Consider the following 72089-nt stretch of genomic DNA (forward strand, 5'->3'; position numbering starts at 1 on the left):
ATATTTCTTTGGTAATTTTTAGAGACATGTTTTCACAATTAATGCTAATCTGTTAACCCCTTAGTGACCACTCCATAGTGTTTTTACGTCCTGCCTAAGTGATGTAATTCCCGGGGACGTAAAAACATGCTTCCTCTGGGGATTAAAGCCCTGCAGGCTCTGGACGTCGCAGTTCCTGGCTGCCAGCTCCCGGAGGTAACCGACAACCTGGAGCTGTCATGGGGGGCCGCAGCAAGCCCCCTTCCCACAGTCACACGATCGCCAGTATCGCCCGGATAACCCATGATCACATTAAGGTCAATGAAAAGTTTTAAAAAGTTAGTTTCAGCTCCCCTTACGGATCGAATCCGTAAGGAATGCTGAGAATACTCACCCCCTGTTCTCCACATTTTCCTGCATCGTTCTCGTCTTCTAGGACCCAACGATGGTGTCTGCGCATGCGGGCCGCATGGCATTAGAAACTCCCTGCTCCCGGATAGTATGAGTAGCCAAGAGCACAGAGCTGTCACCGGAAGCTGCTGTATGTGGTGCCCGGTCACTTCATTGCTGTTATCCAATGGATAACAGCGACCATGTAAAAGTTTAAAAAAGGTGTAAAAGAAAAGCTCTCCCCTCATGGATTATGTCCGTAAGGGGAGATGAGATTACGTTCGGCCCCCGGATTTATATGTGGATCTTACCCTGGCTGTTGCGGACGCGCCCGTCGCCAAAATAGCGGACGCATGCACAAAAGCCGGGATAATATAAAATCCCCCCGCTCTTGGCTACCAAACGTTGCCGAGAGTCTGGAGATGCCACAGGGGGCCGTGGTCCTTGGTCACATGATCGCTGCTATCCAATGGATAACGGCGATCAAGATTTTTAAAAAGTTTCACCTCCCATCATGGATCTATACTTGTGACTCGGCTTTTTAAGAGATAAAAAGTTATGGCGGTCAGAAGACGGCAACAGAAAATACTATATTATTAAAGAAGACATTTTATTATTAAAATTAGTAAAGAAAAAAAAACGTATATATATCTGCGGGCTGTACCGAAAGTGCAGAAGTGGTCATAAATTCTTTATTAATTGATGTAGATTGTTCAACTTGCACATGTAGTTGGAGGGACTCTTCCTCTATACGGGGGCTTCAGAATCTTGTTCTTCCTTGCAGGTCAGTAATGGATTCCAAACAGAAACAACGTGCTGTCATAGAGTTCTTGATGAAGGAAGGATGAAGGCTGTCCGACATCCACAAAAGGCTGCAGAATGACACCATTGAAAAGAGGAATGTTCACAGGTGGATGAAGAGGTTTACAGAAGGTGAAACCAGCACTGAAGACAAACCACACAGTGGGAGACCATCAGCTGCGACCACTGACACAAATCGTCAGCGAGTGGATGAGTTGATTCACGGCTGGACTAATGGGTTGAGGCCAAACAGTGACCTCCAGGACTGCCAAGTCTGGTAATATTCCCAACTAGTAATAACACGATTATGTGTTACAAGTACAAGTAAATCAATAATTCATCTGTGCACCAAAATGGATCTATTAGCCCCTTCTCCTATAAACAGTATATAAACAGATTAAAATGGAATGTGTAGGCCCTGTAAGAATGGTAGAGGGTGATGGGGAGAAAGCAAATCTGTTAAAAGGTTTATTCCCCAGTGCATTCACACAAGAAAATAAAATGTTAGATGAAATGCAGAGTGATTTTTTCTTGGACATAGAGTGACCAAAAAGGCGCAATTGTGGCATTGTGTAATTTCTTTTTTCTGACCGCGTCCACCCTGCAGGATAGATAATGCATTATTTTTTAGATCAAACTTTTACATCAGCGGCGGTACCAAATATATTTGGGGGGGTTTTTTTGCTTGTATTTTTTAATTGTAAATACAAGAAAAGTTTTTGTTTTTTTTTAACTTTTAGTATGTTTTTTACAATAAAATTTTTTTAAGGTTGAGGTTGTTTAATCGACTTTAACATTTGATGGAATACTTATTGCTGTATATGGTATTTTTATCAGCATTCTATTATGACGGGCCACAGGGAGCCCTGAGGGCTTCAAAAGGCCTTGGGCTGCCATGACAAGCGAACAGCACCTCGCAATCTCATCACGAGGGCGCCGTTCGGGACTCTCAATCTCCGATTGGATATTTATAGGGTTAACCATCGGTGTTAGCGCTCACGCTGATCATGGCAGTTGTGGTGAATTATCAGCTGTCAACAAAAGTCGGTATTCACCATCTCTGGAGTAAAATTGGCTCCCAGTCCCGCTCCACACAAACCTTCCCCAGGAGGGCGTATATATACGCCCTTTATGGTGAAGGTGTTCAATTTTAAAACATCTGTCTTCGGTAGACCATCCCTTTTTTTTTAATAGAAATCAATAGTGATCAGCCCTGATCCGGCTGCTCTGATGCCCGGTAATGTCATGTATTTATGGGTTGTGCTGCCAATGCAGAAATTGATCTTATACAGCGACACACATACAGAAGGATCCGGAGCCGGGAGCCACCTTCTATGACATCCATAGAGATTATAGTCAGGGGTTTATGTTTGGTCAATTTCACTTTTGCAGTCTCTTAAAGGGATTGTCCAAGAGTTTAAGAAATAAAGCTAACAGTAAAATGTTATAAAAATAGCAATCATTACACTTCCGTTAAATCACCCAGCACTCTGGTGCCGATGCTCCTGGGGTCCCAGCCATTCTTTATTCTCCTGGTGCAGTGATGCACTATACTTCTGGTTAACAACCTCAGCCAATCCGAGGCCTCAGTAGACATGTGCCATACATGCTAGCTAGGCCAGTGATTGGTTGTAGTGGTCACATGGCTGTGGTAGTCACATCGACAAGCCAATCGCTCTAGTATCTTTGGCTGTCATGAATGGAGAGGTAGTGCACACGCATGACCACCGGTCCGAACATTCATGGACATGTGAAAGTTCCTGATTTCTTTATCGTTGGGATCCACGCAGTCAGACCCTTGCCAATCAGATGCTTATTCTTTATCCCTAGGACATTCCCTTTAATCATATCTTAGAAGTTACCCATATCTTCCTGCAGAGAGGTCTTTAATATCTTTTACACCCCTTACATGCCCTAACACAGCAGAAGACCGGGATATTGGCGTGTAGAATGACTTTTCCCGGCGCGGATCATACAGCAGCTATATGGACAGTCCCTCTACGGGGATCACTGCTCTCACACCCTCGGTGTATATATATTTGCAGTATTTAATCATCTTAGAGGGCATTAGGCTTGAAATGATTAAACCCATTATACAGCATTTACCTGTTTAGAACGTTTATAGTGTTCTTGCTGATGGTTTTGTTGCCTTTCGTACAAGTCCGGGGTTAGAGTATATTAGAAGCATCTTGGATAGTACTAGGTAGCAGTTACGTCTTCGATATATAAAGTACTGGCGCATCGCTCACACGGATGACTATATTTACGGATATTTCACTCTATACACCGCGGCTGCAGGAAATGCGCTTTCAACAGTAATTGTCTGCTTGGCATAAATAATACTGCATATCCTGGCCTGCCAATCTTTGTCAGAATTGCTAATGAGATTTACAGGTTTTAGCATTGCAAGAAAGCATGCAAGTCTCTTCTAAATCCTACCTCTCTGTCTTTTCAGGCAGCTTAAGGACAGGACCCATGAGAAGAGATTGAAAGCGGCAGTGCAGTCGTGAGTGGTCTGCTGTTGTTTTGGTGCCAGTGACTCAAGCATCAGCCGCCTAGTGGGAATAGGAGGTAGAGCATGCTTCAGGAGAGCCGTGCAAGATATTGTGTGACATCTTAAGAGCTAAACTTGGAGTCAACATTCCTATAGCTAAGGATACCCTGAAGAGTCAACATGGCCACCTCACGGCTCGCGAACAGAAGCACCAGGGACATCGCAAATGTGATGCAAAGGTTGCAAGGTATGTGACCGTCAAATAAACTGACCTTTAGCGCATTATCACTTTAGAATACGCCTCTGCTCTGACAATCGTAGCTGGAGCCGTCCAGGTGTCATGGAAGCCAGAGGCCTTTTTTTCATGCACCCACAGAAAATAGTGGGCATTCTTAAACAAAATCACTCAAAATAGAACCTGCTGCAATATTTTTAATCTTCACCATTGGTACGAGCAAAAAAAATTCACAGGAGCGTATATCAGTTGCCGTTTTCACGGCCGGCGATATACACTACCATCTGAGCTTTCTTCCCCTTTTCCTCCCTCTCACCGGCTCTCTACATCTCTACTCCCTTCTGACTGTTTGCAATGGGAGGGGTGAGACGGAGGTGGAGCTAAGCTGCTGCCCCCTCCCCACCTGTTCTCCACAGCCATTGCAAACAGCCGGAGGAGAGGAGAGGGCGTGAGTCGGGAAGGGGGAGGGAAAGTGGAAGACAGCTCAGATGGTAGCATATATCCGCCGGTCGTGAACACGACGCATGGCTATCATAGATAGTAAACAAAAATTATTTTAAAAATTGGTAAAAGAACAAAACAATACAATAAAATTATACACGTAAAAAAGAAAATGACCCAAAGCCGACACCAACCCAAACCGTCATCGTATGCATCCTGTAATCCGAAGCTATACAAAAAATATATATCTAAACATCCAAAACAAAATGAGGAACCCATTCCTGTACTTTATTTAAGCGTAAATATACTAAGAAAAAAACAGGTATAAATTTCAAAAAATCATTTTTTTTAGATTTTTACCGCCAATAAAACAAAAAAAAAATAGAAAAAAAAGGCATTGAAAAAAGATATAAAAATAGCCCTGTATGTCAGGGGAAAAATTATGTTGGTAGCTGAAGGAAAAACAATAGGGCAGTAAAACCAGCACATGGGTAAATTCCTTAAAAAGTGTCCAGTCCCTAAGGTGCATAACAGCCTGTTCCTTAAAGGGTTTTACTAATTAAAACCCGGTAATAGCACATTTTATTTTTGTAATCTGTTTTTATTTTCTGATTTGTAGATTTTTCTTCAATTCTATTATCAGTGCATGACTATGGGGGCCGCCCATTCTGCATTCAACAGCATTTAGAGATACTCTTTACAGCAGCCTCATGGATCATTTACACAACGGACAGAAGGGGACTCATTGCTTCTATGGGAGACTGTTCTAGACATGGGCTTTGATATGTTCAAAGGTAATTTCGCAGGGAGGGGGAAGAGGTGAGCTGTGACCATTACCTATTTTAAATGGTACACCCTGTTTTATCTACATGTATTGTAGGTGTTACCTTTCATTGCAATCCTGCCTGTGATAATAGTGACTGCTGAAAAGTTTTCCGTACAGAACAGGAAAAATTGAGCTGATGATCAGTATGAAAATATAGCATTTTAGGGATTTTTTTTAAAAATACAATTAGTGACCAATTCTTTTCTTTTTTAAAGGTCACCAAAAAATCTTATGATTCTTAAAATTCTAAACATTCTCATTAGTCATTGTGTCCCCTGTATCAGCCCCAGCAGTAATAGTATTACTATTGAGGCCTCTGTGCGGGTCACTGTTATTACTGAGGCCACTGTGGGGAGTCACTATTATTACTGAGACCAATACAGGGGACAGTATTACTACTGAGGCCACTGAGGGTCACTATTATTACTGAGGCCAATAGAGGGGACAGTATTACTTCTGAGGCCACTGAGGGTCACTGTTATTACTAAGCGCGACAGTAGAGGGGACAGTATTACTACTCAGGCCTCTGTGGAGGTCACTATTACTACTGATGTCAATATAGAGGACAGTATTACTACTGAGGCCACTGTGCGGGTTACCGTTACTGCTTAGGCCAATATATATATATATATACCGTGTTTCCCCGATAGTAAGACACCCCCGATTGTAAGACGTATCGGGGGTGTCAGGGGGGTCGGCCAATGTAAGCCGTACCCCGAAAGTAAGACATACCGTAGAAAAAAAAAATCATTACTCACCTCCCCCGGCGTTCCGTCGCGCTCCGGCAGGATGTCGCTCGCTCCTCGTCCCCGGCGCAGCATAGCTTTCTGAATGCGGGGGCTTGAAATCCCCGCCTCCAGAAAGGTAATACACACGCCGTCAGCCAGTTACAGAATGGCTGTGATTGGCTGAAGGCGCACGTGGCTTCAGCCAATCACACTATTCAATGACATCATTGAATGGCTGTGATTGGCTGAAGGCGCACGTGGCTTCAGCCAATCACACCCATTCAATGATGTCATTGAATAGTGTGATTGGCTGAAGCCACGTGCGCCTTCAGCCAATCACAGCCATTCAATGCTGTCATTGAATGGCTGTAACTGGCTGACGGCTTGTGTATTAGCTTTCTGGAGGCGGGGATTTCAAGCCCCGCATTCAGAAAGCAATGCTGCGCCGGGGATGAGGAGCGAGTGACATCCTGCCGGAGCGCGACAGAACGCCGGGGGAGGTGAGTAATGATTTTTTTTTATTATAAGACATACCCCGAAAGTAAGACATAGTCTGGCTTTTGGGGATAAAAAGAAAGTAAGACACTGTCTTACTTTCGGGGAAACACGGTATATATATATATATATATATATATAACATTATTACTACTGAAGCCACTGCGGGGGTCACTATTATTACTGGGGCTGATATAAGGGACACTATTACTACTGAGGCTGATGTAGCGGACACTTTTACTACTGACGCCACTATGAGGGTCACTATTACCACTGAGGCCAACACAGGGGACAGTATTACTACTCAGGCCTCTGTGGGGGTCACTATTACTACTGATGTCGATACAGAGGACAGTATTACTAATGAGGCCACTGTGGAGGCTACTGTTACTGCTGGGGCCAATAAAGGTGACATTATTGCTACTGAAGCCACTGTGGAGGTCACTATTACTCCTGGGGCTGATATAGGGGACAATATTACTACTGAGGCCATTGTGGGGGACAATATTACTACTGAGGCCATTGTGGGGGACAATATTACTACTGGGGCTGATATAGGGCAAGCACTATTACTATTGATGCCACTTTGCAGAATACCTTAAGCTGACTTAGGTTATGTTTATACTTGGCGGAAATGCTGTGGAATGTGGCAAATTATGCAGCATTCCCGCTTCCAGATACGGCCATTTAAAGCTGTTTTTTTTCTCTTCAGCGCCGTAGAAATATGGCGCTGCATTAGAAGTCCGTCGCAGGTCTCTTCTGCCAGAGGGAGCGGGTGCTCAGCTGTCAGATAATGGCTGAGCACTTGTTCTAACAGTGGGGACTGAAGATACCTTTTGTTACACGCTATTTAACTCTTTGCACGTTGCAGTGTAACCGCGGAATATAAGAAGCAGAAAAAGGAAGGGGGCTCCCTCTGTCACCCATTGGACCCCCGTAATGTGATTACGAGGTCTCAGTGGGTTGCTATGGAACCCAGAAGCTTGGATGTAGCCTCCAGGTCTGTGGCCGAGGAGGCTCAGCCTCTACTAACCTCATAGGCTTTCTAATGCACTACTATACTGGAGTGCAGGAATTACCTATATTGACACCGACATGCGTCTGTCATGTTGTGCTACTGGGACCTGTAGTGCTACGGGTTTCCAGCAGCACGTTTCCAGAAGTGTGGGATGATTGAGCTGGCTGGGTGTATATTGCTCCAGCTAGCCAACCTCCATCGGTCTGTTGCACATATATACCAGCCCCTCTTACTAGAGGGTTCTAGTCATTTGTCATTTATATCATTCCCTCTCAGAACTGTGGAGCTTGGCATCATGCATGTTCTGCTTTGGTGTTATTGCACACATGAGGTTCTGGGTAGGATTCCCTTGTCTCTTTGTTTGTGTGAACAGTGACATGTTCAAAGTCTGTATGTAGGTGTTTACACATTAGGTGTGAATTTTCCAGTTCAGTGTGTGTTCCTGCCTGTCACCATATAGACAACGTGGTTTTGTGGGCTTACGTATTCTGGCCAAAATACAATCCCTTGTGTGTACTAACTTGTTAGATATTTCCATCTGTCTGGGTGTTGTAGTACATTGGTGAGTATTTTGGCGCTTATCGTTCAGTGTACGTGCATGCACCGACATTTATGAATTACTGCATATTTACTGTGAATGGAGGCGCGTGGGCCGGAAAGATCCCCAGCTGCCTACACCTCCATTCACTGAGTGATGATCAGGCCTCATGCAGAGTGCTGGGTCGGATTCCGCTGCGGGAATTCTCACAGTGGGATGCGAGCCGTGCTCCTGCAGTGACCCTCACGTCTTACTTCCTCCAGTGTCTACTCCGCTCTGCTGTGTGCCGTCTGCCGACAGCATGGGTGGGTGCCAGGAAGCCAACGGCGGTACATAAATATATCCCATTGCATTGCCCATCACAGCTGAGGTAATGTCATGTTTAAAGGGGTTGTCCCACGCCGAAACGGGTTGTTTTTTTTTTCAACCCCCCCCCCCCCCCCCGTTCGGCGCGAGACAACCCCGATGCAGGGGTTAAAAAAGAACACCGGACAGCGCTTACCTGAATCCCCGCGCTCCGGTGACTTCTTACTTACCTGCTGAAGATGGCCGCCGGGATCTTCTCCCTCGGTGGACCGCAGGGCTTCTGTGCGGTCCATTGCCGATTCCAGCCTCCTGATTGGCTGGAATCGGCACGTGACGGGGCGGAGCTACACGGAGCTACATGGAGCCCCATTGATAAAAGAAGAAGACCCGGACTGCGCAAGCGCGTCTAATTTGGCCATTAGACGCCGAAAATTAGGCGGCTCCATGGAAACGAGGACGCTAGCAACGGAGCAGGTAAGTGAAAAATTTCTTATAACTTCTGTATGGCTCATAATTAATGCACAATGTACATTACAAAGTGCATTAATATGGCCATACAGAAGTGTATAGACCCACTTGCTTTCGCGGGACAACCCCTTTAATGCAGGTGGGTTTCGGCCCACACTGCATGCCCCAGTCAGACTAGGGTTCTTTAGAAGTGGACACATGCAGTTACAACTCCGTGTGCAATATCCCATTGCAGTGCCCAGCAGAGCTGATGTAACGTCAGCTTTAATGCAGGTGGGCAAAAAATTAATTGGATTATACTGTAGGCGAGGGACCCAAAAAATTGGTGTACCAACAGTACTAATGTACGTCAGAAAAATTGCCCATGCCCAACCAAGAGGGAAGGTGAAACCCATTAATAGCTTTGGTTAATGTGGCTTAATTTGTAACTAGGCCTGGAGGCAGCCCAGTTAAAATAAAAATTGGTTCAGGTGCAAGTTTCAACGCTTTAATGAGCATTGAAACGTATAAAAATTGCTTACAAAAATTATATGACTGAGCCTTGTGGGCCTAAGAAAAATTGCCCGTTCGGCGTGATTACGTCAGGTTTCAGGAGGAGGAGGATGAATATTATACACAGATTGATGAAGCAGAAATGTCCCCGTTTTGGATGGTGAGAGAGAACGATGCTTCCATCCGCGGGTGCAGCCAACGTATTGCTTAGGTATCGCTGCTGTCCGCTGGTGGAGAAGAGAAGTCTGGGGAAATCCAGGCTTTGTTCATCTTGATGAGTGTAAGCCTGTCAGCACTGTCGGTTGACAGGTGGGTACGCTTATCCGTGATGATTCCCCCAGCCACACTAAACACACTCTCTGACAAGACGCTAGCCGCAGGACAAGCAAGCACCTCCAGGGCATACAGCGCGAGTTCAGGCCACGTGTCCAGCTTCGACACCCAGTAGTTGTAGGGGGCAGAGGCGTCACCGAGGACGGTGCTGCAATCGGCTACGTACTCCCTCACCATCCTTTTACAGTGCTCCCGCCAACTCAGCCTTGACTGGGGACCGGTGACACAGTCTTGCTGGGGAGCCATAAAGCTGGCAAAGGCCTTGGAGAATGTTCCCCTGCCTGCGCTGTACATGCTGCCTGATCTCTGCGCCTCCCCTGCTACCTGGCCCTCGGAACTGCGCCTTCTGCCACTAGCGCTGTCGGATGGGAAGTTTACCATTAGTTTGTCCACCAGCGCCCTGTGGTATAGCATCATTCTCGAACCCCTTTCCTCTTCGGGAATGAGAGTGCAAAGGCTCTCCTTATACCGTGGATCGAGCAGTGTGTACACCCAGTAATCCGTAGTGGCCAGAATGCGTGTAACGCGAGGGTCATGAGAAAGGCATCCTAACATGAAGTCAGCCATGTGTGCCAGGGTACCTGTACGCAACACATGGCTGTCTTCACTAGGAAGATCACTTTCAGGATCCTCCTCCTCCTCCTCCTCAGGCCATACACGCTGAAAGGATGACAGGCAAGCAGCATGGGTACCGTCAGCAGTGGGCTAAGCTGTCTCTTCCCCCTCCTCCTCATCCTCCTCATGCTCCTCCTTCTCCTCCTGAACGCGCTGAGATATAGACAGGAGGGTGCTCTGACTATCCAGCGACATACTGTCTTCCCCCGACTCTGTTTCCGAGCGCAAAGCGTCTGCCTTTATGCTTTGCAGGGAACTTCTCAAGATGCATAGCAGAGGAATGGTGACGCTAATGATTGCAGCATCGCCGCTCACCATCTGGGTAGACTCGTCAAACTTTCCAAGGACCTGGCAGATGGCTGCCAACCAGGCCCACTCTTCTGTAAATAATTGAGGAGGCTGACTCCCACTGCGCCGCGCAAGTTGGAGTTGGTATTCCACTATAGCTCTACGCTGCTCATAGAGTCTGGCCAACATGTGGAGCGTAGAGTTCCACTGTGTGGGCACGTCGCACAGCAGTCGGTGCACTGGCAGATTAAACCGATGTTGCAGGGTCCACAGGGTGGCAGCGTGCATGTGTGATTTGCGGAAATGTGCGCAGAGCTGGCCCACCTTTCTGAGCAGGTATGACAAGTGGGGGTAGCTTTTCAGAAAGCGCTGAACCACCAAATTAAACACATGGGCCAGGCATGGCACGTGTGTGAGGCTGCCGAGCTGCAGAGCCGCCACCAGCTTACGGCCGTTGTCACACACGACCATGCCCGGTTGGAGGCTGAGCGGCGCAAGCCAGCGGTCGGTCTGCTCTGTCAGACCCTGCAGCAGTTCGTGGGCCGTGTGCCTCTTCTCTCCTAAGCTGAGTAGTTTCAGCACGGCCTGCTGACGCTTGCCCACCGCTGTGCTGCCACGCCGCGTGACACCGACTGCTGGCGACGTGCTGCTGCTGACACATCTTGATTGCGAGACAGAGGTTGCGTAGGAGGAGGAGGAGGGTGGTTTAGTGGAGGAAGCATACACCCCCGCAGATACCACCACCGAGCTGGGGCACGCAATTCGGGGGGTGGGTAGGACGTGAGCGGTCCCAGGCTCTGACTCTGTCCCAGCCTCCACTAAATTCACCCAATGTGCCATCAGGGAGATATAGTGGCCCTGCCCGCCTGTGCTTGTCCACGTGTCTGTTGATAAGTGGACCTTGGCAGTAACCGCGTTGGTGAGGGCGCGTACAATGTTGCGAGAGACGTGGTCGTGCAGGCCTGGGACGGCACATCGGGAAAAGTAGTGGCGACTGGGAACCGAGTAGCGCGGGGCCGCCGCCGCCATCATGCTTTTGAAAGCCTCTGTTTCCACAAGCCTATACGGCAGCATCTCTAGGCTGATCAATTTTGCAATGTGCACGTTTAACGCTTGAGCGTGCGTGTGCGTGGCGTCGTACTTGCGCTTGCGCTCAAACTGTGGCGCTAGCGACGTCTGGACGCTACGCTGAGAGACATTGCTGGATGGGGCCAAGGACAGCGGAGGTGAGGGTGTGGGTGCAGGCCAGGAGACGGTAGTGCCTGTGTCCTGAGAGGGGGGTTGGATCTCAGTGGCAGGTTGGGGCACAGGCGGAGAGGTTGGATCCTGGAGCCGTGCGGACATCAGTCATGACTGCAAATTCTGTCAAGGCAAAAGAAGACATTACTGGTACCATGTACAACACATACTGAGGGGGTAATGCCAACCTGGCACCAGTGCAGGGCAGTCACCATTTTCTGAACTGAACAATTACTTATGAGAATGCAGTCAGATTTTCTTTTGATGATCACAAGATTCATTGCGAGTTGCCGTAATCTTACCATGACTGGAGAAAACACAGCTACACCCTACTGGCTCTGCTACATCCTTAGGTCTCTAGGAGTTTATAAACTTTTGGGCATAACACTTACCAGAGGATTGCACATGTGAAGGGATCTCTGCCTAAGGGCTTATTTAGACAACCGTATATATAATGTATACGGTGTCCTTGTCTGCAGGGGGGGTGAGGATGGAAGAGCCAGGAGCAGGAACTGAGCTCCTGCCCCCTCTCCGCCCCTTGCCACTATTTGCAATAGGAGAGGGCGAGACAGGGGCGCAGCTAAGTCCCGGTGCTTAGCTCCGCCCCCGCCCCTCCCATTGCAAATAGTGGTGAGGGGCAGGGAAGCGGTGGGAGCTCAGTTTCTGCTCCTGGCTCTTCTATCCTCGCCACCCTGCAGACAAGGACACCGTATATCGGCTCGGCGTGAAAACCGAGCCGATATAAGGTCGTCTGAAATAGTCCTAAGGGACTCAGTCCCAGGAAATTACAGGCATCTGCGTACTTTTTCACTGTGGGAAATGTGCTCTTTTGTAAATGTGCTCTGATGTGTTTTTCATCTGCTGCACTATGTTTTTTGTATAGTCGAGTCGCTCGGTCTTGTTTCTACTTGGAAGGTTTGGCTTTTTGGCCACAATTCATCCATGAAGATCACTTCTGACCAGACTTCTCTGAACAGTAGATGGGTGTACCTGGGTCCCACTGGTCTCTACTAGTTCTGAGCCGATGGCACTATTGGGTATTTTCCGATTTGGAAGGGAAGTAAGCTTGTGTCTTTCATCTACTGCATCAACCTCCCTTAGCCGACCACTGCATCTACAGTCCTCAATGTTGGCCCTTTTTTTTGCCTTTTCAAAAAAAACCTTGAACAGCACATGTTAAAACTCCATTTTATTTTGAAATCTTTATTTTGAAAACTGGGAAAATAAGGATTCCGAATCTGGCACTCAATGTCCTCCGCTTGTTCCAGCTGCAATCTGACAGGGAAGATGAATCTGTATGGCATCTGGACAGCTCTCTTCCCTCGTAGAACTTCAGGCTGGGGTTGGGGTCCTTCCTCTTCCTCATGACTCTTCCAGGCTGCAAGAAAATGAAACCCAAATGATTTGAATGACCTCATTAAGATTCTCAAGTGCATAACTGCCAGCACCCAGTCTTTGGTGGCCCTGGCGACCCCGCAATATCCAGAGGCCCTGGCGACCTGGTGACATTTAAAGGCCCTGGTGATATAGTTCCCATTCCTTTGTGGTATATTGATAGCTAGAGCTCCCAGTCTTCTGTAGCACATCGGTAACTGGAGCTCCCTGGTGGTTCAGCCATGCGCACAGCACCAGCTCCTACCATAGTTTATTACATACCAATAAGTGGATAATTTCACATACCTGCTTGTTTCTCCATCTGCACCAAAGTATCTTCTGTGGGGGCTCGTCCAGTAGCTTCTCTGCCAGATGACAACCACGAGCCTTCAGTAATCTGCCAAAAACTTTTTCAGGTTATATCACAATACCAAATAAGACGATGCAACCAGAAAATCAGCATTAACATCCTACGTTCTCGATCCATCAGCCCCATACCTTACATGTGGTTGGGAGATCAATTCATTTCCACAATTATTAGTCCACCATAGTAGATACAATACATAGGTGGATACAGTAGTTCCTTTCCTATTCCTATGTATTGTGGACTTGACAGCTGATGACCCCGGTGAAGAGAGCTAAAAGGTGGATCCTATATTTGTCAATGAAATGATTAGCCAATAGCCATGCATTGGCTGTTGGTTGTCCCTCTGTGTCACAGGGAATATATGAACCAGGTGAACACTACAAATTTGCTGGGGAAAAAAAGGTGTCTACCTGAAAAGGAAATCCCCCTTAAAATTTGAAAAAAATTGCGCCCCCTAGTCAGAATTAGCCGCCTCCCGGCTTGTCCCAGTTTTTCCTGGCAAGAGACCATCTCTTAGGTATTCCAATCCCCTTGCTGACGTGATTCATTAGTGACCCGGTTATACATTTCATTTAAAGGCTTTTTCTGAGTCAGGCAAGTGTTTATTTTTTGCGCGGGCAAAAAAAGCGCTTCTAAAATAACCAATGGGTTCCTATAGAAGGGCTCACATCAAAGAATGTAGTTGAGTAAAACGGTTCGCACACCTAACAAAGATAGGACATGCTGCAGGTCACATGCAGCTCTGCGGTGTGCACCAAACATAGGACCTGTCCTATTTTTGGTGTGCTCTGTGCAGGAGTTTCCATTGACCCCTATGGGAGCAGGAGCTTATGCAGGACATTTAAAACCTGCTGTCCAGACGCACATTTTAAATGACTGCTGTAAACTCCTATTAGTCCTCGCGGAGATGAGGAGACTCCCTGAGGGTTCCCTTAATCCCTGCGGGGACTAACAGGAATTTACAACAGGACATTTACAATGTGCTTCTCGGCAGCATGTTTTAAAATGTCCTGCTGTAACCAGCGGGGTATTCCTCCAGCTCTGCTGGTGGGCAATTCCCCAGCAGTTCAGAGCAGTAGGGGACTCTCTCCCCCAGGGATTTCCATATAGCAGGAATACAGAGGGGGTGGAGTTACGGGGCTTTCCGGAGGGCTTTCCAGAAAGCGTGGGTGGAGGGGGTGGGGCTAGAGGATCCACGCTCTAGCCCCACCCTCTATATATTTGCTATGGGAAATCTGAGAGAAGCCCTATAGCTCTATCCACTCTCTAGCCCCACCAACTCTCTCTGCGCTATGGGGATATTTAAAGCCCTTCCCTGAAAATCACTGCAGGGGTTGCTGGCAGCCCATTGCTTGCAATGGGGCCATCGGCAGCAGTTGCAGCCCCATTGAAGGCAATGGGCACAGACCTGCATTCATGCGTGTTTGTGCACATACATGGGTACGCACTTTTGTGCGCACCTATGCACGGCACACGCACACGCTCGTGTGAAGCCACCCTTAGAGTGTGTTCACACAGGACAGAAATGCTGCAGAACATCTGCAGCATCTTACAGGACGAGCGTTATGGATAGGATTTCAAAAAATTCCATCCACAGGCTGCAAAAAAAGTGCAGCATAAATTGACCCGTGCCACGGATTTTACATCTACAGCAGGTCAATTCATACTGGGCATGTTCACACTTTCATATGAAGGGCTGAAATCCGTGGCAAATCTACATCAAAACCTGCGCCATTTAGCACGGATTTGGTGCGAATCTTGTAGCTGCAGAAAATCCAGTGAATTTGCAATGTGTGAAGAAACCAGAAAGCTGGAAAAGTCTCAAAACACATCCAAGAAACATTCGCTGTTTTTCAACTTTAGGCCACTCCCACACAAACGTTTATAAACACGCTGCGTTTTTCAGCGTTGAGAGCAGCGTCTTTACAGCATATTTTCTGTAGTAACACCGATGACATCACTTTTTTCTCTCTCCCAGCGGCATTACAAGAGTAAAAAACACACTCCAGAAACACGCTGCAACGCATGAAAGTAGAACATGCAGCGTTACTTTTAGCGACCGTTATAAAAGCCAAATGATCTTTTTGCCACACACAGTGAATCGCAGTGCGGGCATCTTTTTTTGTTTTTCGACACACATGGCCAATTGCACCACAAGCACATTTATTTTTTTTGCCACACACAGCCAATCGCACTGCGGGCATCTTTTTTTTTTGTCACACAGCTAATCGCAGTGCGGGCATGTTTTTTTTCCTTCTTGCCACACACAGCCAATCGCACTGCGGGCATCTTTTTTTTTTCTTTGTGCCACACACAGCCAATCGCACTGTGGGCATGTTTTTTTTTCTTCTTGCCACACACAGCCAATCGCACTACAGGCATCTTTTTTTTTCTTTTTGCCACACACAGCCAATCGCACAGCGGGCATCTTTTTTTTTGCTTTTTGCCACACACAGTCAATCGCATCACAGACACCCTTTCTTTTCCACACACTGCCAATCGCACTGCGGGCATCTTTTTTTTTTCTTTTTGCCACACACAGCCAATCGCACTGCGGGCATGTTTTTTTTTTTTTGCCACACACAGCCAATCGTACCACAGACACCCTTTTTTTTCCACACACAGCCAATCGCACTGCAGGCATTTTTTTTTTCTTTTTGCCACACACAGCCAATCGCACTGCGGGCATCTTTTTTTTTTCTTTGTGCCACACACAGCCAATCGCACTGTGGGCATCTTTTTTTTTTTCTTTTTGCCGCACACAGCCAATCGCACTGCAGGCATCTTTTTTTTTCTTTTTGCCACACACAGCCAATCGCACTGCGGGCATCTTTTTTTTTTCTTTTTGCCACACACAGTCAATCGCATCACAGACACCCTTTCTTTTCCACACACTGCCAATCGCACTGCGGGCATCTTTTTTTTTTCTTTTTGCCACACACAGCCAATCGCACTGCGGGAATGTTTTTTTTTTGCCACACACAGCCAATCGCACTGCGGGCGTCTTTCTTTTTTCTTTTTGCCACACACAGCCAATCGCACTGTGGGCATGTATTTTTTTTCTTTTTGCCAGACACAGCCAATTGCACTGCGGGCATCCTTTTTTTTTTTCCTTTTTGCCACACACAGCCAATCGCACTGCGGGCATCTTTTTTGTTTTTTCTTTTTGCCACACACAGCCAATCCCACTGCGGGCATGTTTTTTTTCTTTTTGCCACACACAGCCAATCGCACCACAGACATCCTTTTTTTTCCACACACAGCCAATCGCAATGCGGGCATCTTTTTTTTAATTTTTGCCACACACAGCCAATCGCACTGCGGGCATGTTTTGTTTTTTCTTTTTGCCACACACAGCCAATCGCACTGCGGGCATATTTATTTTTTGCCACACACAGCCAATCGCACTGCGGGCATCTATTTTTTTTTTGCTTTTTGCCACACACAGTCAATCGCATCACAGACACCATTTCTTTTCCACACACTGCCAATCGCACTGCGGGCATCTTTTTTTTTCCTTTTTGCCACACACAGCCAATCGCACTGCGGGCAGGTTTTTTGTTCTTTTTGCCACACACAGCAAATCGCACCACAGTCATCCTTTTTTTTCCCACAAACAGCCAATCGCACTGCGGGCATCTTTTTTTTCTTTTTGCCACACACAGCGAATCGCCCCATAGCCATTTTTTCTTTCACACACAGCCAATCGCACTGCGGGCATTTTTTTTTCTTTTTGCCACATACAGCCAATCGCACTGCGGGTATCTTTTTTTTTTTGCCACACACAGTCAAACGCATCGCAGACACCGTTTCTTTTCCACACACTGCCAATCGCACTGCGGGCATCTTTTTTTCATTTTTTTTCTCCTTTTTGCCACACGCGGCCAATCGCACTGCGGGCATCTTTTTTTCTTTTTTTTTCTCCTTTTTGCCACACACAGCCAATTGCATAACAGACACCCTTTCTTTTCCACACACTGCCAATCGCACTGCGGGCATCTTTTTTGCCACACACAGCCAATCGCACTGCGGGCAGGTTTTTTTCTTTTTGCCACACACAGCCAAAAGCACTGCGAGCATCTTTTTTTTCTTTTCGCCACACACAGCCAATCGCACCACAAACATCCTTTCTTTCCACACACAGCCAATCGCACTGCAGGCATATATTTCCTTTTGACCACACACAGCCAATCGCACTGCGGGCATCTTTTTTTTTTCCTTTTTGCCACACACAGCCAATCGCACTGCGGGTATCTTTTTTTTTTCTTTTTCCCACACACAGCCAATCGCACTGCGGGCATATTTATTTTTTGCCACACACAGCAAATCGCACTGCGGGCATCTTTTTTTTCTTTTTGCCACACACAGCCAATCGCACTGCGTGCATGTTTTTTTTTTCCTTTTTGCCACACACAGCCAATCGCACTGCGGGCATCTTTTTTTTTTTTGCTTTTTGCCACACACACACACACAGTCAATCGCATCACAGACAGCATTTCTTTTCCACACAACGCCAATCGCACTGCGGGCATCTTTTTTTCTTTTTTTCCTTTTTGCCACACACAGCCAATCGCACTGCGGGCATGTTTTTTTTTTTCTTTTTGCCACACACAGCCAATCGCACTGCGGGCATCTTTTTCTTTTCTTTTTGCCACCCACAGCCAATCGCACTGCGGGCATGTTTTTTCTTTTTTTCTTTTTGCCACACACAGCCAATCGCACTGTGGGCATCTTTTTTTTTTTTGCTTTTTGCCACACACAGCCAATCGCATCACAGACACCCTTTCTTTTCCACACACTGCCAATCGCACTGCGGGCATCTTTTTTTTTTTCCTTTTTGCCACACACAGCCAATCGCACTGCGGGCATCTTTTTATTTTTTCTTTTTGCCACACACAGCCAATCGCACCATAGACACCCTTTCTTTTGCCACACACAACCAATCGCACTGCGGGCGTCTTTCTTTTTTCTTTTTGCCACACACAGCCAATCGCACTGTGGGCATGTATTTTTTTTCTTTTTGCCAGACACAGCCAATTGCACTGCGGGCATCCTTTTTTTCAGTGCTTTTTGCCACACACAGCCAATCGCACTGCGGGCATCTTTTTTGTTTTTTCTTTTTGCCACACACAGCCAATCGCACTGCGGGCATGTTTTTTTTCTTTTTGCCACACACAGCCAATCGCACCACAGACATCCTTTTTTTTCCACACACAGCCAATCGCACTGCGGGCATCTTTTTTTTTATTTTTGCCACACACAGCCAATCGCACTGCGGGCATGTTTTTTTTTTCTTTTTGCCACACACAGCCAATCGCACTGCGGGCATGTTTTTATTCTTTTTGCCACACACAGCCAATCGCACTGCGGGCATCTTTTTTTTTTTTGCTTTTTGCCACACACAGTCAATCGCATCACAGACACCATTTCTTTTCCACACACTGCCAATCGCAATGCGGGCATGTTTTTTTTTTCCTTTTTGCCACACACAGCCAATCGCACTGCGGGCATCTTTTTTGTTTTTTCTTTTTGCCACACACAGCCAATCGCACTGCGGGCATGTTTTTTTTCTTTTTGCCACACACAGCCAATCACACCACAGACATCCTTTTTTTTCCACACACAGCCAATCGCACTGCGGGCATCTTTTTTTTTCTTTTTGCCACACACAGCCAATCGCACTGCCGGCATATTTATTTTTTGCCACACACAGCCAATCGCACTGCGGGCATCTTTTTTTTTTTTTGCTTTTTGCCACACACAGTCAATCGCATCACAGACACTATTTCTTTTCCGCACACTGCCAATCGCACTGTGGGCATCTTTTTTTCTTTTTTTCCTTTTTGCCACACACAGCCAATCGCACTGCAGGCATATTCTTTTTTTTCTTTTTGCCACACACAGCAAATCGCACTGCGGGCATCTTTTTTTTCTTTTTGCCACACACAGCCAATCGCACTGCGTGCATGTATTTTTTTTCCTTTTTGCCACACACAGCCAATCACACTGCGGGCATGTTTTTTTTTGCTTTTTGCCACACACAGCAAATCGCACTGCGGGCATCTTTTTTTTTTTTGCTTTTTGCCACACACAGTCAATCGCATCACAGACACCATTTCTTTTCCACACACTGCCAATCGCACTGCGGGCATCTGTTTTTCTTTTTTTCCTTTTTGCCACACACAGCCAATCGCACTGCTGGCATCTTTTTTTTCTTTTTGCCGCACAGCCAATCGCACTGTGGGCATCTTTTTTTTTTCCTTTTTGCCACACACAGCCAATCGCATCACAGACACCCTTTCTTTTCCACACACTGCCAATCGCACTGCGGGCATCTTTTTTTTTTCCTTTTTGCCACACACAGCCAATCGCACTGCGGGCAGGTTTTTTGTTCTTTTTGCCACACACAGCCAATCGCACCACAGTCATCCTTTTTTTCCTCACAAACAGCCAATCGCACTGCGGGCATCTTTTTTTTCTTTTTGCCACACACAGCGAATCGCACCATAGACAGTTTTTTTTCACACACAGCCAATCGCACTGCGGGCATTTTTTTTTTCTTTTTGCCACACACAGCCAATCGCACTGCGGGTATCTTTTTTTTTTGCTTTTTGCCACACACAGTCAAACGCATCACAGACACCGTTTCTTTTCCATACACTGCCAATCGCACTGTGGGCATCTTTTTTTCTTTTTTTTTCTCCTTTTTGCCACACACGGCCAATCGCACTGCGGGCATCTTTTTTTTTTCTTTTCTTTTTGCCACACACAGCCAATTGCATAACATACACCCTTTCTTTTCCACACACTGCCAATCGCACTGCGGGCATCTTTTTTTTTTTTTTCCTTTTTGCCACACACAGCCAATCGCACTGCGGGCATCTTTTTTTTTTTTTTCCTTTTTGCCACACACAGCCAATCGCACTGCGGGCATCTTTTTTTTCTTTTCGCCACACACAGCCAATCGAATCACAGACACCCTTTCTTTTCCACACACTGCCAATCGCACTGCGGGCATCTTTTGAATTTTTTTTTTCTTTTGCTTTTTGCCACACACAGCCAATTGCACCATAGACACACTTTTTTTTGGCCACACACAGGCAATCGCACTGCGGGCATGTTTTTTTTCTTGCCACACACAGCCAATCGCACCATAGACACACTTTTTTTCCACGCATAGCCAATCGCACTGCGGGCATCTTTATTTTTTCTTTTTGCCATACACAGCTATTTGCACCATAGGCACACTTTTTTTGCCACACACAGCCAATCGCACTGCGGGTATGTTTTTCTTTTCTTTTTGCCACAAACAGCCAATCGCACTGCGGGCATCTTTTTTTTGCCACACACAGCCAATTGCTCTGCGGGCATGTTATTTTTTTTTTCTTTTTGCTACACAGCCAATTGCACCACAGACACGCTTTTGTGCCACACACAGCCAATCGCACTGCGGGAATCTTTTTTTTTTTCTTTTTGCTACACACAGCCAATCGCACCACAGGCACCCTTTTTTTTTTCACACACAGCCAATCGCAGTACGGGCATCTTTTTTTTTTTTTTCCTTTTTGCCACACACAGCCAATCGCACTGCGGGCATCTTTTTTTTTTTCTTTTTCCCCACACACAGCCAATCGCACTGCGGGCATCTTTTTTTTTTCTTTTTGCCACACACAGCCAATCGCACTGCGGGCATCTTTTTTTTTTCTTTTTGCCACACACAGCCAATCGCACTGCGGGCATCTTTTTTTTTTCTTTTTGCCACACACAGCCAATCGCACTGCGGGCCTTGATTTTATTTTCTTTTCGCCACACACAGCAAATTGCACTGCGGGCATCTTTTAAGATCTATTTCATGGAAAAACGTCTTCCAAATTATATATATTTTTAGGGTTCCGGCAGAGGAGCGTTTTTTTCCCGCATCCATAGATGCAAAAAAAAAAACGGGTCTATTAGAACAAATGCTTTCCAATGAATGTGGTCACATGTCTGTTTTTTACTAGTGAACAATTCACCCCTGCAAAAAAAATAGGACAGCGTTTTTTTGATTCGCACAAAAATGACGTTTTCATGCAAATGGATGCAACTTTGACAATATGAAATCTTAGTCAAAGCCCTTAAATGAACCTTAGATGCAGAAAAAAAATTAAAAATATATATATTATAGCTGTGATTGGTCAAAGCGCTCAACCAATCAGGAAGAGCTGTGGCAGAGGAATTCTTCAGCCTATATATGTATATATTATTTTTTTTTCCTTAAAGAGAAACCATGGCTGATTTTAAGGGGAGGGCTTATATTTAAAACCCTTCTCTGAAAATCACTGCAGGGGTTGCCGGCATCCTATCGTGTTCCATTGAAAGCAATGCTGCACGGACCTGCATTCACGCGTGTTTGTGCATGTACGTGGGTGCGTGGTTTTGTGAGCACCTATGTATGGCACACGCACACACTCGTCTGAATGCGCCCTTATAAAGCAAAAAATACGGTATATACAGTTAGTTATATAGTCTTTTAAATGTACATTTTCTTTTGCCCTATAGCTGCCATACAGGGACTAACATTATGCCAAGACTCATTTTATTTGATAGTCTCTATTGCCATTATCGCTACTATTGGTTTTATTACTATGAGGGTTCTTTCACACGGCCGTTGGTGTTTTGACGTGTGCCCACCGGCGCCATAAAAACGTGTGAACGGGCACAGAAATCTAACGTTTGTGCGCCCGTTCAGACGGCCTGAGCCCAGTGCATATACGCTGAAGCCGCAATGCCGTTGGGCAGGGGAAGACAGTTTAGCTCTGCTAAGCTGTTCTCCCCCTTCCCCTCACCGACTCTCTGCAAAGGGAGGAGGCGGGACGGGGCAGGAGCTAGTGTGCCAAGCTCCCGCCCCCTCTCCGTCCCTTGTTGGCCGCCAGCAATAGGAGGGGTGGTGCTTAGCTCCGTCCCCGCCCCGCTCCCTCCCATTGCAAACAACTGGCGAGGGGCAAAGAGGAGGAGAGAAGGGGGAGAGAGTTCAGCAGTCACGCTGCTAAACTCCCTCCCACCTCCCCTCTCCGGCAGCTGTCATTGGCTCCCATAGGAATCTATGGCAGTGGCTATATTCTGGCCGGGAAAGATAGTTCCAGGACTATCTTTCCTGCGTGGCGTAAAAGCGCCTGGTATATCACACTACCAACTACTGTCCACGTCACCTTTTACTCCACTGTGACTCTACACCATATATGAATGTGTTGTATCGTGTAACCCCAGCAAGTACTGAGGAAGACGTTCCCAAACCCCCAGACGCGGATACAAGCTGGTTTTAAATGAAAAAAAACTGAGTTTTTTTGACAAAACACCCGAGATCAAGCAGTCCCACTTCCATTTTTATCCCATTTCCTCTTCCCCGGGGGCGCTCCATCCATTTTTCTTTCCCTCCTCCACACTATTGTCACTATAGGGGGATGTCTCCCCTTTAAGGGCTCATGTCCACGGGTATATATATAAAATACTCCGGGTCTCCCGCAGTGTTGTACACATATATAGCCAATACACTCCTCCGGCAGAGACCGTTTATGGGCTGTGCATGGCACTGCGCATGCCTGGGAATCTGTCGTCACGCACATGCGCAGTCTGATTTTCTCTTTTTAATTCCCCGCTCTGAACAGCGCAGGGATGCGTATGGAAACACTGCCTGTATCAATGTATTGTGTATGGACAGCGTATTGATACACAGCCCAAACAAGGGCTGCATATGACACACAGAGAGATAGTGCATGCTGCAATTTATTTCTCTTGCGTATCGATAGGCAGTGCCCACACACAGGTGGGTATGGAGCAATGGAAGCCCATATACTTTCATTGCCTCCATTCTCTGCATATCACTCATGCGTGCAATGCATGCGGAATTCGTGGTGGGAAAACGCCCGTGGACATGAGCCCGAACTGGGGCTCATATGGACGCTTCAGCTATAGTGGGAAAGTGTGAAATAGAAAAGAGGCAATATAAATGACCCCCCAGGAGGTGTTTGATGTAAAAATAAATAAATACAGAATTAAATATATATTAAATAAAACCACTCAACACCGACGCCAGCCAAAATCAGCGCTATTTGCGCCCTGTAATCTAAAACTATACAAATTATATATCTATACAGCGAAACCGAAATGAGGAACCCATTCCCTACTTAATTTTAGTGTAAATATTCTAATTTTACAAATAAACAACCATTATTTAAAAAAAAACATTTTTTAGCTTATTACTAGATATTTAAAAAAAATAAATAAAAAATAAATAAAAAATGGCCCTATATGTCATAGAAAGAAAAATGCTGCAAAAATCATTTTGGGAGCAAAAGAAAACAAACAAAAAATAGGGGAGTAAAATCACCATACGGGTAAAATCCCCAAAAAGTGGTCCTTTAGGGGTTTTAAAAAAATGATTTTTGCTGCAGTTTACCAGCAAAGCGCATCAAAAAGACACACAAAAAAATGTGACTGCAGTATAAAGGAAGGACTTGTCTATTAGATGTTCTCTAGCGAGCGGCTGAGAATACAATCCCCTCATATAAAAGGGTTCCCCATGATATCTAACAATCACCAGCTCAGTATATAAACATGGAAACCCAGAGAGATGTGACACTTATCTGTGAGCGGCCAGAAGCTCCTCCGGACAGGGATGATGAAGGCTGCTAACAGCGAGCAGCAGCGGTTAAATCCACGTAACGTCCACCTGCAGCGTCCAGAAGCTCTTCCCAGACAGGGATGATGTAGGCTGCTAACAGCAAGCAGCAGCGGTTATATCCACGTAACGTCCACCTAGAGCGTCCAGAAGCTCCTCTCGGACAGAGATGATGTAGGCTGCTAACAGCAAGCAGCAGCGGTTATATCCACGTGACGTCTATCTAGAGCGTCCAGAAACTCCTCTCAGTCAGAGATGATGTAGGCTGATAACAGCGAACAGCAGCGGTTATATCCACGTAACGTCCACCTAAAGCGTCCAGAAGCTCCTCTCAGACAGGGATGATGAAGGCTGCCAACAGTGAACAGCAGCGGTTACATCCACGTAACGTCCATCTGGAGCGCCCAGAAGCTCCTCCCGGACAGGGATGATGTAGGCTGATAACAGCGAACAGCAGCGGTTATATCCACGTAACGTCCACCTGGAGCGCCCAGAAGCTCCTCCCGTACAGAGATGATGTAGGCTGCTAACAGCGAGCAGCAGCGGGTATATCCACGTAACGTCCACCTGCAGCGTCCAGAAGCTCCTCTCGGACAGAGATGATGTAGGCTACTAACAGCAAGCAGCAGCGGTTACATCCACGTAACGTCCACCTGGAGCGCCCAGAAGCTCCTCTCGGACAGTGATGATGTAGGCTGCTAACAGCAAGCAGCAGCAGTTATATCCACGTGACGTCTATCTAGAGCATCCAGAAACTCCTCTCAGTCAGAGATGATGTAGGCTGATAACAGCGAACAGCAGCGGTTATATCCACGTAACGTCCACCTGGAGCGCCCAGAAGCTCCTCTCGGACAGGGATGATGTACGCAGCCAACGGTTGAGGAGAAGTTATGGGGTGTAGCAGAGGCAGCAGAGCTCCGGTGACTGTTGTAGTGCCGCTGCTGCAGGAACTGCCTGTGCGGATGGGTTCTATCTGCTTCTAGAACTGCAGACCGCTCTGACCTCACAAGATTCCATTGAAACCCCTGTGACCTCACTCGACCGCACATACACACACCCTCACAGGTGGGCAGGACCGGCCACAGGCCTCTCTAACCAGGGATCTTCTAGACACATTTTAGGCTCATTTCTCACATATTGCGTAAATCCACACTGGAATTCAGCAGAATAATCCACAACAAATTCTGAGGATTTTGGCGCAGATTTCACTCATATTAAAATGAGTAAAATCCGCCTTGAAATATCCACAACCTGCAGAGCATGCTGGGAAGGTGAAAATCCGCAGCGAGACTCCAAGCCACGGCAGATTGTTTTCACTGTGAGTGAAATCCCCATTCACCGGTATTTGACTCTAATTGGAATTTCGGTGCTAAATCAGCAAGCAAACCGGACTATGACTCTTTCACCAATATTTGGCTATATGTTCTGATGAAGCGCCCCATATTTAGACCAGCGTTACGCAGCTTATGCCGCCATACTGCAATGTGTGAGCCGCGTTTGTTGCTACTTGGGGAGGGCTCTGTAATACGATTTCTGTCAAAAACCTAAAAAATACGACAATGCGGGATTTTCACCATCACAAGATCAGATCTGCATGACATTGCAGGTACAGATTCAGTGTAATGCGTTCCTGTAGGCGAATGGTGCACGGAATATCGCAGTGCAATCTAGCATAAACCTGTGATAATCACTCACATTAACACCCTGCAGAGACCTGAACTTAATAAAAACGGCTAGTGCAATAGAATCGCGAGGGTTAAACATCATATATCTTGTAAGATAAGAGGAGAAGCCGTCACATTACTGTTCCCCTGCCCCCAGATACCGGCGCTACCAGGGTCCTCCACTGCTCTCCTGCCCCTAGATACCGGCACTACCAGGGTCCTCCACCGCTCTCCTGCCTCCAGATACCGGCACTACCAGGGTCCTCCACCGCTCTCCTGCTCCCTGATGCCAGCACTACCAGGGTCCTCCACCGCTCTCCTGCCCCCAGATACCGGCACTACCAGGGTCCTTCACCGCTCTCCTGCCCCCAGATACCGGCGTTACCAGGGTCCTCCACTGCTCTCCTGCCCCTAGATACCGGCACTACCAGGGTCCTCCACCTCTCTCCTGCCCCCAGATACCGGCACTACCAGGGTCCTCCACCGCTCTCCTGACCCCAGATACTGGCGCTACCAAGGTCCTCCACCGCTCTCCTGCCCCTTGATGCCAGCACTACCAGGGTCCTCCACCGCTCTCCTGCCCCCTGATGCCAGCACTACCAGGGTCCTCCACCGCTCTCCTGCCCCCTGATGCCAGCACTACCAGGGTCCTCCACCGCTCTCCTGCCCCCAGATACCGGCACTACCAGGGTCCTCCACTGCTCTCCTGCCCCCTGATGCCGGCACTACCAAGACCCTTCACCACTCTCCTGCCCCCTGATGCTGGCTATACCACCCTTCTCTCGCCTTCATTTATCAAAGCTGTCTGAAAAAAAAATTTGGCCTTGTTGCCCGTAGCAACCAATCACAGCACAGCTCTGATTTCTGAAACGGCTCTAGTTACATGACAGCTGCGCTCTGATTGGTTGCTATGGGCAACAAGGCAGGTTTGTCTTCTAGATAGATTAGATTAATGAGCCCGTCTGTTCTTTCTGTCCCAGCGCTGACATGTCCGCACCACATACAATGCGGTGACCTGCAGTAACGCCAAACCTGCAGGATGCTGCGATTACAAAAATAGCCACCGACCCAAGAAACGCACGACTAAAGGAGAAAACCCCCACAAAGGATCCCTGTAGTGTTTATGGAGCTCCACACTTCACTGTTGATCTGCTAAAATCCGGCCGCAGGGTTTATGGAAAAAAATAATCCAGAAAAACGTCCCTAAAAATACGTCACTATAAATGCGCAGGAGTAAAAGTATCCGTAAAGTGTATTCACGTGTCGCAGTCAAGGTGCGGCTGAGAACCACATCAAAGACCGCGTGTACTTTTACCTGTAAAAACCATGTGACCAAAAAACACATCTCACATCTGCGGCAAAACTGGCGGGGTTCTCAGATTTGGTGTGAATATACCCTTACGCACCACGCTCTGCACCGCGTGCTTTACACTGTATTTACACAGGCCAGTGCGATATAGGTGAGAGAAAATCGTATATATATATATATATATTATATATATATATATATCACAGTTGTAAACCTGCGTTTTTCAGGTTTCTGCGAAACGTTCCCATGTTCAAAATGCGCTATTCGCATCACTGTAGGTGCGTTTTTAAACGTGAAAAATAATAAAAAAGAAAGAATGAGCAGTTCTTGCAGTGGAATTGCCTCAAAACAGGACATGCTGCGTTATTTTGCACTTGCACTTGTGTGCGCCGTGAGGTCACAACCGCTGCATGAACAACGAGTAACGTGAATATTCCCACAAAGAGACAGTTCATCTGTGCATGCGCCAGCTGAAGACCTCGCGGCGCACATGTGAGACTTGGCAGCGCTACATGGATGACGCCTACTGCGTCATCCACGGCTAAGGAGTTGGGAGGGGTGGACTTTGGAGCCGAATAAGCTGCTAGTAGATGGTCCAGCTTGCTCAGCTGATCGCTCTGCCTATTTTGGCCATAAAGGCGTGAAGATTTTTGGGGTATTTTCATCTCCAATTTTCAAAAGACATAACTTTTTTATTTTTCTGTTGACTTGGCGTTATTTTGGTAGGCAAAATGAACAAAATGAGCATTTTGCCTCTGCATCTTTTAGGGTTTATATTTACGTTTTTTGCAAGATGAATAGTGCGTACAGGCTGGATCTTCTTTCTTCAGCACTGCGGATGTGTCTGGGCTTTTTTTTTCTCCTTCAAATCTCCTGCTTTCCTGTGGATTTGTAGCACCTCCACAGTGACAGCTGCAGGTGTGCTGTGGTGAGGGTGGATTCCATTGATTTCAATAGAACCCGTCGCTGTTGGACCCGCTGGAAATTGAAGCATGCTGCGATTCTTTCCTATGCGTGCATCTCGCACACTGGAAAAAAAATCATATCCGCATGCTTTTACTTGCCATGCGGATGGTAATACATCCCTATGGGTGGCAAGACGCGCAGATCTCCTGTGCAGGAGACACGCACGGATTTTATAATTAAAATCCGCACCTGGACATTGGGTCTTCACAAAGGAGCTGGCTGGTTAAAACATAGTTATATTTCATATAAAATAACTACTTTTATAGTAATGGGATTTGTCTGGTTTTTTAACCATAAACTCTGTGGAACTGTACAGGGAAAGCTCTGTGCCCTATAGCAAGTACAAAATCATAGTAAGGTAAGTTCTGCCACCTAGAGGCAAAACATAGAAATGGCAGGGACAATGATAAATATAAGGTTCTGCACATGGGCAGGGAAATACATGTCACTATTACACACTAAATGGGAAACCACTGGGTAACACTGACATGGAAAAGGACTTGGAGGTTTTAGTTAACTGTAAACTTAACTGAAGTAACCAGTGTCAGGCAGCTGCTGCCAAGGCAAATAGGATCATCAGATGCATTAAAAGAGGTCTAGGGGCACTCAGGAAGGACGTATCAGAGCCTGAGCGGGTACAAAGGCGGGCAACTGAAGTAATAAACGTAATGGGCGGACTACAATACCCAGGGAGGTTATCAAAATTGGGATTATTTAGTTTAGAAAAAAGACAGCTGAGGGGCGACCGAATAACTATGTATAAATATATCAGGGAACAATACAGAGATCTCTCCCATCGTCTGTTTATACCCAGGACTGTGACTGTAACAAGGGGGCACCCTCTACATCTAGAGTAAAGAAGGTTTCTACACCGATATAGAAGGGGGTTCTTTACTGTAAGAGCAGTGAGACTATGGAACTCTCAGCCTGAGGACGTGGTGATGGCAAAGTTGGTAAAAGAATATAAGAGGGGCCTGGACGCCTTTCTTGAGCGATACAATCTTACATGTTATATCACTGATTACTATAGAAGGTTTGGTGATCCGGGGATTATTCTAATCGCCAGATTGGAGTCATGGAGGATTTTTTTTCCCCTGTGATATTGCTGCGCTTTTTTCAATGGGAACGCAGCGATATTGCAGCATGAAAAAAACGCTAGTGGGTAAAAGCCCTAAGGCCTCCTGTCCACGGGCAATTCTGCATTGCGTTATCCGCGGCGATAATCCACATGCGGCTAACACAATGAACGCTTGCCATAGGACAACTATGGAAAGCGCAGCCCGATGTACACAAATGGAAATCCGCCACAATTTTCCGCTCAAGTATAAAATTTGCGGCATGTCACAATATTTTCCTCGATGAACCTATCATAATGATAGGATAATTGCGGTGACTTTAGTGTTCTTCCACGACAGAAATCTGCTTGCCCGCGGGCGTAAAACCGCAACACCCATGAACAGGCAGCCTTAGTGCTCCCCCCTCTGCCATAGGGGAGGAGGGGGAAGCAATAAAAGGTCTTCGCGATCAGCCTATATTAATGATAGGCTCACCACGAAGAGTCGCTGCATGCAGCAATTTTAATCACACGAGCGGAAAATCGCTTTCATTTTCTGCTTGTGTGCAGTAGGCTACGCTTTCCATAGTAATCCTGGCATGCGAGTTCCGTGTGCGATTTATTGCCACGAATCTCGCAATGACACCTCGCCCATGGACATCCAGCCTCATTGAGGAAAATTGGCTTCTACCTCACTGTTTGTTTGTTTATTTGCCTTCCTTTGGATCAACATTTGGGAGTAATAGGCTCACCTGGATGGATGTGTCTTTTTTCAGCATGAGAGTGCATTCACATGAGCTTGTACATACATAGGTGCACACAAAACCGCGCACCCATGTACATGCACAAACATGCATGAATGCAGGTCTGTGTCCATTGCCCTCAATGGGGCCACGGCTGCTGTTGGCGGCCCCATTGCAATCACAGAAAATGGCCGTTAATTACTGACTGAGGAGTGCATATAGATGCATCCTCTCACCATGCAGGTAGCTGACTACCAAATGGAGGAGCCAATAACACCTGTGCAGGACCCCCCTCACTATCAAGAGGCAGTGTGAGTGGTTGTTTTATCGGTCTCCTGCACAGGTGTTATTGGCGCCTCCATTTGGTGGTCAGCTACCTGCATGGTGAGAGCATGCATCTATATGTACTCCTTACTCAGTAAGTAACGGCCATTTTCTGTGATTGTTTTTAATTCTTGATTTCCCCTTCTGTGATGCATTTATATTAGTGTAGGGACCCACTACAACGCAAGGAACCGTGAAGTGGCTAGTGGGCTCATGTATCTTGGCCAACATCCAACCAATGCCTTGCATTTATTATCTATCATTCACATGCAGTGTGGCATTAAGACTCCAGGTTGGCGGAATCTGCTCATTCACCTACTCCTGGAACCCCCGTAAAAAATCCTCATGACACTTCTACAGTTGTATATAATTCCTCTCATAAGGAACATTCATACATTATCTCTATAGCTGTTTTAGGTACTGGGTTGGAGCATTAGGTGTAGCAGCCGCAGATGTGGAAAGAGTAGTTGGGGACGAGCCAGGAGTCCGCAATAGGAGGTCTTATGGGCAGAACAAATGGAGTAGATGGGTCGTGTTGTCAAGAGGGAAGCCAGGGGTCGGTATCAGAAGGTCTCAGTGTTGAGTTAGAAATGGAGAAAGTGGGTCACGTTGTCGGAAGGGAAGCCAGGGGTCTTATCAGAAGGTCTTCGTTGAATAGCAGAGAAGCAGGCAGTAGTAGAGCTTGATCAATGGCTGCTGAGGCACAATATTCACGCAAAGGAGGCGGGAACATGGCCTGGTTTATATAAGAGGCTTAATCAGAAACAGAAGCATGGCCATTTTTATATAGGAGGCCTAATCAGGAACATGGTGGGGACAAGACAGGGAAACAGAGAAGCATGGCTAGGTTTCAGCAGAGGAGCTGTCCAAGACCTGGACAGAGCTGCCGACTGGAGCGCAGCAATATTCTTGAGGTGCAAGCGAACTGTTCAGGCCAGAGATTGGATGTAGGGGTAAAGGAGGGATTGGAGTCGAATGGGCCTGTGGTGCCTCACACTGAGATGGAGATGTCAGGATGAGGTTGGTTAGTAGGGGGCGGAAACAGGAGAAGGTCAGTTTTTGGGAGGTTCAGTTTAAGGTAGAGAGTGGACATAGGGTTAGAGACCACGTACATCCGGTTGCATACTGAAGAAACGGTGCTGTAATGTCATGAGAGGAGGTGTATAGCTGGGTGTCGTCGGTGTAGAGATGGTACTGACAGCCAAATCTCCTGATGGTCTGTCCTGATGGTAGTGGCTGTGTTAATGGAAAAAAGGAGGGGGCAGAGGACTGAGCCCTGGGGGACCCCAACAGCAAGGGAGGAGGATCAGTAGGGAATAGTTGCCCCTCGATTTAGCCGTTAGGAGGTTGTTTGACACTTTAGTCAGAGCAGTTTCTGTCAAGTGTAGAGGATAGAAGCTGGACTGTAGGAGGTCAAGAGGAGAGTTTTCTGATAGATAGCTTTTAAGGCGGGAGTAAATTAGGCTTTCTAATAATTTGGAGATGAAGGGGAGATTTGAGAAGAGTCGGTAGTTGGCAGCATCGGTCGAGTCAAGAGTCGATTTCTTTAGCAGTTGGGATATGATAGCCTATTTGAATTAGGAGGGGGAGATGCCAGAGTTTTGGGTGTGAACGGTCTGAAGGTCCTGTACATATGGTAGGCTGGTGGGTCTGATGAGATTCTAGGCAGCTTGACAGGCAAAGAGAGGAGGTTATGGTCCGAGAGCGGGATAGGGGAGTTAGTGAAGTGGCAAGCAGAGCAGAGACGGAGAAAGACTAGATCAAGAGTATTGCCATCTCTGTGAGTGGGAGAGGCTGTGAGTTGTGAGAGACCAAGGAAGGAGGTCTACATTTGCTGTAATTGAGCCTCTAGAACATGCAAACTCGTAGACTGTCGAAGTTGGCATCCCAGATGGTCCAATACATGTTCTATTGGCGATAAATCTGGCAACTGGGCAGCCATGGAAGTGTGACAGTGTTGTAGAGACATTCCTAGAAACCCTTGTTGTGGGCGGCCAACTATTATCCTGTTGGAGGCCGCCATGAGAGACAACACATGTGCCTGCAGGATGTGCTGAACATATCACTGAGCTGCCATTGTCCCTCGTACCACCACTAGCGGTAGCCGACTGTCATGCAATGGCCCCCAGATCATCACACCAGCAGTGTGAGCAGTGTACCGCTCCACAGCAAAGGCAGGATTGCAGTGTTCACCCTCCGGTCTCCAAACACGAACACAGCCGCCATCAATGCCCAAACTAAACCTGGATTAATCGCTGAAGACAACTGGAATCCACTTTGTAGCATCCAGTTTAATCGTGCATAACACCACTGCAAATGGTGATGGTGGGTGTCAAAGGCAGTACACATCATGTGTGCCATGAGACCAAAGGTCCTTTAGCCAAACACCTGGAAATGGATACAACAGATGCAGGGGTCTAACGATGGTGTCACCTGTTTCTGGATGGCGGACAACGAAACACTTTGAACTGCTCATACTTGTCGAACGATCATATGATGTTGTCTACTGGTGGTCTGTCGAGGGGGTCCTGAGCCCAGTCCCCTTGTGTGCCCTTACACATCCACTGGTCCCAACACCTCCTAACAGTCTGGTCAGAACGGTCCAGGTGTCGGCAATTCCTTAATATGACCATCCAGCTTCTTACATCCCAAGAAAAACCTTCTGTGTGTCTTAGAGGCGTCTAGTGGTCAACAAGCTCTACACAAGCAGAAGAAGAGGTCACTGCACACAAGTAATCACTGCTAAAAGGGATGAAGCTGATTTTTAATCTGCATGAATTATTTTAGCTCCTGTTGTTCTAGCGTATGAAGCGGTGTTTTAAAAAAAAACAAGAAAAACCCCAACATATTCTGACTCTTCGAACTTCGCGCCAGTGTGTGTGAGCGTGAAAAGACGGGTCCTGCCGTAACTCTTCTTGCACACAACATGCGAGCGTCCCGGTAGTGGAAACTAAACCAGTGATCAGTGGTTTCGTATCGTCCCATCATGCGGCCACATAACGGCCCGTGTGTTGAGGCCCTTACCAAGGATATTCATCGGGGATCTTACAAGATGCTATATACTACAAACCTGCAGCAAGATAGTGTTACATGAGACTGGATTTATCACCAAATCACAGCAAAATCATGGAGATTCTGATCCTGCCCTTATACTTTGTATTACTGGTCAGCATTATTATAGTATTACTACTGCTGATTCCGGAAGGTCTCAGATGCTCCTCGAATTGCTTCTCTAAGATGTGACAAATGTCTTCTCTAGCAGTATAAGGCTGCTGTCACGCCTGCGTTGGGGTCGCTTCAGGGTTTCCGTCTCTCTGCTCCATTTTTGGAGAAGAGAAACTGAAATAAAACAGAAAACAACGAATCCATTTTTTTCCCATTGATTCCAATGGGGTTTCAATAAAGCAGAAAGGCTTCCGTATGCTTCCATTTCATTAGATTTTCGTTTCTTTGGATGATAAAATAGCGCAGTCTGCAGCGTGATTTTTCTGTTTAAAAAACGTAGGCCTGACAGAATGAAGGCAAACAGAAGCCTTTCTGTTATTTTTCAAACCCCATTGAAATCACTTGGGTAATAAATCATTTTTTCTCTCCTCTAAAAATGGAAACGCAAAACAAAACGCCAGTGGGTGGGAGTACATTCAATTCTAATTGCTCTTGAGAAAAAACGCAAAACGCAAAGAAAAAAAAATCGCCAGTGGGTGGGCGCCCTAATTCTGTAATCCCTGTGCCTCGTGTTTTGTATGTGGGATATATGTGTTTGTCAGAACTTCCAAGTCATTTCATGTTTTAGAATCTCAAACATTTTGATCTTAATTAGAGATGAGTGAACCTACTCGTTTTGAGTAATTACTCGATCGAGCACCGCGATTTTCAAGTACTTCCGTACTTGGGTGAAAAGATTCGGGGGGCGCCGGGGGGGCGGGGGGAGGCGTGGCGGAGCGGGGGATAGCAGCAGGGAACAGGGGGAGCCCTCTCTCTCTCCCTCTCCCCCCCACTCCCCGCTGCAACCCCCCACTCACACACGGCGCCTGCCGAATCTTTTCGCCCGAGTACGGAAGTACTCGAAAATCGCGGCGCTCGGGCGAAAAAAGGGCGTGGCTGAGTACGCTCGCTCATCACTAATCTTAATGTAACACATACAACAACAGTAGTTTCAGGCTTCCCTCACACAGGCGTTGTGGTAAGCGCTACGATTTAAATTGCGGGGCTTTGCAGCATTTTACTTTAGTTTTGATGAGGAACGCGAAACGCTCAAAAATAGAACAAACCCTGCTGGAAAATCACAGCGCTAAAAGTCACTGCAATCGAGCGGCTGTCTGAGCGGTCTAATCGAAAACAATGGGAGCGCTATACTGCGATGCTGAAAACGCCGCTCTAGTCGTGGTAAAAAATGTCTCTATGAGGGAGACCGTAGGCAGGTGTGAAAAATGCTGCAAAGTGAGAATGCTTTCAGAAAGAGAAGAAGTGTTCTCAGTTTCATCAAAAACCAAAATGCAAAGTGAGTGAAGAGAGGAATCTAAATCAGTATTTGGTGTGACCGCCCATTACCTTCACAACAGCATCAGCTCTTCTAGGAACGCTTGCACACAGTTTTTGAAAGAGCTCGGCAGGGAGGTTGTTCCAGACATCTTGGAGAGCTAAGTACAGATCTTCTGTGGATGTCGGCTTGTGAAACCATTGGTCACGTTTTGCGGGCGTGATTTTAATCGCTTAGTAAGGTTGGACTTGATGGATATTTGTCTGTTTTCAACCTGCATAAACCAAGTAGCTGAAGAGTTTGTGCCTGCTGCTGACATCTCCTGATGCCCCCCACCGATGACGGTTGTCCCACCAGACCCCTTGTTCCCCGTCTTCCAGTAGTCAGGCCATATTCAGCGTCAGAAACATCCAACACGGACTTCAATGGAAATCCATGGCATAAATCTGCATGTTAACGGTAGATCTCTGACATGGATCTGGATTAGAGCTGCCGTAGGTACGCACACCAACTACTTGCATTCAGTCTGTATGTGGATACACCGCTGCGGAATCCACATCAACAAGGGACATGTCACTTCTCTTCTTTCCATGAAGCCTTTGGGCCATGTGCTGTCTGTGGTAAATCCCGGGCAGCACATGACCCCATTATAGCCTATGGGTCTATGCAGATTAACGAGGACAGCTAACTCATCGCATGCTCTATTCCTGTCCGTATCACGCTGATGCATGGCTATGTGCTATATCCAAGTGAGTCCGACAGCACATGGACAAGTCTCCGCGTGTTGTCCGATGCAAGTTAAACCCCAATCACTCGGGCGCAACTTACGGTAGGTGTGCAGACAGACTAATGCAGATTCCACCATGTGAACACGGCCTAATGGATATAAGTAGTAATCTTGTATATGCTCCATGCAGCACTAGTTACAGGAGGTCCAACCATGTGAAAACGGCCTAATGGGTACAAGTAGTAATGCTGTATATACTCCATGCAGCACTAGTTACAGGAGGTCCAACCATGTGAACACGGCCTAATGGGTACAAGTAGTAATCTTGTATATACTCTATGCAGCACTAGTTACAGGAGGTCCAACCATGTGAACACAGCCTAATGGGTACAAGTAGTAATCTTGTATATACTCTATGCAGCACTAGTTACAGGAGGTCCAACCATGTGAACACGGCCTAATGGGTACAAGTAGTAATCTTGTATATACTCTATGCAGCACTAGTTACAGGAGGTCCAACCATGTGAACACAGCCTAATGGGTACAAGTAGTAATCTTGTATATACTCTATGCAGCACTAGTTACAGAAGGTCCAACCATGTGAACACAGCCTAATGGGTACAAGTAGTAATGCTGTATATACTCCATGCAGCACTAGTTACAGGAGGTCCAACCATGTGAACACAGCCTAATGGGTACAAGTAGTAATCTTGTATATACTCTATGCAGCACTAGTTACAGGAGGTCCAACCATGTGAACACGGCCTAATGGGTACAAGTAGTAATCTTGTATATACTGTATGCAGCACTAGTTACAGGAGGTCCAACCATGTGAACACGGCCTAATGGGTACAAGTAGTAATCTTGTATATACTCTATGCAGCACTAGTTACAGGAGGTCCAACCATGTGAACACGGCCTAATGGGTACAAGTAGTAATGCTGTATATACTCCATGCAGCACTAGTTACAGGAGGTCCAACCATGTGAACACAGCCTAATGGGTACAAGTAGTAATGCTGTATATACTCCATGCAGCACTAGTTACAGGAGGTCCAACCATGTGAACACGGCCTAATGGGTACAAGTAGTAATGCTGTATATACTCCATGCAGCACTAGTTACAGGAGGTCCAACCATGTGAACACGGCCTAATGGGTACAAGTAGTAATCTATATATATAAAGCTGAAAGCCCTCACTGACTCACTGACTGACTGACTCACTGACTGATTGACTGACTCGCCAAAAGTTCTCCAACTTCCCGATATCGTAGAAACATGAATTTTGGCACGAGCATAGATTATCTCCAAAATAGGAAAAGTAATTGGGTCCCAACTCGATTATTCAATTCTAGCGCAAAAGAATTGGCGTCGAAATTGTACGTACATAATCTAAATCTGTCACTTCCCAATGTCATAGAAACTTAAAATTTGGCACGGGCATTGATTATGACATAAATAGGAAAAGCTAATGGGTCCCAACTCGATTATTCAATTCTAGCGCAAAAGAATTGGCTTCAAAATTTTTCGTGCGGAATGTAATTTTTTCACTTTCCGGTGTCATAGACATGGGAAATTTGGCACGAGCATTGATTATGTCATAAACAGGAAAAGCTAATGGGTCCCAACACCATTATTCAATTCTATGCGCAAAAGAATTAGCGTCCAAATTTTACGTAGATAATGAAAATCTCTCACTTCCCAATGTCATAAAAACATGAAATTTGACACAAGCATTGATTGTGTCATAAATATGAAAAGTTAATGGGTCCCAACTCGATTAGTCAATTCTAAGCGCAAAAGAATTAGTGTCCAAATTTTATGTACGTAATCTAATTCTCTCACTTCCTGATGACATTTTATATAAAGGAAACGTCGCATGGTTTCCTCCACGTGGTGTTTCCTGGGTAACGCAGAGAACTATGCAAAATGGTGAACATATGTTTTTCTTCAGTATCTCTAAAGTAACCACGACTTCGTAAGATTTTCCGTGTGAACACCAGATAAACACCAGTACCAAATTAACTCGGGCAAAGCCGGGTATATCAGCTAGTCTTGTATATACTCTATGCAGCACTAGTTACAGGAGGTCCAACCATGTGAACACGGCCTAATGGGTACAAGTAGTAATCTTGTATATACTCTATGCAGCACTAGTTACAGGAGGTCCAACCATGTGAACACGGCCTAATGGGTACAAGTAGTAATCTTGTATATACTCTATGCAGCACTAGTTACAGGAGGTCCAACCATGTGAACACGGCCTAATGGGTACAAGTAGTAATCTTGTATATACTCTAAGCAGCACTAGTTACAGAAGGTCATGTGAAAGACCTGTGGATGTGAGGCATTTTCATGTGGCAGCAGCGCCAGCCCCATTGAAAGCAGTGGGAGAACTCTGGGAGATTCTCTGTGACAGCAGCAGCAGGGGATTCCTTCATCCCCGCAGGGAATCGCTTCACCCCAGTCAGGGCTGAAGGGATTTCCCCACCACATCTTAAGGGATTCCCCGAGAGGATGAAGGAATCTCCTGCCGCTGCTGTAATGGAGGATGACCGAGTTCTCCCATTGCTTTCAATAAGCAATGGGCGATATCGCAGCCAGATAGAACATGCTGCGATCTGTTTCTCACATAGCACCGTGCTGCCATGTGGGATAATATCTCTCATGTGTATGAACCTATTAAAATGAATGGGATTCATGTTTGTGCGTCTCGCAACGCAGAAATCTCACCCGATCTTATCAGCCGTGTGAAACTGGCCTTATTCTTTAGTTGCGGGTTTGTAACTAATTGCAACCTCCGTCCCCCGGAGACTGAGCCTAGCTATCGGGTTGTTCAATATAAAGTTGTCTTCAGGTCCTTTTAGACGAGCCGATTATATTATTGTTCGACCGGGCGAATGGCGTCACTGCGGCCTCGTTCACTTGTGCTCTCTGTTTAGACAGGCAGATCCGTTGTTGAATCATTCAGTCTGTATAAACGGAACAATAAGTGAAGGAGCCGATGGTGGCGTATATGCCTGCAGAAAATGAATGAAACGCGAATGAATATCGTTTGTCGTCCAGTCGTTGGCTCGCGTTTAGACTGAACGATTTTTATTCACTTTCGCTTGTTTGAACGATAATCGCTCCGCCTGTAGGCACCTTTAGGCCTCATGTCCACAGGGGAAAATCAGGCCCGCTACGGATTCTCCATGGAGAATCTGCAGCGGGTCCCTCCTGCCCCGCGGACATGAGCGCTGAAAATCAGAATAAATCAGAATTAACTCACCTCCCGCACGCTCCGGATACTTCCTTCGCCGCGGCGTCATCTTCTCTGCGTCGCGGCCGGATCTTCTTTCTTCGGCCCGGCGGATGCGCAGGATGACGTCGGTGACGTGCCCCGCGCATGCGCCGTCCCGAAGGAAAATGATCCGGCCGCGACTGAGAGAAGATGACGCGGCGGCGAAGAGAAGAAACGGAGCGGGTGAGTAAAATCTGATTTTTGTCTCCCGCGGATCCGGACGGCTTCCATAGGCTTCAATAGAAGCCCGCGGGAGCCGTCCCCGCGGGAGACCCGCATGAAAATGGAGCATGGTCCAGATTTTTTCATGCTCCATTTTTTTTTAAAATCACTTTTATTGACCATCCGCGGGTATTTATCTACCCCGCGGGTGGTCAATGCATCCCTATGGGGTGCGGATCCGCGTGCAGGAGAAGAGTTAAAATCTGCTGCGGATTTTAATTCTTTTGCCCGTGGACATGAGCCCTTAGGCCTCATGTCCACGGGGAAAATTAGGCCCGCTACGGATTCTCCATGGAGAATCTGCAGCGGGTCCCTCCTGCCCCGCGGACATGAGCGCTGAAAATAGGAATTTAAAAGAATTTACCCATCCGGAGCGGTTCGGGAAAGTCTTCTCTTCCTCACGGCCGGATCTTCTTTTTCGGCCGGCGGATGAACTCGGCACGTCGCCGGCGTGTCGCGCGCATGCGCTGGGCACATCCGCCGAGCCGAAGCAAGAAAGATCCGGCCGTGAGGAATAGAAGACCTTCCCGGTCCGCTCCGGATGGGTAAATTCTTTTAAATTCCTATTTTAGGTCTCCCGCGGATCCGGACGGCTTCCATAGGCTTCAATAGAAGCCCGCGGGAGCCGTCCCCGCGGGAGACCCGCACGAAAATGGAGCATGGTCCAGATTTTTTCATGCTTCATTTTTTTTAAAATCCCTTTTATTGACGATCCGCGGGTATTTATCTACCCACGGGTGGTCAATGCATCCCTATGGGACGCGGATCCGCGGGCAGGAGAAGAGTTAAAATCCGCTGCGGATTTTAATTCTTCTTTTGCCCGTGGACATGAGCCCTTAGGGAACTGGGCTGTCATTATTCCGACTACCTGGAGAGGGATGCCCTGCCTGGGGGGCTCATACATTTGGCCCCAGCATGGCCGGTAGGCTGCAGCCGCCTGAGGGAAGAGAGGGAGACCTTCAGCTGACGCCAGGCCCGGGAGCGATGGCCAACATAATGACCATATTTGCGCATGCTTTTGCGTACCTAAAGCAAAGGTGTAATAGAACGTCAATGTATTTACTCCGATGAGTGCGTTTTGCACGAGGATTTTGCGTACTTGGACAAAAGTAGGAACTGTTGTATTTTCCTGTGGTTTGTGCAGCAAAGTCCCCCAGAGAAGTCTATGGGAGGAGCGCAAATACGCAAGAGGGAGCGTGAAACACTGCGCAAAACACGGGGAATACAACACATCTGGAGCTTATAAAGCTAAATGGTTTTTTAATCCACGGAGGGGTGTGTCGTGTGACCTGGCCCTGCGTTCGCACAAAGTACAGAACTACACGCAAACACGAGCGCAAATATACTTAATTCACTATAATGCGCTGCGGCGAGTGTTTTTCTGCATATGGTCGTGTGAAGAAGCTCTAAGGCCGGGCTCACACGGCCAAAAGTGTAAAGCGCAGCGTGGAGCCGGCTGTGACCGTGCATATGGCGGCAAAATCCTACTGCACATGACTGTGTACTCACGCACCCCGCCATGCGCAGCACACCTGTGTCTTTTTATACTCCCCTTAGTGATGATGCGTATACCCCCCGCCCGTATGCATGTAATTGTATATACATACGCGTATATATGCTTGGCAATAGAGAATAATGGGCTCTAACTCACGTATTAATGGTGCTTGTGTATTACGCAGTTCCTTCTGATAAGCGTACAGCAATGTAAGTGATGTTGAGTTACCGCGTATCGCACGGCGTACAGATCCCATGTAATACGCTGTAAACATACGGACATGTGACTAGCCCTGAGACAGGCTGTGAGGTAACAGCCATCGCAGGACCTTCGGCCACCAGCCATGGCTTCTTCATCTGCCCCAATAGGGCCACCAGCTGCTTCCCTACAGAATGGGGGCCGCTGCCGCAGTGTGTGAACGGCCGTGGGAAGGGGACTGCAGCCGTCTGTCGGGACATGTATTCTGTACACGGCCCCTGTCGTGACATCCTCCAGGCTGGTGACAGAGCAGAGCCCTCCTCCTCGGCTGCCTCACTCTCCGCCTCAGTGCTACAGTCTCGGACGGAGGACATTACTCCGGTCATGGGAGCCGGGCTGCTGACAGGAGGATGCGGGAAACACGGTAAGCCGGGGGAGACGGGAGGATGAGCTGTGATATATCGTGTATATCCCGACAGACAGACTGCTGTGTGTATATACTGTATGTGTGCATGGGGGTCGGGAGGACATGTCAGCCGTACGGCACGGGGGTAACAAGTTGGTCTAGTCAGCATGCAGCCCGGACTAGTTGTTGTACTTGGTTACCAAGGAGCAGGACTGTCAGCCACAACACAAGGCTGCCTGAGGAGAGGAGGCTGCGGAGGAAAGCCCTGCACGAGGGGGTGTGAAAGTTGGCAGAGAGGGGAGGGGAATATGAGGGCTGGCATTGAGGTGAGGGGAGTATGAGGGCTGGAATGGAGGTGAGAGGGGTATGAGGGCTGGCATGGAGGTGAGGGGGGTATGAGGGCTGCCGTGGAGGTGAGGGGGATATGAGGGCTGGCATGGAGGTGAGGGGGGTGTGAGGGATGGCATGGAGGTGAGGGGGTAGGAGGGCTGGCATGGAAGTGAGGGGGGTATGAGGGCTGGCATGGAGGTGAGGGTGTATGAGGGCTGGCATGGAGGTGAGGGGGGTATGAGGGCTCGTATGGAGGTGAGAGGAGTATGAGGGCTGGCATGGAGGTGAGGGGGTAGGAGGGCTGGCATGGAGTTCAGGTGTGTGTGAGGACTGGCATGGAGATGAGAGGGGTATGAAGGTTGGCATGGAGGTGAGGGGGCTATGAGGGCTGGCATGGACGTGAGGGGGATATGAGGGCTGGCATGGAGGTGAGGGGCGTATGAGGGCTGCCGTGGAGGTGAGGGGGATATGAGGGCTGGCATGGAGGTGAGGGGGGTGTGAGGGATGGCATGGAGGTGAGGGGGTAGGAGGGCTGGCATGGAAGTGAGGGGGGTATGAGGGCTGGCATGGGGGTGAGGGTGTATGAGGGCTGGCATGGAGGTGAGGGGGGTATGAGGGCTCGCATGGAGGTGAGAGGAGTATGAGGGCTGGCATGGAGGTGAGGGGGTAGGAGGGCTGGCATGGAGTTCAGGTGTGTGTGAGGACTGGCATGGAGATGAGAGGGGGTATGAAGGCTGGCATGGAGGTGAGGGGGCTATGAGGGCTGGCATGGACGTGAGGGCGATATGAGGGCTGGCATGGAGGTGAGGGGGGTGTGAGGGCTGGCATGGAGGTGAGGGGGTATGATGACTAGCATGGAATTAGATCAACAGTTTAGGGACATGAAGTAATCCTGCCGTATTCCGCCCCTCAGGGTCCTGTAATGTAAGGCTGGGTTCTCACATGCCGGATTCCCGGCGAAAAACTCGCGGTTTGGCTGCAGCGAAAAAACGTGAGATTTCCTCCGGGAAAAGCGCTGCTTCAAAACGTCCAGATAGAACATGCTGTGGATTTATTCTCTGCACCAGTAATACACGTGTGAAAACCCGCAGATGTGAGCGATCCAATACAAGTCAATGGGCTAACGACATCACGAGCTGCATATAGGAGAAGTGCGCATGCACAATAATAATACACCCGTGTGACACCTGTATGACTTGAAACGCGATAGCGAAGCCCAAGCACTTTTACAACACTGTGGCTATGAATGTTTTGGGGTGAAAGTGAAGAATTCCTATCCTATCCTCTGCCAGGAAGTTAAGTTGACTAAAATACTTCTTTGGTAATTTTTAGAGACATGTTTTCACAATTAATGCTAATCTGACCACTCCATAGTGTTTTTACGTCCTGCCTAAGTGAGCTGTAATTCCCGGGGACGTAAAAACATGCTTCCTCTGGGGATTAAAGCCCTGCAGGCTCTGGACATCGCAGTTCCTGGCTGCCAGCTCCCGGAGGTAACCGACAACCTGGAGCTGTCATGGGGGGGGCCGCAGGAAGCCCCCTTCCCACAGTTACACGATCGCCAGTATCGCCCGAATAACCCATGATCATAGTATGAGTAGTCAAAAGCACAGAGCTGTCACCGGAAGCTGCTGTATGTGGTTCCCAGTCACTTCATTGCTGTTATCCAATGGATAACAGCGACCATGTAAAAGTTAAAAAAAGGTGTAAAAGAAAACCTCTCCCGTCATGGATTATGTCCGTGAGGGGAGATGAGATTACGATCGGCCCTCGGATTTATATGTGGACCTTACCCTGGCTGTTGCGGACGTGCCTGTCGCCAAAATAGCGGGCGCATGCACAAAAGCCAGGATAATATAAAATCCCCCCGCTCTTGGCTACGAAACGTTGCCGAGAGTCTGGAGATGCCACAGGGGGCCGTGGTCCTTGGTCACATGGTCGCTGCTATCCAATGGATAACGGCGATCACGTAAAAGATTTTTAAAAAGTTTCACCTCCCGTCACGGATCTATACTTGTGACTCGGCTTTTTAAGAGATAAAAAGGTTATGGCGGTGAGAAGACGGCAACAGAAAATACTATATTATTAAAGAAGACATTTTATTATTAAAATTAGTAAAGAAAAAAAAACGTATATATATCTGCGGGCTGTACCGAAAGTGCAGAAGTGGTCATAAATTCTTTATTAATTGATGTAGATTGTTCAACTTGCACATGTAGTTGGAGGGACTCTTCCTCTATACGGGGGCTTCAGAATCTTGATCTTCCTTGCAGGTCAGTAATGGATTCCAAACAGAAACAACGTGCTGTCATAGAGTTCTTGATGAAGGAGGGATGAAGGCTGTCCGACATCCACAAAAGGCTGCAGAATGACACCATTGACAAGAGGAATGTTCACAGGTGGATGAAGAGGTTTACAGAAGGTGAAACCAGCACTGAAGACAAACCACACAGTGGAAGACCATCAGCTGCGACCACTGACACAAATCGTCAGCGAGTGGATGAGTTGATTCACGGCTGGACTAATGGGTTGAGGCCAAACAGTGACCTCCAAGACTGCCAAGTCTGGTAATATTCCCAACTAGTAATAACACGATTATGTGTTACAAGTACAAGTAAATCAATAATTTATCTGTGCACCAAAATGGATCTATTAGCCCCTTCTCCTATAAACAGTATATAAACAGATTAAAATGGAATGTGTAGGCCCTGTAAGAATGGTAGAGGGTGATGGGGAGAAAGCAAATCTGTTAAAAGGTTTATTCCCCAGTGCATTCACACAAGTTAATCAAATGTTAGATGAAATGCAGAGTGATTTTTCTTGGACATAGAGTGACCAAAAAGGCGCAATTGTGGCATTGTGTAATTTCTTTTTTCTGACCGCGTCCACCCTGCAGGATAGATAATGCATAATTTTTTAGATCAGACTTTTACATTAGCGGCGGTACCAAATATATTTGGGGGGGTTTTTTTGCTTGTATTTTTTAATTATAAATACAAGAAAAGTTTTTTTTTTTTTAACTTTTAGTATGTTTTTTACAATAAATTTTTTTTTGTCCCCTTAGGGTACTTGAACTTGAGGTTGTTTAATCGACTTTAACATTTGATGGAATACTTATTGCTGTATATGGTATTTTTATCAGCATTCTATTATGACGGGCCACAGGGAGCCCTGAGGGCTTCAAAAGGCCTTGGGCTGCCATGACAAGCGAACAGCACCTCGCAATCTCATCACGAGGGCGCCGTTCGGGACTCTCAATCTCCGATTGGATATTTATAGGGTTAACCATCGGTGTTAGCGCTCACGCTGATCATGGCAGTTGTGGTGAATTATCAGCTGTCAAAAATAGTCGGTATTCACCATCTCTGGAGTAAAATTGGCTCCCAGTCCCGCTCCACACAAACCTTCCCCAGGAGGGCGTATATATACGCCCTTTATGGTGAAGGTGTTCAATTTTAAAACATCTGTCTTCGGTAGACCATCCCTTTTTTTTTAATAGAAATCAATAGTGATCAGCCCTGATCCGGCTGCTCTGATGCCCGGTAATGTCATGTATTTATGGGTTGTGCTGCCAATGCAGAAATTGGTCTTATAGAGCGACACACATACAGAAGGATCCGGAGCCGGGAGCCACCTTCTATGGCATCCACAGGGATTATAGTCAGGGGTTTATGTTTGGTCAATTTCACTTTTGCAGTCTCTTAAAGGGATTGTCCAAGAGTTTAAGAAATAAAGCTAACAGTAAAATGTTATAAAAATAGCAATCATTACACTTCCGTTAAATCACCCAGCACTCTGGTGCCGATGCTCCTGGGGTCCCAGCCATTCTTTATTCTCCTGGTGCAGTGATGCACTATACTTCTGGTTAACAACCTCAGCCAATCCGAGGCCTCAGTAGACATGTGCCATACATGCTAGCATGACTGCCGAGGCCAGTGATTGGTTGTAGTGGTCACATGGCTGTGGTAGTCACATCGACAAGCCAATCGCTCTAGTATCTTTGGCTGTCATGAATGGAGAGGTAGTGCACACGCATGACCACCGGTCCGAACATTCATGGACATGTGAAAGTTCCTAATTTCTTGATCGTTGGGATCCATGCAGTCAGACCCTTGCCAATCAGATGCTTATTCTTTATCCCTAGGACATTCCCTTTAATCATATCTTAGAAGTTACCCATATCTTCCTGCACAGAGGTCTTTAATGTCTTTTACACCCCTTACATGCCCTAACACAGCAGAAGACCGGGATATTGGCGTGTAGAATGACTTTTCCCGGCGCGGATCATACAGCAGCTATATGGACAGTCCCTCTACGGGGATCACTGCTCTCACACCCTCGGTGTATATATATTTGCAGTATTTAATCATCTTAGAGGGCATTAGGCTTGAAATGATTAAACCCATTATACAGCATTTACCTGTTTAGAACGTTTATAGTGTTCTTGCTGATGGTTTTGTTGCCTTTCGTACAAGTCCGGGGTTAGAGTATATTAGAAGCATCTTGGATAGTACTAGGTAGCAGTTACGTCTTCGATATATAAAGTACTGGCGCATCGCTCACACGGATGACTATATTTACGGATATTTCACTCTATACACCGCGGCTGCAGGAAATGCGCTTTCAACAGTAATTGTCTGCTTGGCACAAATAATACTGCATATCCTGGCCTGCCAATCTTTGTCAGAATTGCTAATGAGATTTACAGGTTTTAGCATTGCAAGAAAGCATGCAAGTCTCTTCTAAATCCTACCTCTCTGTCTTTTCAGGCAGCTTAAGGACAGGACCCATGAGAAGAGATTGAAAGCGGCAGCGCAGTCGTGAGTGGTCTGCTGTTGTTTTGGTGCCAGTGACTCAAGCATCAGCCGCCTAGTGGGAATAGGAGGTAGAGCATGCTTCAGGAGAGCCGTGCAAGATATTGTGTGACATCTTAAGAGCTAAACTTGGAGTCAACATTCCTATAGCTAAGGATACCCTGAAGAGTCAACATGGCCACCTCACGGCTCGCGAACAGAAGCACCAGGGACATCGCAAATGTGATGCAAAGGTTGCAAGGTATGTGACCGTCAAATAAACTGACCTTTAGCGCATTATCACTTTAGAATACGCCTCTGCTCTGACAATCGTAGCTGGAGCCGTCCAGGTGTCATGGAAGCCAGAGGCCTTTTTTTCATGCACCCACAGAAAATAGTGGGCATTCTTGAACAAAATCACTCAAAATAGAACCTGCTGCAATATTTTTAATCTTCACCATTGGTACGAGCAAAAAAAATTCACAGGAGCGTATATCGGCCGCCGTTTTCATGGCCGGCGATATACACTACCATCTGAGCTTTCTTCCCCTTTTCCTCCCTCTCAACAGCTCTCTACATCTCTACTCCCTTCTGACTGTTTGCAATGGGAGGGGTGAGACGGAGGTGGAGCTAAGCTGCTGCCCCCTCCCCACCTGTTCTCCACAGCCATTGCAAACAGCCGGAGGAGAGGAGAGGCAGTGAGTCGGGGAGGGGGAGGGAAAGTGGAAGACAGCTCAGATGGTAGCATATATCCGCCGGTCGTGAACACGACGCATGGCTATCATAGATAGTAAACAAAAATTATTTTAAAAATTGGTAAAAGAACAAAACAATACAATAAAATTATACACGTAAAAAAGAAAATGACCCAAAGCCGACACCAACCCAAACCGTCATCGTATGCATCCTGTAATCCGAAGCTATACAAAAAATATATATCTAAACATCCAAAGCAAAATGAGGAACCCATTCCTGTACTTTATTTTAGCGTAAATAAACTAAGAAAAAAACAGGTATAAATTTCAAAAAATCATTTTTTTTAGATTTTTACCGCCAATAAAACAAAAAAAAAAAATAGAAAAAAAAAGTCATTGAAAAAAGATATAAAAATAGCCCTATATGTCAGGGGAAAAATTATGTTGGTAGCTGAAGGAAAAACAATAGGGCAGTAAAACCAGCACATGGGTAAATTCCTTAGAAAGTGTCTGGTCCCTAAGGTGCATAACAGCCTGTTCCTTAAAGGGTTTTACTAATTAAAACCCAATAATAGCACATTTTATTTTTGTAATCTGTTTTTATTTTCCGATTTGTAGATTTTTCTTCAATTCTATTATTAGTGCATGACTATGGGGGTGCCCATTCTGCATTCAACAGCATTTAGAGATACTCTTTACAGCAGCCTCATGGATCATTTACACAACGGACAGAAGGGGACTCATTGCTTCTATGGGAGACTGTTCTAGACATGTGCTTTGATATGTTCAAAGGTAATTTCGCAGGGAAGGGGAAGAGGTGAGCTGTGACCATTACCTATTTTAAATGGTACACCCTGTTTTATCTACATGTATTGTAGGTGTTACCTTTCATTGCAATCCTGCCTGTGATAATAGTGACTTCTGAAAAGTTTTCCGTACAGAACAGGAAAAATTGGGCTGATGATCAGTATGAAAATATAGGATTTTAGGGATTTTTTTTTTAAATACAATTAGTGACCAATTCTTTTCTTTTTTAAAGGTCACCAAAAAATCTTATGATTCTTAAAATTCTAAACATTCTCATTAGTCATTGTGTCCCCTGTATCAGCCCCAGCAGTAATAGTATTACTATTGAGGCCTCTGTGCGGGTCACTGTTATTACTGAGGCCACTGTGGGGAGTCACTATTATTACTGAGACCAATACAGGGGACAGTATTACTACTGAGGCCACTGAGGGTCACTATTATTACTGAGGCCAATAGAGGGGACAGTATTACTTCTGAGGCCACTGAGGGTCACTGTTATTACTAAGCGCGACAGTAGAGGGGACAGTATTACTACTCAGGCCTCTGTGGAGGTCACTATTACTACTGATGTCAATATAGAGGACAGTATTACTACTGAGGCCACTGTGCGGGTTACCGTTACTGCTGAGGCCAATATATATATATATATACCGTGTTTCCCGATAGTAAGACACCCCCGATTGTAAGACGTATCGGGGGTGTCAGGGGGGTCGGCCAATGTAAGCCGTACCCCGAAAGTAAGACATACCGTAGAAAAAAAAAATCATTACTCACCTCCCCCGGCGCTCCGTCGCGCTCCGGCAGGATGTCGCTCGCTCCTCGTCCCCGTCGCAGCATTGCTTTCTGAATGCAGGGGCTTGAAATCCCCGCCTCCAGAAAGCTAATACACACGCCGTCAGCCAGTTACAGAATGGCTGTGATTGGCTGAAGGCGCACGTGGCTTCAGCCAATCACACTATTCAATGACATCATTGAATGGCTGTGATTGGCTGAAGGCGCACGTGGCTTCAGCCAATCACACCCATTCAATGATGTCATTGAATAGTGTGATTGGCTGAAACCACGTGCGCCTTCAGCCAATCACAGCCATTCAATGCTGTCATTGAATGGCTGTAACTGGCTGACGGCGTGTGTATTAGCTTTCTGGAGGCAGGGATTTCAAGCCCCGCATTCAGAAAGCAATGCTGCGCCGGGGACGAGGAGCGAGCGACATCCTGCCGGAGCGCGACAGAACGCCGGGGGAGGTGAGTAATGATTTTTTTTTATTATAAGACATACCCCGAAAGTAAGACATAGTCTGGCTTTTGGGGATAAAAAGAAAGTAAGACACTGTCTTACTTTCGGGGAAACACGGTATATATATATATATATATATATAACATTATTACTACTGAAGCCACTGCGGGGTGTCACTATTATTACTGGGGCTGATATAAGGGACACTATTACTACTGAGGCTGATGTAGCGGACACTTTTACTACTGACGCCACTATGAGGGTCACTATTACCACTGAGGCCAACACAGGGGACAGTATTACTACTCAGGCCTCTGTGGGGGTCACTATTACTACTGATGTCGATACAGAGGACAGTATTACTAATGAGGCCACTGTGGAGGCTACTGTTACTGCTGGGGCCAATAAAGGTGACATTATTGCTACTGAAGCCACTGTGGAGGTCACTATTACTCCTGGGGCTGATATAGGGGACAATATTACTACTGAGGCCATTGTGGGGGACAATATTACTACTGGGGCTGATATAGGGCAAGCACTATTACTATTGTAATAGTTTATACTTGGCGGAAATGCTGTGGAATGTGGCAAATTATGCAGCATTCCCGCTTCCAGATACAGCCATTTAAAGCTGTTTTATTTCTCTTCAGCGCCGTAGAAATATGGCGCTGCATTAGAAGTCCGTCGCAGGTCTCTTCTGCCAGAGGGAGCGGGTGCTCAGCTGTCAGATAATGGCTGAGCATTTGTTCTAACAGTGGGGACTGAAGATACCTTTTGTTACACGCTATTTAACTCTTTGCACGTTGCAGTGTAACCGCGGAATATAAGAAGCAGAAAAAGGAAGGGGGCTCCCTCTGTCACCCATTGGACCCCTGTAATGTGATTACGAGGTCTCAGTGGGTTGCTATGGAACCCAGAAGCTTGGATGTAGCCTCCAGGTCTGTGGCCGAGGAGGCTCAGCCTCTACTAACCTCATAGGCTTTCTAATGCACTACTATACTGGAGTGCAGGAATTACCTATATTGACACCGGCATGCGTCTGTCATGTTGTGCTACTGGGACCTGTAGTGCTACGGGTTTCCAGCAGCACGTTTCCAGAAGTGTGGGATGATTGAGCTGGCTGGGTGTATATTGCTCCAGCTAGCCAACCTCCATCGGTCTGTTGCACATATATACCAGCCCCTCTTACTAGAGGGTTCTAGTAATTTGTCATTTATATCATTCCCTCTCAGAACTGTGGAGCTTGGCATCATGCACGTTCTGCTTTGGTGTTATTGCACACATGAGGTTCTGGGTAGGATTCCCTTGTCTCTTTGTTTGTGTGAACAGTGACATGTTCAAAGTCTGTATGTAGGTGTTTACACATTAGGTGTGAATTGTCCAGTTCAGTGTGTGTTCCTGCCTGTCACCATATAGACAACGTGGTTTTGTGGGCTTACGTATTCTGGCCAAAATACAATCCCTTGTGTGTACTAACTTGTTAGATATTTCCATCTGTCTGGGTGTTGTAGTACATTGGTGAGTATTTTGGCGCTTATCGTTCAGTGTACGTGCATGCACCGACATTTATGAATTACTGCATATTTACTGTGAATGGAGGCGCGTGGGCCGGAAAGATCCCCAGCTGCCTACACCTCCATTCACTGAGCGATGATCAGGCCTCATGCAGAGTGCTGGGTCGGATTCCGCTGCGAGAATTCTCACAGTGGGATGCGAGCCGTGCTCCTGCAGTGACCCTCACGTCTTACTTCCTCCAGTGTCTACTCCGCTCTGCTGTGTGCCGTCTGCCGACAGCATGGGTGGGTGCCAGGAAGCCAACGGCGGTACATAAATATATCCCATTGCATTGCCCATCACAGCTGAGGTAATGTCATGTTTAAAGGGGTTGTCCCACGCTGAAACGGTTTTGTTTTTTTTCACACACCCCCCCCCCCCGTTCGGCGCGAGACAACCCCGATGCAGGGGTTAAAAAAGAACACCGGACAGCGCTTACCTGAATCCCCGCGCTCCGGTGACTTCTTACTTACCTGCTGAAGATGGCCGCCGGGATCTTCTCCCTCGGTGGACCGCAGGGCTTCTGTGCGGTCCATTGCCGATTCCAGCCTCCTGATTGGCTGGAATCGGCACGTGACGGGGCGGAGCTACATGGAGCCCCATTGATAAAAGAAGAAGACCCGGACTGCGCAAGCGCGTCTAATTTGGCCATTAGACGCCGAAAATTAGGCGGCTCCATGGAAACGAGGACGCTAGCAACGGAGCAGGTAAGTGAAAAATTTCTTATAACTTCTGTATAATTAATGCACAATGTACATTACAAAGTGCATTAATATGGCCATACAGAAGTGTATAGACCCACTTGCTTTCGCGGGACAACCCCTTTAATGCAGGTGGGTTTCGGCCCACACTGCATGCCCCAGTCAGACTAGGGTTCTTTAGAAGTGGACACATGCAGTTACAACTCCGTGTGCAATATCCCATTGCAGTGCCCAGCAGAGCTGATGTAACGGCAGCTTTAATGCAGGTGGGCAAAAAATTAATTGGATTATACTGTAGGCGAGGGACCCAAAAAATTGGTGTACCAACAGTACTAATGTACGTCAGAAAAATTGCCCATGCCCAACCAAGAGGGAAGGTGAAACCCATTAATAGCTTTGGTTAATGTGGCTTAATTTGTAACTAGGCCTGGAGGCAGCCCAGTTAAAATAAAAATTGGTTCAGGTGCAAGTTTCAACGCTTTAATGAGCATTGAAACGTATAAAAATTGCTTACAAAAATTATATGACTGAGCCTTGTGGGCCTAAGAAAAATTGCCCGTTCGGCGTGATTACGTCAGGTTTCAGGAGGAGGAGGATGAATATTATACACAGATAGATGAAGCAGAAATGTCCCCGTTTTGGATGATGAGAGAGAACGATGCTTCCATCCGCGGGTGCAGCCAACGTATTGCTTAGGAATCGCTGCTGCCCGCTGGTGGAGAAGAGAAGTCTGGGGAAATCCAGGCTTTGTTCATCTTGATGAGTGTAAGCCTGTCGGCACTGTCGGTTGACAGGTGGGTACGCTTATCCGTGATGATTCCCCCAGCCACACTAAACACACTCTCTGACAAGACGCTAGCCGCAGGACAAGCAAGCACCTCCAGGGCATACAGCGCGAGTTCAGGCCACGTGTCCAGCTTCGACACCCAGTAGTTGTAGGGGGCAGAGGCGTCACCGAGGACGGTGCTGCAATCGGCTACGTACTCCCTCACCATCCTTTTACAGTGCTCCCGCCAACTCAGCCTTGACTGGGGACCGGTGACACAGTCTTGCTGGGGAGCCATAAAGCTGGCAAAGGCCTTGGAGAATGTTCCCCTGCCTGCGCTGTACATGCTGCCTGATCTCTGCGCCTCCCCTGCTACCTGGCCCTCGGAACTGCGCCTTCTGCCACTAGCGCTGTCGGATGGGAAGTTTACCATCAGTTTGTCCACCAGCGCCCTGTGGTATAGCATCATTCTCGAACCCCTTTCCTCTTCGGGAATGAGAGTGCAAAGGCTCTCCTTATACCGTGGATCGAGCAGTGTTTACACCCAGTAATCCGTAGTGGCCAGAATGCGTGTAACGCGAGGGTCATGAGAAAGGCATCCTAACATGAAGTCAGCCATGTGTGCCAGGGTACCTGTACGCAACACATGGCTGTCTTCACTAGGAAGATCACTTTCAGGATCCTCCTCCTCCTCCTCCTCAGGCCATACACGCTGAAAGGATGACAGGCAAGCTGCATCTGTCCCCTAGATAGCTACAAAGCAGGTAGCGTAGGAGCGAGGGACTGGGGGGCGGGAGATTAGGACAGGAAAGGGTTAAGCGACCAGAGGAGGTGGGAGGAGTTAATGCAGGAAGAAGAGAGAAGGAGAAGGAGTAGTGTGCCATTCCACGTGGAGTAAGAGAAGAAGGAAGACGTGTGAAGGAAGGCAGAAGATTAAAAGAGAGAAAACATGGACCAGCTTGTTCTGCAGATCAAGGAAGCTGTTGCCAGCCAGGGACCTGAGTGGCTGATGAGGATGGCCGCGGAGTTCGGAGCCACGCCGTCGGGAGAAGCCGGGGCAGGAGAAGAACAGCCGGCGCAGATGGCTTCCAGTGCGCCCCGCGGAAGACCCCAGAGAAGGAGGATTCCCCCTACCAGGCTGAGCCCGAGCCCAGCCGTGAAGAAGGGGGGCCAGAACGCAAGCCCGAGACCTGCGCGTTCAAGTATCGGTGGCGGAGCGCGGCCGCAGCGAGCCGCGGCGGGAAACAACATGGGCGCGACCGGAAGAAGCGCCGGAAGAATAGAAGAAACCCCCGAGGGACTTACCGGGACTTCAGCAGCGGCATCAGGAGCGAGTAAGTCCAGAGTGGGAAGGGGTTGCCCCGCGGCTGTCCAGCGTCAGGCGGAGAGAGAAGGGGGACGGCCTGCGCGCCGTGCCGGCGGCGGGCGGATGGATCCGCGGGCCGGAAGAAGTACCGGCGCCGGGACTCCCGAGCGGAGGGAGATGAGCGCCAGCGGCGGCAGCGAGGCTGGAAACAGCGCAAGCGGCCACAGCAGCACGAGCGCAGTACAAGGGGGAGGGGGGGGGATGAGAAGGAAGAGGCGCAGGGCGGGAAAACAGAGGGGGGGAAGGGGGGGAGTACTATTAGGCAGTATGGCCCCCTTGTCGCCCCAGGGCTCATGCCCTAATATGAGGGGCAGCGGGATATATTATAAAGACGCCTCAGGCCGGCAAGGGGCTTACGGGGTACGAAGGAAGGAGGGAGGGGGAGGAGGGGCAGCGAGCAGCGATCACATGTCGCCCCGGGGTTCTTTCCCTTTTGCGAAGGACAGTCGAGCACAAGCAGTCGAAGGCACTTCAGGCCGGCAAGGGGCTTACGGGGTGGAGCAAAGCGGACAGGTGAGACAGAGGAAGGGTAAAGGGGGGGGGGAAGCTACCTGCCCGGTAGTCAAGGGGTCGGTAGCGGGACGGAGGGGGGGTTAGGCGGCAGGCAGGGGGTTGGCAGCATGGCGCGAGGAAGCTGGCGCAGCGAAGCAAGGATAGATAGCTCGTCATCGGAGTCTGGTGAGCCTTGTACACGTCGGGAGGCGCCCCATTTCGCCAGAGGGTACAGGCGTTCAGAAGCGGTGGACAGGAGCGGTAGGCGCAGCGGCTATGGGACTTCGGTTTGGGCTTCGCAGCAGGCGTTACCATGTTCACCGGCTTCCTCCACAGATGAGAGGCGGGCCTCACGTACCGAAAGGCAGGGCGAACGGGCCGCAGCCTCCAGGGCGTCCTATGGCTATAGCATGCTACCCCGTGGTGTCTCCCGTAATAGGGACAGGGTACGACACGCGGTGGCGAGTCCGGAAAGGAGCCAACCGGGACCGAGTCACCCGTCTTTCCCCTCGGCAGGGCCGGAGGACGAATTGGAGGGTGAGTCCCAATGTGATAGAGTGTGGGGTGATTCATCGCCCAATAACGTGAATAATTTTATGGTAGCGCTGAGAGCGCTGGTGAATGAGTTTGATAAAGGTAAAGGAACGGTGTCGTGTGTTAACCCGGGGAGACGAGACTCACCCGTGGTTGGTGATGTGGCTCACGCTACCGGGTGTTCGCCAGCGGTGGCGACCGGGAAAAGCGAAGAGTCGGTAAAAGATGGTCTACGTTTTTCAGATTCTCTATTTTGTGGCGTGGCCCCGCTGGGGGTGGGCCTCGCGGAGGACACAATTGAGAAAATCAAAAGTGGAATATACGTGGACATTTGGTCGCTCCTATCGGTGGAGCATGTGTCGGTTGATAAGGAGCGCTTCGCTGAACGGGACAAGAAGCCCAAAATAGCTAAAACATTTAGCAATTGGCTACAAGCCATGTTGACCCTGGCTCACGTTATATGCCAGTACCAGCCGGGAAAAGGCCCGGAGCTACTGGTATATATTAACACTATTCATAGCGCTTACAAGCTGCACGGCGGTGCAGCATGGTGGCGCTATGACGAAGATTTTCGTTGACGGATTTCGGGAATGAGTAACGTGAGTTGGGCGACAAAAGCGACGGATGCTTGGATCCAGTTGATCCCGGCGCAAAAGCCGGCGAAGCCCCTTTTTCAGAGCAGTAACGCGGTAACTGGTGGACAGCAGGCACCCGTGGCACATAAGCCCTCGGGTTCCTGCTGGGCATTCAATGAGGGTAACTGTCGGTTTCTTGCAGCATGTAAGTTCCGGCACGAGTGCTCCTTTTGCGGCGGTGCGCATGCAGCGGTACGTTGTTTTCGGAGACAAAAGCAAAACTTGCCCGCGGCCACAGCGTCGCCCGGGGGCAACGCCAGTGAACGCGCTGTTCCTGGAGGAGTGGTTAGGCAAGTACCACAGGATAAGGGAAGCAAACCTTCTTAAAGAAGGTTTTAACACGGGTTTCGTCATTCCGCATCAACCGGGTTCGGCGTTAACGCTTAGTCGCAATTTAAAATCGGCGTAAGACAATAAAGAGATGGTGATGGAGAAGCTGCTAAAGGAGGTAGAACTGGGTCGGATGGCGGGGCCTTTTCAGGAACTGCCATTCGAGAACTTACGCGTTTCACCTTTGGGCTTGGTACCAAAAAAGGAAACGGGTAAGTTCCGGCTTATCCATCACTTATCCTACCCGACGGGCGAGTCAGTCAACGACGGGATTTCCAAGGAGCAAACAGCCGTATCATATACTTCCTTCGATAGGGCTGTCTGCCTAGTACGACTGGCCGGAAAGGGGGCTCTGTTGGCAAAAGCTGATATCGAGTCCGCTTTTCGACTATTACCGGTGCATCCAGATTGCTTTCACTTGTTGGGCTGCCGCCTGGACGGCTTATATTTTGTGGATATGTGCTTACCGATGGGGTGTTCCATCTCTTGTTATTACTTTGAAGCGTTCAGTTTATTTCTGGACTGGATGCTTCGATACGAGACGGGCATCCGATCGGTGTTACATTATCTGGATGATTTCCTTTTCGTCGGGCCATCAGATTCAGAGGTATGCGGGTTGTTATTGGCATAATTTCAGGATCTGATGGGAATAAGCGGGAGTACCGCTGTCACGCGAGAAAACGGTCGGTCCGGTGACATGTCTTACATTTTTAGGCATTGAAATCGATACCATGGCAATGGTATTTCGTTTACCGGACGAGAAAGTAGCGCGGTTGCGGCAAGAAGTTAAGTTGGCTGGCAGTTCTAAAAAAGTTACACTGCACCAGCTCCAAGTAATTATAGGCTTGTTAAATTTTGCGTGTCGGGTCATTCCGATGGGCCGCCCGTTTGCAAGGCGGCTGTCATTGGCGACAGTCGGGATAAAAGAGAAACACCACTTCGTCAGAGTGACAAAGGGTATGAAGGAGGACTTGCACACATGGCAAGTCTTTCTTCAAACGTTCAATGGTCAGGTGATTTGTCAAACTGCGGAAGTTGCAAACGAGGAGCTGGGACTGATGTCGGATGCATCGGGCTCCTGTGGTTTTGGTGTAATTTTGGAGGACAGTTGGTGCAGTGCACCATGGCCCAGAGAATGGTTCGAAAGACGGTGGGTGAAGAACATAACACTGCTGGAGATTTTTCCGCTAATGGTGGCGGTGGAGATCTGGGGGCCGGTTTTGGAAAACAGGAATATCTGCTTCTGGTCGGATAACCAGGCTGTAGTGACAGCGGTGAACAAGCAGACATCCAGATCTCCCTTGGTTTTGGCAGTTTTACGCCATTTGGTCTTGAGATGCCTGCAAAATAATATGAAGCTGAAGGCGAGACACGTACCCGGAGTAAACAATAACACGGCTGACGCTCTTTCTCGTTTCCAGATGGAGAGATTCAGGGAACTCCACCCGACAGCGGATGTCAAAGGGATATGTTGCCCGGCGATCTTATGAGAGATAGTAGAAGAGAGCTCACGACTCTGATTCGCAACTCCGTTGCGGAATCGACGTGGAAGCGATATATATATATGCAATATGGAAAACATGGTTGATGGCAGCAGGGGGACAATTCCCTGATGGAGCGCGGGCGAGAGCGGTGACGTTAGACATTATGGCGGAGCTGCGGCGTCGGGGCGCATCGGCGAGCTCGGCGCGCAAGCACTTATCAGCCATTGCGTTTTTGTTGCGCCTGCACGGACGGCGCGATGTGACAAAGGATTTTGTCTTCGGACAGATACTTAAAGGTTGGAAAAAAGAAAGGTCGTCAAGAGACGACAGGCGGCCGATAACATTTGAATTGCTAAATGCAATGCTGAACGTTTTGGGAGCAGTGTGCAAAGACGAAAGCGAGGTGCTGCTCTTTCGGGTTGCGTTTTCGTTAGCGTTCTTCGCAGCATTGAGACTGAGCGAAATAGTGGCTCCCAGCTGTAGGAAGCTGGGGGGGTTGCGTTTCGAGGATGTGCTGTGCAGTACAGATGATATAAAGTTATGCATCAAAAAGTCCAAGACTAATGTGTATGGCGCAGGCGAGTGGCTGCGCTTGACGGCGTTGGGGACAGCTGCGTGTCCTGTGGCGTTGCTGAAACAGTTTTTGTCGCAACACAGCGGAAAAGGACAACTGTTGGCGCATGCTTGAGGCGCCCCACTAACCAAGTTCCAATTTGGGGCGGTCATGCGCTCATGCTTGAAGAGATTAGGTTTCGAACCCAGCGAGTTTGGCACGCATTCATTCAGGATTGGCGCAGCAACGTCGGCGTTCGCTTGCGGATTAAGAGGAGACGAGGTGAAGCGGGTTGGACGCTGGAGGTCGGAGGCGTACAGGGCGTACGTCCGATCAAATTTGAGAGTTTTATAGTTAAAGTTACATTGTGGTGTGCCGTTATGTGTTTGTTTTGCAGGTTCGGAGTGGACAGTTTGGGTGGTGGGCCACTCTTTCATTCATTGGGCAGAGAAAAGAGCGGGGACCCGGCCCATTGGCAGGAACCTGGGCCTGAAAGAGGTCCAGGTGAAATGGCACGGGATAAGAGGTTTACAATGGGCCAGGCTGCTGCACGAGGTATTGTGTATCAGCAGATGGTCTTAAGGAAAAGTAATCCTAGTAATTCATGCAGGCGGTAATGATCTGGGGAGGGTGAAGGTAGCGGAGTTAGTCGCCCTCATGAAGGAGGATATGCTGAGGTTTAAAAAATGTTTTGAGGAGACTGTTATAGTATGGTCCGACATAATCGCTAGGAGAGTGTGGAAGGAAGCAAGGGATGTGGAGGCGATTGACAGGGTCAGAAAAAATTTGAATTTTAAAATTTCAAAGTTTGTTAAGGCTATAGGAGGGGTAGCCATTAGGCATTGGGAGTTGGAGAAGAAGGTGCCAGGGATGTGGAGGAAGGATGGTGTCCATTTAAGCGACATAGGCATGGACACATTCTTATCGGGGTTGCAGGACGGGGTTGAGGCGGCGCTGACGCTGGCATGTGGGGGGCGGATGGCAGCGTAGGCAGGCTGCATCCTTCGTGGCGGTTTAGCGGTATTTCCATGCCAGCTGGAAGATTGAGGGTGCGTACAGGCCGTAACGGGCTTTCTCACGCCTCGAAAGGTTTAGAGCATTAGAAGTTAAGAATAGGCGATAGGCATGGAAAGAAGGAAATAAGTTGATGTTATATATTAATAATAAATAAGCTGTGGCCTTCCCACATAATTTATGCCAGCATAGAGTGATATATAGATGTCTAATAAAGAAGTTTTGTTAATAAAGAAGTTTTGTTACTAAGAAGTGGTCACGTGTTTTATTGGAAGGGAGCGGGAAGAGTGGGGAGTCCCCCCAGTCCCTCAGCAGTGGGCCAAGCTGTCTCTTCCCCCTCCTCCTCATGCTCCTCCCCCTCCTCCTCAACGCGCTGAGATATAGACATGAGGTTGCTCTGACTATCCAGCGACATACTGTCTTCCCCCGCCTCCGTTTCTGATTCCAAAGCGTCTGCCTTTATGCTTTGCAGAGAACTTCTCAAGAGGCATAGCAGAGAAATGGTGACGCTAATGATTGCAGCATCCCCGCTCACCATCTGGGTAGACTCCTCAAATTTTACAAGGACCTGGCAGATGGCTGCCAACCAGGCCCACTCTTCTGTAAATAATTGAGGAGGCTGACTCCCACTGCGCTGCGCAAGTTGGAGTTGGTATTCCACTATAGCTCTACGCTGCTCATAGAGTCTGGCCAACATGTGGAGCGTAGAGTTCCACTGTGTGGGCACGTCGCACAGCAGTCGGTGCACTGGCAGATTAAACCGATGTTGCAGGGTCCGCAGGTGGCAGCGTGCGTGTGGGATTTGCGGAAATGTGCGCAGAGCTGGCCCACCTTTCCGAGCAGGTATGACAAGTGGGGGTAGCTTTTCAGAAAGCGCTGAACCACCAAATTAAACACATGGGCCAGGCATGGCACGTGCGTGAGGCTGCCGAGCTGCAGAGCCGCCACCAGGTTACGGCCGTTGTCACACACGACCATGCCCGGTTGGAGGCTCAGCGGCGCAAGCCAGCGGTCGGTCTGCTCTGTCAGACCCTGCAGCAGTTCGTGGGCCGTGTGCCTCTTCTCTCCTAAGCTGAGTAGTTTCAGCACGGCCTGCTGACGCTTGCCCACCGCTGTGCTGGCACGCCGCGTGACACCGACTGCTGGCGACATGCTGCTGCTGACACATCTTGATTGCGAGACAGAGGTTACGTAGGAGGAGGAGGAGGAGGGTTTAGTGGAGGAAGCATACACCCCCGCAGATACCACCACCGAGCTGGGGCACGCAATTCAGGGGGGTGGGTAGGACGTGAGCTGTCCCAGGCTCTGACTTTGTCCCAGCCTCCACTAAATTCACCCAATGTGCCGTCAGGGAGATATAGTGGCCCTGCCCACCTGTGCTTGTCCACGTGTCTGTTGTTAAGTGCACCTTGGCAGTAACCGCGTTGGTGAGGGTGCGTACAATGTTGCGGGAGACGTGGTCGTGCAAGGCTGGGACGGCACATCGGGAAAAGTAGTGGCGACTGGGAACCGAGTAGCGCGGGGCCGCCGCCGCCATCATGCTTTTCAAAGCCTCCGTTTCCACAAGCCTATACGGCAGCATCTCTAGGCTGATCAATTTTGCAATGTGCACGTTTAACGCTTGAGCGTGCGTGTGCGTGGCGTCGTACATGCGCTTGCACTCAAACTGCGGCGCTAGCGACGTCTGGACGATACGCTGAGAGACATTGCTGGATGGGGCCGAGGACAGCGGAGGTGAGGGTGTGGGTGCAGGCCAGGAGACGGTACTGCCTGTGTCCTCAGAGGGGGGTTGGATCTCAGTGGCAGGTTGGGGCACAGGGGGAGAGGCAGTAGTGCAAACCGGAGGCGGTGAACGGCCTTCGTCCCACCTTGTGGGGTGCTTGGCCATCATATGCCTGCGCATGCTGGTGGTGGTGCCTCCCCAGCTGATCTTGGCGCGACAAAGGTTGCACACCACTGTTCGTCGGTCGTCAGGCGTCTCTGTGAAAAACTGCCACACCGTAGAGCACCTTGACCTCTGCAGGGTGGCATGGCGCGAGGGGGTGCTTTGGGAACCAGTTGGTGGATTATTCGGTCTGGCCCTGCCTCTACCCCTGGCCACCGCAGTGGCTCGGCCTGTGCCCACACCCTGACTTGGGCCTCCGCGTCCTCGCCCGCGTCCACATCCTATAGGCCTACCCCTACCCCTCAGCATGGTGTATTACCAGTGATTTGATTTCCCAGGCAGGAAAGAAATTGGCGCAAGCCTGCTGTTAAACGTAGCTGGCTGCGTATGTTTTTTGTTAACGTTCTGCACCCACCACACACGTACCCAGAACGCTGAGGACTGACAGAGGCAGGGCACATAGAATTTTTCCCTTTTTTTTTTAAAGAAAAGGCCCACTGACTATATTCAATCAGATAAGAAATCTGTTCCACAGAAATGCAGTTATATGAAGTGCAGCAGAGCGGTGATTTTTCCCAGGAAGGCAGGAAATAAATTGGCGCAAGCCTGCTGTTAAACGTAGCTGGCTGCGTATGAATTTTTTACTATCTCCACCCACCACACACGTACACAGAACGCTGAGGACTGACAGAGGCAGGGCACATACAATTTTTCCCTTTTTTTTAAAAGAAAAGGCCCACTGACTATATTCAATCAGATAATATATGTCTTCTGGCCCTGCCTACACAATTCTCTCCCTGTAGTATTACTGCAGGGCGCAATGCTCTGCACAGCCGATTTTGAAAAAAAAAAAAATGCAACACTGCTAACAGCAGCCTGCACAGTACTGCACACGGTTAAATGTGGCCCTAAGAAGGACCGTTGGGGTTCTTGAAGCCTACACTCACTCCTAACACTCTCCCTGCCTAACCACCACTTCTGTCCCTGGACTATTACTGCAGGGTGCAATGCTCTGCAGACAGCCGATTTTGAAAAAAAAAAAATTGTGCAACACTGCTAACAGCACCCTCCACAGTACTGCACACGGATAGATGTGGCACTGAGAAGGACCGTTGGGGTTCTTGAAGCCTACACTCCGTCCTAACACTCTCCCTACAGCAGCACCAGCAGCAGCACTTTCCCTCAGCTAACTCAGTCACAAGGCATCTGAGGCGAGCCGCGGGAGGGGCCGACTTTTATACTCGGGTGACATCTGATCTCCCCAGCCACTCACTGCAGGGGGGTGGTATAGGGCTTGAACGTCACAGGGCCAGAAATTCAATTGGCCAGAAAAGCGCTCTAACGTCTCAGAGAGGAAACTGAAAGTAACCCGAACATCGCGTGGTACTCGTTAAGAGTAACGAGCATCCCGAACACCCTAATATTCGCCCGAGCATCAGACGAGTACGTTCGCTCATCTCTAATTGTAACATATTTTAAATATGATCCTTAATTTATGATTATGATGGCACTGGTTATTAACAGGCTTTTCTAATATGCATATGCATATTTTATAATGTTTGTGTACAATATATTTTTAAATGAGATATAATTGGTTAACAACATTTTATCTATACAGTATTATACTGGTAGATGGTTTTAGGGAAAGGTTTTAAGAATGAATTTATAATAATGATGAAAAGAATTCTATCTCCAGTGTATGACTGAGGGCGGAGCACTTAGATAAATCCTGTTGAGATCACAGGATGGTCAATAAAGTTGATAGAGAAATTGAGACGCACCTTGCGGTCCAAACTAAATCGGGTGATGATTCACGTTAGAAAGAGGGGAATCCCTCCCACATCCATTACGTCATGAATTGGAAGGCGGAAGATGTAACTGTGTAACAATGTATTAAACTTCACAAAGTCACAATAATAGTTCTGAAACACGTAGCGGAATAAAAGATTTTATCAATAGAAGTTTCGTAGTTCATAATGGCGCGGGTAGGTTTTAAATAGTATATAGTGATATTCCTGAACTGGCTTTGCCTGAGAGCAAAAGCCTGTGTTACCCTGGACGCCTCTTCCCCACCAAGGAGAAAGTGGACAGAAAAAGAAACTTCCTAAAGCCGACTTGGACAACAGGTGCCGGAGGGTTCTCCCAGTGAGATGAATTAACCTTTCGAGCACCAGGTGAGTTACATATTCACCTTCCACTTTTATTTATATACATATAATTGCTTGAGGCACATTCTGATGTTATATAATTTCTTTCTGGTGACGGGGCTTTAAATACCCTTCCTCCAGCAAAGCGAGCGCTGTGATTGGATCGTGCGCCAGCCAGTCATAGCCGGCGTTCGATCCTATCACAGTGCTCGCTTTGTTGGAGGCGGGGTATTCAAAGCCCCGTTTACCAGACAGAACTGATACGAGGGGGTGCTGATAAGTCTTTGGCTTTGTGTTCTTTTTTTGTTTCTATGGTAACGAATGTTACATCACATGAAAGCCTTATATGTCTAATATATGTTTTCAAAATTTTTTGTTTGTAGCTTATGGCAACAGTGATCTAGGCAGTCGGGGAAACAAAATGGTGGAGTCTAAGGCGATATTCACAGCAAATGAGAGCAGAGGAGTGATAAAATTCTTGTTTCTGCAAGGAAAGTCCGTAAATGATATTCATGGTGATATGTCACAGACATTTGGGGATCAATGCCGTTCATATTCTACAGTTAAGAACTGGGTTGCCAAATATAAAACGGGCAACTTCAGCACCAATAATGAGGAACGTCCTGGACGACCGAGAGAGGTTGTTGTCCTGGAGATCGTCGATGCTGTGCACAACCTCATACTGGAGAATCAGAGAATTTCAGCTAAAGGAATAGCAGACATCATGGGGATTTCTCGTGAACGTGTTTGTGTCATTATCCATGAACATTTGAACATGAAGAAGCTATCTGCAAAGTGGGTCCCCAAATGTTTGACAAAAGATCAGAAAAGCATGCGAGTGAAAACTTCCCAGTCCATTTGTCAGCGTTTCCAGACTGATAAGAACTTCTTGGATCGACTGGTCACTATGGATGAGACCTGGATTTATTTGTATGACCCTGAAACCAAGGAGCAGTCAATAGAGTAGAGGCACAGTGGTTCTCCTCGCCCAAAGAAGTTCAGGGTGCAAAAATCAGTCACTAAGGTGATGGCTTCTGTGTTCTGAGATAAGGAGGGCGTGCTACTAGTGGACTACCTTCAAAATGGTTCCACCATCAATTCAAGGTATTACATTGAACTTTTGGACCAATTGAAGGCAGCTCTGAAGGCCAAAAGGCGTGGCAAGCTGTCCAAAGGAATCTTGTTCCTGCAAGACAACGCCTCTGCTCACACTGCACAAGCAACCACGGCAAAACTGGTGGAGCTAGGCTTCCAGCTGGTTGACCACCCACCTTATTAACCAGATCTAACTCCCTCCAACTCTCATCTGTTTTCAAACCTGAAGAAACACCTCAAGAGTACCAAAATTCACACCAATTCTGATACCATGGCTGGTACGGATGACTGGTTTGAGGCACAACCGAAATCCTTCTTTTCGCAAGGCTTACAGAACTTGGAATACCGATGTAAGAAGAGTGTTGATATCAGTGGAGAGTATGTGGAATAAATGTAAAGTTTCATCTTCCTATCTTGTTTCTTTCTGGGTAAAGCCAAAGACTTATCAGCATGGCCTCTGTGATAAATTCTTGTAGATCAATCATATAATTGCTGTAATGTCTCAAATGATACTGTTAAGCCAACATAGCCACATCATGTGGGATACAAGTATGAATAGAAACCGCATCACGTCCTATCCAAAAAAAACTGAGAAGACCAACTTTAGGCTCAGAATTCCTGTGGACACCTGTGTAGTCATGAATGTACCCAGGAGCTTGCCGTACCAGAGGCTGCAAGAGTCCCAATCCAATTTGGCAAAAATCTGATCGATCACGGTGAACAGCAGTACTTAGATCAGCATATGAAATGCTAGTCTGAGTGATTATGCTCCATTGCTTCTCGGCAGAAAATATCCTTGATATGGCAGCTTATGGAGGCACCATAAGGCAGCACACAGTGCTTACAGCTCTACCTTGTACACAAGTCCTTCAAAATGCTAAATTCTAAAGAAAGCATAAAACTAAATTATGTACCCATCAAAAGTATTAACATTGATTATGTTTTGTGCAAACATTCTGAAAGACCGTCTGCTGGTGAACCAATTATCTTTTGTGGGTTCATTATTATTTTTTTGGCTGAAGCCTTTGTTTGTTTATCCAAGCTCCTTTTAATGTATATTGCCCCCTCCATACATTACTCATATAACATGATGATTATCTTGCTGGGTACAAGCAGGATGTACATTTTTAAGAGCCCTGCATAAAGCATTTAAAGGGGTTGTCCCGCGAAAGCAAGTGGGGGTAAGCACTTCTGTATGGCCATATTAATGCACTTTGTAATATACATTGTGCATTAAATATGAGCCATACAGAAGTTATTCACTTACTTGTCTCCGTCCTCGCGCTGTCTCTGTGTCCCCATCACCATGGTGCCGTCTAATTTCTTCTTCACCAGTCCGTTTTAGACGTGCTTGCGCAGTCTCTTCTCTTCCCTCTGTGAACGAGCCTCTCCAGCGTGCCCACGCGATACAGCTCATCTGCGCATGCGCAGACGAGCTGTCACTGCACGGGAGCGCGCAGGGGCGGCTATTCAGTTCCCGGCGTCCCTTTAAACACGGGTGAAGGAGCAGTCTAGCCTTTCACCCCGAATCAGCAGCAGCCAGATGGGACCATCCAGGAGCAGCCAGACGGGACCATCTAGGAGCAGCCAGCCGGGACTATCCAGGAGCAGCCAGCCGGGACAACCGACCAGCAGCCAGCCGGGACAATCGATCAGCAGCCAGGAGCCACACGGGACCAGCAGCCGGGAGCCACACGGGACCAGCAGCCGCCAGCCGGGACGAACACAATCCAAGCCGTGCAGCTGCCTGGGTAAGTGAGGTGTCTGTGATGCTGTGGGCGCTGGGGGGGGTTGAGGTGTCTGGGGTGCTGTGGGCGCTGGGGGGGGGTGAGGTGTCTGGGGTGCATGAATAAATGCATGGCTGGATATGTGTGCATAAGTGCGTGCGGATGCATGGATGGATGAGGCTGAATGAATGAATGAATGCATGCATGGATGTGTGCAGGCCGCATGAGCGTTGGGATGAGGCCGCAAGGGCGGATGTGTTTGTACGTGATGATGGGTGCATAAGTCTGTGTGGATGCATGGATGGGGCCGCATGGGCGGATGTGTGTAGGCCGCATGGGCGGATGTGTTTGTACGTGATGATGCGTGCATAAGTCTGTGTGGATGCATGGATGGGGCCGCATGGGCGGATGTGTGTAGGCCGCATGGGCGGATGTGTTTGTACGTGATGATGCGTGCATAAGTCTGTGTGGATGCATGGATGGGGCCGCATGGGCGGATGTGTATAGGCCGCATGGGCGGATGTGTTTGTACGTGATGATGCATGCATAAGTCTGTGTGGATGCAAGGATGGGGCCGCATGGGCGGACGTGTGTAGGCCGCATGGGCGGATGTGTTTGTACGTGATGATGCGTGCATAAGTCTGTGTGGATGCATGGATGGGGCCGCATGGGCGTTGGGATGAGGCCGCAAGGGCGGATGTGTTTGTACGTGATGATGCGTGCATAAGTCTGTGGATGCATGGATGGGGCCGCATGGGCGGATGTGTGTGTGATTGTGTGTGTGTGTATAGGGATGGATGCATGCATGTATGTGTATGTGCAGATGGATGGATGTGTCTGTTGGTCTGTATCTGTGGGTGGGTGGGTTGGTTGTTGTAGCTTAGCATCTCTGTTGATCTACACCTTCTTGTCTTTAAAATGCAGAGCGTACACGTCGGAGCGCATCGGTGGCCATTGGAGATTCCAGGGTTTGGACTCGTGATATTCTTCCGAAGTTACTGCAGGAGGGTGAGTATTTGCACCACATTTTCTTTCCCACACACAGCAGATCAGTCACTTTAAAACACAAAATCACAATGCCTAGCTGCGTGGTTCCAACTTGCACTACATACTGGAAGAAGGGAGGCGAAAGTGCTTGTCTTCATGTCTTTCCAACGAAATCGAAAAAACAAGACTTTGGCTACAGCAGGCTCCTCACATCTTTGTTGACGTTGAAGAGTGGCTTACTAAGATTTCCCCAAAAAAAGATTCTTACAGTTATCGTTTGTGCAGCAAACATTTCTTGGAGGATTGCTACATAACAGTCGGCGACCGTAAAAAATTGAAGCCCAATGCTGTGCCAAGTATATTCCCAACAGCGTTGGAAATTGAGACCCGGTTAGCGAAGAAAGGTGAACCTTCAAGAAAACGCAGAAGAATTGGGGAGACGCAGCAGCCAGAAAGTTCAGCCACAGAAACTTCGAGGGAAGAAACTTCGAGGGAAGAAACTTCGCGCGAAGACACTTCGCACAAAGAATCTACCCTGGTTGCACCTAGCGCGGTTCAAGAAATGACAGTCGACGTGTATCTACAAGGTGATGAAACACAGCTAGAAATTCCTATGACAGTAATCAGTGAAGGTTGTACAGTAGATGCAAAGGTAATTGTCAATTTCAAAAGACAGTTTGAGCAAAGAGAAACCGACAACGAAGCAAGCAATGCAGGGAGGGGTAAATGCAAGGCCTGTCAAGCAGCGGCAAATAAATCGCAACACAGGACACAACTCCAGTCAAGAAGCATTGGCATCCAATGCAATGAAGTAGAAGCCAGTCCACACCGGAATCCAATTTCATTTAAAATCCCACAGGGCACTCCGTGCTCTTCTACACCATTAAAAACCAATATGGGTAATACTGCCTTCCAAGAGATACCAGAAGAGAGCCCAATATCCAAAACAGCCAATGAGGCCGATAGAATCAATATGCAACCCTCAAGTTGCAATATTGCTTCTACTTTTGAGGAAAGCCTTTCAAGTGTTTTTTCTGATGATCAAAACGACTCGACATTCAAAGCATCGCAAGCATCGGAGAGTTCCGGTAGTGAGGATTTTGCCATTCCTTCTGATTCCAATAACCCCTTGAGCTACCCCTTACCAGAATTTGTAACCTTAGCTCCAACAGAGATGGACCCATCCGCTGAAGAAAAGTACATAGTTTTCAAAAGCTCCTTGATGGGTTTATTTTCAATGATCCCTTGCCCTTACCGAAATCAATGCTTTCTTAAACTAACTCATGTCAAGATTTTCCCAAAGGGATCAATGGTAATTGTGAAATCTTTCTGTGAAAGAGGCTACACCTGCAACTTGTGGCGAAGCCAACCACTCATCCACAATTGCCCGGCGGGGAACATTTTACTTGCTTCCAGTGTCCTTCTTAGCGGATCTAATTTTGCAAAAGTTAGTAATATGCTACATATTCTGAAACTTCAAGGAATCTCAAAAACCACTTTCTACCGCCACCAACATCACTTATTATTCTCAGTGATAGATAATCATTGGATGCAGCAGAGGGCAAATCTAATAGCAGAAATGAAATCAACACCCTTGTATTTAGCTGGCGATGGGCAATCCGATAGCCTGGGTTTTTCAGCAAAGTACACCGTTTATACTTTTTTGGAGTTGAAGAGCAAAAAAATTGTGGGCTTCACGGTGGAACAACTTGTTCCACCTGCTTCGTCAGTTTCGCTCGAAACCACTGCATTCCGGAAAACACTACTTGACTTGATCGCCGATGAATTAAACATTCAAATAGTCACAACTGATCGGCATGTCTCCATACGTAAGGTAATGCGCCAGGAATTCCCAGAAATTATGCATGAATTTGATGTCTGGCATGTGGCCAAAGCTGTCGGCAAGCAGTTGCTTGTGGCTTCCAAAAGCACACACTGCGCAACCATTTCCCCGTGGATATCGAGCCTCAAAAATCATCTGTGGTGGTGTTCGCATACCAGTCAAAAAAATCCCGAATTACTGGTAGAAAAATGGAAATCGGCAACAAATCACATTATCAACGTTCACGAGTGGGAGAACAATGCCCAATATCACCGCTGCAGTCACGCCCTTCTTGAACCAACCACCGCTTGGTTAGCCCCTAACACTACAGCACATACCAAATTCAAAACCGTGGTTCTGAAAACAAGTTTACTGAAAGACATCCGCCATCTTTCCAATTTTTGTCACACTGGCGATTTGGAGATTTTTCACGCAAGTGTATTGAAATACAGGCCCAAACGAATTCATTTTTTTTATGACGGAATGGTGGCTAGAACGCAACTTGCTGTTCTAGACCACAATTACAACGTAGGTAGGATTCAAAAGCTCAGAAAAACGCAATCAGAAGACGGGATAGAGGACCGGAAGTGTTACCGAGTGGAGTACTCAAAAGCACGGAAGCAGTGGATTTTGAAAGCTCTTTATGAGCCTAAGTCCATTGCATTTGTATTTGACATAATTCGTGAGATTGTGATGTTCGCCAAAGGTGAGATGTCCATCTCCTGGCATTCAAAATCCTCAGAATTCCCTCATAATATTGCACCTGTTGTGAAACCCAGTGAAGAGGAATTGGTTCACAAATTTCAAAGTCGATTTCCAAGGTAATCAAGAAAAAATTTTGGTGGGTATAAAAAAAAAAACAAAAAACCAACAAACTTTAACGAAAAATTTAGTAATATTTTTGTATCATGTGCAACCATTGTTTCATGTCTGTCTATTGTAAATAAGTGAACTACAATTTTCAACGGTTCGTCTGTCTCTTTTATCTGTGTCTCTTTATTACTTACTTTGTCTTTTGTATAGTTTACATGTGCGTTGCAATCTTATTTCCATGTGTGTATAGTGATATTTATTTAACATTTTGGTCACTTATCCTTATTTATTTCCTATGCCCTCTAGTCCCTTTTGTTAATCGCATTAACATCCCTTTTTACTCTTTGCAATCATCTGCATAAAATGTCTTTTTTGTATAGAATGTATAACTGGTACAATGTGAAATGTTGCCGGTCTTATCCCATAAATCCTATGCATTTTTCCACGGGTGTTTCTAACTAATTTTAAATTTTTTATAAATTTTTTAAATTTTGTAAAAAATTCGGTCCTTTACGGTAGAATTTTTAGTTAGGGAATTTTTAATTTTTTTAGATTGGTCTCGCAAGAGAATGAGGATCCTTGTCGTGGATTGCGGGCTTACGGTAAAATGACCAAATTAATGACACTCGTATTTAAAAGTATAGCCATAATATTTATAAAATGTTTTTGCACAAAAATTCTTAATTTGGTCATTTTATTAACCAATACCTCATTGCAAATTTTTTTTGATGTAAGTTATTGTACTAACATGACTTACAAAGTAGGTGCATGTGTTTGCGAATACATACGCACGCGCACCTTGTCCAAGTGTCCACTTGTCCAAGTGTACAAGCGTACATGTGTACATGGTTACGTCTGTCTGGGAGATATATATATTTATATATATAATCTCTCTCATACACACCCACGCAGACGTATGCATATATGTATGTATTACACACATACACACACACCTGTGGGTATGTTACATACATGCATACATAGACATACACGCGTATACTATATATATGTGTGTACACGCATATATACCCACACATATTTTGGTGAAGAAAACTATTTGTTCCATCACACCATCGATGTTGGGAGTGCATTGCAGCTATTACAGTACTTTCTGCTGAGACTTCAGCACTCGACAGCTCCCTGCTATAACGAAGCCTTGCCTCGCTGTGCAGGGGAAAGGTTCAGCACTGGACAGCTCCCTCCTCCCTTATAGAGACCTGCAAAGGAATACACAGGCAGGCAGGCAGAAAAACAGATAGAGGCAGACAGATAGAGAGAGAGAGAGGCAGACAGATAGATAGAGAGAGGCAGACAGATAGATAGAGAGAGGCAGACAGATAGATAGAGAGAGGCAGATAGATAGAGAGAGGCAGATAGATAGAGAGAGGCAGACAGATAGATAGAGAGAGGCAGATAGATAGAGAGAGGCAGATAGATAGAGAGAGGCAGACAGATAGAGAGAGGCAGATAGATAGAGAGAGGCAGACAGATAGATAGAGAGAGGCAGACAGATACACAGGCATACAGATATATATGTGTGTCAAAATACATACACACACAACCCACAGTTTGTGTGTGTATATATTATACACACTAACATACGCATATGTAGTCATGTATATACATAATGATAAAACGATTAGTGATTATAGTCGAGACGTTCCAAATAAAAAAACCACACACTATATTTCACAAAAAAATGTATTAACATTTTAAAATCTGTAAAGCCTGAATACTAAATTGCACAAATTAAAACATCCTACAAGTTCAACTGGAAATCCAAATTGCTTTCAGTCGGGTCCATGTAGAACTGGAAACCAGTGTAATTTCCTTGCGGATCAGGGTAAGCTGTCCGTATTGATTTAATCACACACGCTGGTATGGGGATTCTATTGTTTTTCCCCAAGAATCCATGTATCCACGCTGTATAAGAGCGATATGCGCCCACACGCATAACCCTAAGAAAAAACGAAAGGAAATATATTAATATTTCTAAACTTATTAAAAAAATTTTAATAGTCTACATGAAAACAAAAAAAAAAAGACGCATTGATATCTTACGTTTTTCCATGTTGCCTTTTTCACTAACCTTTTTTCCTTTTCAAATAAACTTTTTCCTTTGTTAAAAATTATACTTGCATTGTCTTGTGTGTTGTACAATAAAATTGTAATAAATACCTATTGTTTGTGGTGTCGTACTGTCTCCGGGTGACCAGTGCAGATAGTCTTATCGCGTGTTCTATGTTTTCGCGCACAAGCGCATACTGAGCAAATAACAGATGTTGTGTAACACATACGCAAGCTTCTGGTAACATCTGTAGGACTACTTCGTGTTCTCGACAACAGACACACTCCGCCACTGTGGGCATGCAAATGCACTGCCCACAGTGACACCACTCTTTGTTGGCAAGCCTGCCATGGGGATCTTCAGTGGATCCTGAAGCACCCGCTTCTGGTGCACCCTGCGGATCGTTTTGAAAACACTGGAGACTGCTTATGTCCGCCTGAGCATATAGCGAGTCTGCCAGTTGTTGTTGAACCTAAGAAGGGATTAATATGAAGAATACTGTATTTAATGTTTTAGGAAAAAAGGAAGGGGTACATTTTTAATTGTATGGTGTTGCTGAAAGCGGCATGATCATCCTTATTAGGCAGGGCACAGATTCCTGTATGTATATGTGCATACATACACAGACGTACGTACGAGTTTGTATGTATATACACAGATGTACGTACGTGTTTGTATGTATATACTGACTTACGGGTGTGTATGCATTAACACGTACACGCGTGCGTACCAGTGTATGCCTAAACACGTACACGCGTGTGTCTGTGTGTATATATATATATTAAATATAATGTGTGTGTACACACGTAATTAAGTGTGACTGTATATACACATACACTCGTTCCTACGTGTGACTGTATATACACATACACTCGTTCCTACGTGTGTATGTATATACAGATACACACGTACGTTCGTGTGTATATACATACACACGCGCATGTGTGTATATACACACACACACATGTGTGTATGTATATACACAGGTGTGTGTATGTATATACACACACACACGTGTGTGTATGTATATACACACACACACACGTGTGTGTATGTATATACACACATGAAATAATGTATTGAAATAATAAATTGTACAGGACTGATGCATAGTTGCGGTTTCAAACAATAAACAAAAAAAATTTTATACATATTTCAACACATACCGCCGAATAATGCCGAGTTTCGGGGAAATCCTCATCATTTTCCTCGCTATCAGATTAAAAGTCCTGCTAAAAAAAAAAAAAATGTATTCTGTTTATTACCATTGGTTTGCTGCAACCTTTCTATTTTCAGCAAAA

This window comes from Eleutherodactylus coqui, chromosome 3 (assembly GCF_035609145.1).
Source record: "Eleutherodactylus coqui strain aEleCoq1 chromosome 3, aEleCoq1.hap1, whole genome shotgun sequence".
NCBI classification, from domain to species: Eukaryota; Metazoa; Chordata; class Amphibia; order Anura; family Eleutherodactylidae; genus Eleutherodactylus; species Eleutherodactylus coqui.